At 35.1% G+C, this 72,089-nt stretch overlaps 2 pseudogenes; one reads left to right on the plus strand and one right to left on the minus strand.

Moving 5' to 3' along the window:
* Positions 1–18,711: 18,711 nt before the first annotated feature.
* LOC109262211 (60S ribosomal protein L35a-like) lies at positions 18,712–19,086 on the plus strand (annotated as a pseudogene).
* Positions 19,087–21,236: 2,150 nt separating this feature from the next.
* On the minus strand, positions 21,237–33,328 carry LOC109262175 (ubiquitin-conjugating enzyme E2 E1-like; annotated as a pseudogene).
* Between the last annotated feature and the right edge of the window lie 38,761 nt (positions 33,329–72,089).

Here is a 72,089-nt window from a genome sequence, read left to right on the forward strand (position 1 = left end):
GCACATGTCTGTTTCCCTTTCCATTCCCAAACAACTCACACATCCATGCCTGAGTTCAAGTGTGGAGTGCATGTGCTTTTCCCTCATAGAAAGGGTCAGTAGGTAATTGGGGGAAATAACACACAAAAAAATACCCATTTAATGTTCAAGGCCACTTGGATTGTTTCAATATTTTGATCATGGATAATGATTCTATGTAGCATTAGAAGCTATTTTATGCTTCCTCTGTTGCATATCTGCACAGCTTGAGGATGCAAATCTTCAGTTCTAACAGTTGATGTCAGATTTGCAGAGTTGTAGCGAATCACTTCTTCACTGACAGTATGTATATTTCATACTTTTCCGTTCTTTTCAGGACTTTTCAGAAGATGAGTCCATACACTTTAATGAGGTGAAAGAAAGTAACTCTTAATATGTACTCATATAAAGAATGAGATTATCTTTTAAAATGACAGTAAAATAAAGGTACTTTCAAGAAAGTAAAAACGGTTTATCAACACACTCATGTAAAAATTTCTAATAAGTAGTTAGACTCAACTTAGTTGGAAGACAAGGAAATCTATGCCCCAATAAGAGCAGGGAAGGCAGAATATAAGGAATAAGAGGCAAATTATCAATAGACCTTGTAATAGCAACATGGAGGAATTTTTCTATGTTTTATACTTTCCCAATTAAATATATACCATGGTCATTATCTGGAATAAAAACAAGCAAGAAGAGAAAAAGTGAAATAATAATTTAGAAAAAGTGACACAGTGAGTGTCCTTAGGAAAAATTGTATGATGTAGTACTGGGTTGAATAATGTCCCGGAGAAGTTCACATCCCCTAAAACCTGTGAACATGACCTTATTTGGAAATAGTTATAGTGTGTGTGTGTGTGTGTGTGTGTGTGTGTGTGTGTGTGTGTGTATGTGTGTGTGTTTTGTCAGGTGCAATCAAGTTAAGATAAAGTCATGTTGGATTATGGCGGTCTCTAATACAATAAGACTATACTCCTTATAAGTAGAGAGAAACTTGGACAAAGAAATACACAAAAAGACAAGCATCACATAATGATGGAGACAGAGACTGAATTCATGCTACCACAAGCCAAGGAATTCAAGAATTGCCAGCAACTACGAGAAGCCAGGAAATACATAATGGAACATATTCTTCCTCTGAGCCCCCAAAAGAAATCAACTCTGAAAATACCTTGATTTTGGAGTACCTGACTTCAAAATTGTGAAAGAATGAATTTTTGTTGTCTTAAGCCACCATGTCTGTCATAATTTGTTACAGTCACCCTAGGAAACCAACACACTTGCTCAGAAGCACTAATGGTATAATCAGCCATCATAATTGTGTGCTTTCTTACCACCACCTACAGCTAGACAGAGTAAGCGGAGAATTGAATTTAACAAGGGTTGGATTATGCCAGTTAAGTTCAAAACAGAAAAATAAAGGGCAAATGAACTACTGAAATATGCAAGGTTGTGAATACTATGATTGACAATGGAATCTAATGGTGCCAAAGTAAAATCAGACATGCATAGACTGAGAAGAAAGAAATGGGTATTGCAGAATCATGGGATTTTAGGTAACAGATTTAAAATATTGCAATTGGGATTTTATAAAGAGTGAGATAGAAGAATACACAGTAAAATTATTTAAATTGAAATTATAGGATGTGGGGCATATTTATTCTCTTTGCCTCTCCTGATCTACTCTCTATCTTTCATGGTTATCTTTTCCGCAGGAGACTCACCTCTATGGACAATACTCACCACACTCTACGAATACAGATTAAGTCCAGCCAATGGGTAACCCAAATATAAAATCACCGTGGAAGAGAGAATAAGATCAGCATATCCCTTCTATGGACTATGTCTCTGTGAGATCCTTTTGACTGCTATATTTCTCAATTCAAGGATACTGTTCCTCTTTAGATAGTCTTCTCTGCATGAGATCTTTTTAGTTTAGCCTCATCCTTGGGACTTAAGAACAATAAAACTCTGTTGCTACTAACCACATGCATCTGCACTATGATTAATATTCCTCTATTCCCTTCCCATACTTTCTCAAATATCCATCTAATAAATAAATCCCCCATAAATTATGTCAAATTTAATGGGCCTTATGCCTGTCAGGGCCCTGAATGATGCAAAGAGTAGATTTTTATTGCCAAGGACAAAGTCTTAAGAGAAAAAAAAATAGGGTAAAGATCAATGGTGGGCAAAAGAAGTTTTAGGAACTAAGTACACAGTATGTTGAAAAACAGCATCTATGTAGTTATTGAAGCACTAAGAAATATATCAGTGAAAAATATTAAGAATTTATGGGGAATGAAATGGATGCTGAGGATGTATATAGCAAGAAAACATGGCCACTGATATCATCTAAGGCAAAAATGTTAATGTCAGGAGCCAGCGATAAGAATCAAGGAGAGCACATAGCTGACCTTGTCATAGACCAATGTGAGAGAAAATAGCTGTGCTTTATTTGTTGTTGTTGTTGTTGTTGTTGTTTAACCAAATCTTTATTTTTGAGCAGTTAAGATTATTTCTCATCTAAGAGTAAACATTCTCATAATTACAATATTGTACTTACTTATTTGGTATAAATTCCCAGAAATGAGAATTGAAATTTCTGTGTCAAACAGAAACCATTTTTAAAAATATTTATTTATTTTTGAGAGAGATAGAGAGAGGGAGGGAGAGAGCGCATGTACAAGTGGGGGAGGGGCAGAGAGAAAGGGAGACAGAATCTGAAGCAGATTGGCCACCAAAGGGCCAAGCAAAAAGGATTGTAGAGTATAAAGATGCACATGGATAAAGGCTATGATCTCTGTTAACTTGTATGACATTATATTAAAAGGTATCCGTTTCTTAATAGAAGAGAAATAATATCACAGTCTTAATTTGTACACACAAGTTGATTTTGTTTGTTTTTCTCTCAACTATTTGTGGTTTATTTTTGTACTCTAATCCCCCTCCCTTACTTCACCCATACCCCAACCCACCACTCCTCTGGTAACCACCAATTTATTCTCTATAGTTAAGAGTCTGTTTCTTGATTTGTCTCTCTTTTTTTTTTTCTTTGCTCATTTATTTTGTTTCTTAAATCCCACATCAGTGAGATCATATGGTACTTGTCTTTCTCTGACTGACTTATTTCATTCAGCATTATACTCTCTAACTCTATCCATGTTGTTATAAATGGCAAATTTCATTCTTTCTTTTTCTCTTTTCAAGTTTTTTTAACCAGATATTCTGAACTTTTTCACCAGATATCTGAAATTTTCCTCCCTTTTCAAGTTTTTATTTAAATTCCAATTAGTTAACATGCAGTGTGATATTAGTTTGAGGTATAGAATTTAGTGATTCATCACTTACATATAACACCTAGTGCTCATCACAAATGCCCTCCTTAATCCCCATCCCCTATTTCTCCCACCACCTCACCCACATCCCCTTTTGTAACCCTCAGTCTGTTCTCTGTAGATAAGAGTCTACTTCTTGGTCTGCCTCTCTCTCTCTTTTCCCCCCTCTTTTGCTCATTTATTTTGTTTCTTAAATTCCACATATGAATGAAATCATATGGTATCTGTCTTTCTCTGACTGACTTACTTGGATTATAGTCTCTAGCTCCATCCATGTCATTGCAAATGGCAAGATTTTATTCTTTTTTATGGCTGAGTAATAGTCCATTATATATATCTAACACACATCTTCTTTATGCATTTATCTATCCATCGACATTTAAGAAGCCATGTTATAGAAGGTTTCTGAGAAATATATTTCCTCGGGGAAATACAGGTTCAGAAAAAGTAATAACGTTCCAGTATTACTTTACAGTTCAATGAAAGTATTTCAAACATTGTTATCATAGAACATGTACTCCTTTCTCTTATCTGAACAAATGTTTTTATGAAAGGGTTAACAAAGTATGTCAAATATCTGGTAGAGTACCTGGCACAAATTAAGCAAGAGATAATTAATTGTTCAATTTTAATAAATTTCCAGAAAGTCTACTGAAAGTCTACTCCTATAAAACACATAGGAGTAATCTTAATCAGAAACATATTTGAGTCATCAGAAGAAAAGAATACAGTTATTTGTAATCATAATGGGAAAGTTTTTAATAAATGGTAAAATATACTACTTTTAAGTGTAACAACTAAATCTACCTCAATCTATATGTTTGATGAAATACAAATCAAAACCTAAAACAGTTATTTTGAAATATAAGAAGTGCTTTAAAAAGTTTACCTTTCAAAGAAAATCATAAATGGGATAAGAAGAGCAAAAGCAACTGACTATTTTTTAACAAAATAAAAACAAGCCATATTTTGAATATATAAGCTTCTCCAATTTATTCAGAAAAGAAAATCCAATGACACACTATTTTTAAGAACTCTGAAAAAGTTTAATAAGGGAATATAAAAACAAAACAAAGTGATAGATATAGAACAAGATTATTATTTCAATATAAGAGCAAGAAATTACGATTTATAGCTCTTTAAATTCTCAATTGACTAAAAAATCTTTAATAAATACTTTATAAAATATAACATAGGCTTATAATAATCAGAATGACCACAAATTTGCAAAGAATGCCATTTCAAGGGTACAGCAATTACAGCCCCAAAACAAAGAGCAAATGCCAAACTTCTTTTGGGCTAGGCCAATTTTTTCACTATACATAGCAGGAATAATTTATTATCTCAATAAATATATTTTTTAACATACTTTACATGTTAAAATATGCACTGTTAAGAAGGTTAATAACAAATGATTTTGTAAATGTTACACATGCTTTTGAATGATTCCAAAATATTTTCACTATTCACCCTACATACATGCTTGTAGCAAGCACTGAGTCTCAGATACAAAATTCTAACACTTTCACATCATGGATGAAGCACCAGGTGTTATATAAAGAGTATTACTTAACAAAATACCTTGTAAATTAAGATTGTTTTCTGGAATATTTGTACTATTTCAATTGTTAATCCAGAATGTTTTCTACCAGATTATTTTCCTATGTTTGCAGATAGTTGCTGTGCTGGTTAACCATTTTCACCATAGTGCTGTTTTCATGACCTCAGTACTTATTTGCATAAGGCATAAGTGTTTATACTTTACAAGTATGTGGAATAAAAATAGATCTGCTTCAAAATACAAATCTGAGGGTACCTGGGTGGCTCAGTCAGTTGAGTGTTTGACTCTTGATTTTGGCTCAGGTCATGATCTCATAGTCGTGAGATCAAGCCCTGCATTGGGCTCTGTGCTGAGTGTGTAGCCTGCTTAGGATTCTCTCTCCCCTTCTCTCCGCTCCTCCCCCATCCATGCTTGAGTTCTCTCTCTCTCTCAAAATAAATATATCAACATTAAAAAAAATGCAGGTGTGCAGATCAATCAGAGGGATTTTCCTCTGCATGTCGTACCCCAGTGTTCAGGCTGAAGGGGTAGCAACTCTAGAGAATGTTCTTTTGACAGAAAAGAAGCTCCCACGGAGATGAACATACACTTTTAGAGTCTTAAACCTAGTTTTAGAACAAGCACAATGTCACTTCCATCTCTATTTTTTCAGCTAGTGCTATTCACATGGAAAAATCCCCAAATCAATGAGCTAGGAAAGTATTCTCTTCCCCAGAGGGAGAGGGGGTGAGAAAAAATGAAATTTTGATTAAAAAACATTACTGTCACAGTTGTTCATAAAATATAATTACTTGGGATTGACTGAAAATTAAGGTGAAACCAACTTATCTTTCTAAAGAAATAAGGGAGTTTTTCAGTGATCAAATTAAATGAATATAGATAATATCTGTGCTTAAATGAGATTTGTCTCAAGTCACACCAATGAAAAATCTTATTGTTTTAAAGTAATATATCTCAGTAAATACACTTTGTATTTTTTCGTGTTGTTGTTGGAAGTAGGACCAAGTGAAGATTTTAGGGGAAAATAATTTAGGAAAAAGAATTAGAAAAAACCTCAATGAATATTGGAGAAATTCAAGTGATCAAACTAATCATACCTAACTATGAATGAAAAAAGGGGCTCCCAGTACATAATGTTATTGACAGACCCTATAATAACTGCATACACACTTTTCAGAATTATTTCTACTTATTAAATATCTAACAAAAAGTGACAATTGTGATATTACTGGCTTTCATTTGGGGACCCAAATCTGATTCTATACTTTCAAGGTTATTTTCTGCAAAATTTGTTCAACCATGAAAGACACCAGTTTACTGTTCATAACATATGCCTGTGGCTGCAGCATCACAGTCCTGACAGGTCTAAAAATATAAGGCCTTTGGCAGAAAAATCTATCTCATTAGCTTTTCCATTTGTATGAAAATTGTTAAGTGTTTGGGTTATACTACTTTCATCATATAGATGGAATAACAATCAAATATTAGAATGTGGCCCTCTCTTTTCTGAAACATCCATTATATTATCATTAAACATTTCCTGTGGCATTCTTTGTCTAATTCAATATCATATCTTCTTCCTAGAACTCACTTGTCTTATGCTGCTTCCATTATAGTACAGATATTAAAAACAGATAACCCTTATCAACTCTAAATCCAAACAATTACAAATTCAGAGTTAACAACATTACGCCCCTTTCCAAAATATCAACTGTGTAGTCAGTCAACAGACCTAAAGGATTAAAAAGTAGAGGATAAGACTCAAGTGTTCCTTTCTCCATTCCTAAATCTTAGTTCTTTACAAATTGTCTAAATGCAGATATTTTCAGCAAAATTATATAAAGACTGTCATTGCCTTATTATGCAGTTATGCTTGTTTGGTGTCTCCCACAGATTTTGAGAATGGTGCTGTTGCTTCTGAATTTGCTGACTCAATTCCCTTAATGCCATGTCCTCTACTAATGCAAAATATCATTCTTCTTAACTCTTTTTTAAGAATTAATTACATCGGGGGCGCCAGGGTGGCTCAGTCGGTTAAGCATTTGACTTTGGCTCAGGTAATGATCTCATGGCTAGAGAGTTAGAGTCCCCATCAGGCGCTGTGCTGACAGCTCAGAGACTGGAGTCTGCTTCCAATTCTGTGTCTCCAGCCCCTCCCCCGCTCCCTCTCAAAAGTAAACAAACATTAAAAAATGTTTAATTAATTATATCAATTCCAAAGAGGTAAAAATAATAATAGCTAACCATTGTGAAAGTTTACTATGTTGCAGGTATAATTCCAAAGACTTTAAATGTATTAATAATTAACAGATGCAAAACCCTAGTCGGTTACATGTGATAATTTTCTCCACTTTATTGAGGAAATTGAGGAATAGAATATCTGTAACTTTCTTGATGTGGCACAAGCCGGATTGCTATTTAGTTTACTATTTTTTTTTACTTTGGCTAACTTCAAATGGAGAACATGGGTGAGTTTATGGAAGTTAAAGAGTCAGGGGTGATATGGGAGCACATATAAAATAATCAGTGTTTACATATTAAAATAATTGTTTATGTACGTGTGTTCATGTACATTAGTGTGTTTATATAGAAATTACCTATTTGGGGTGTTTGGAGATTTATAAAATCATATTAATAATGTGTTTCATGTTTTTAAAAATCTACAACAGAGTGGCTAATCTCAGATATAGAGATTCTTCAGAGATTTATACATATTTTCCAGTGTCTGAAGGTCAGCAAGGTGTCATAGAGTACATGGTAGTAAAGTATTCAAACATTTTCATCTTCATAAACTGCCTTTCAGTTAGCAGTTCTCTTGAAATATGCTAGCATTTCTTGAGCATTCAAGAGTTTATTATAGTCTAAATATCAGTTCATTACATACTTTTGTAAATATTGTTGCTTCATAAAGAGTACACATTCCTGTCATATGATTAGATTATATAATGAAGGATGTTTAATCCTCATGTATTGTTAAGCATAGGGAAAAATACATTTTTCAGAGGAATAAGAAAGTAAAAATGCAACCTCTACAACAATGTTAGATGGTTCAGAATATCTTATTGTTATGTCATAAAAAGCCTTGGAGAGAGATGACAATGTGAACATACTTTGTGAGCTAATATATTTAGCTCCTTTAGTCTTTTTTTATCTCATTTTTTTATTATATGAAATTTATCGTCAAATTAGTTGCCATACAAAAAGCAGTGCTCATCCCAAAAGATGCCCTCTTCAATGCCCATCACCTACCCTCTCCTCCCTCCCACTCCCCATCAACCCTCAGTTTGTTCTCAGTTTTTTAGAGTCTCTTATGCTTTGGCTCTCTCTCCCACTCTAACCTCTTTTTTTTCTTTTTTTTTCTTTCCCCTTCTCCATGGTTTTCTGTTAGTTTCTCAGGATCCACATAAGAGTGAAAACGTATGGTACCTGTCTTTCTCTGTATCGCTTATTTCACTTAGCATCACACTCTCCAGTTCCATCCACGTTGCTACAAAGGGCCATATTTCATTCTTTCTCATTGCCACATAGTACTCCATTGTGTATATAAAGCACAATTTTTTTATCCATTCATCAGTTGATGGACATTCAGGCTTTTTCCACAATTTGGCTATTGTTGAGAGTGTTTCTATAAACATTGGGGTACAAGTGCCCCTATGCATCAGTACACCTGTATCCCTTGGGTAAATTCCTAGCAGTGCTACTGCTGGGTCATAGGGTAGTTTTATTTTTAATTTTTTGAGGAACCTCCACACTGTTTTCCAGAGTGGCTGCACCAATTTGCATTCCCACCAACAGTACAAGAGGGTTGCTGTTTCTCCACATCCTCGCCAGCATCTATAGTCTCCTGCTTTGTTCATTTTGGCCACTCTGACTGACGTGAGGTGATATCTGAGTGTGGTTTTCATTTGTATTTCCCTGATGAGGAGCGATGTTGAGCATCTTTTCATGTGCCTTTTGGCCATCTGGATGTCTTCTTTGGAGAAGGGTCTATTCATGTTTTCTGCCCATTTCTTCACTGGATTATTTGTTTCTCGGGTGTGGAGTTTGGTGAGCTCTTTATAGATTTTGGATACTAGCCCTTTGTCTGATATGTCATTTGCAAATATCTTTTCCCATTCCGTTGGTTGCCTTTTAGTTTTGTTGGTTGTTTCCTTTGCTGTGCAGAAGCTTTTTAGCTTCATGAGGTCCCAATAGTTCATTTTTGCTTTAAATTCCCTTGCCTTTGGGGATGTGTCAAGTAAGAAATTGCTACGGCTGAGGTCAGAGAGGTCTTTTCCTGCTTTCTCCTCTAGGGTTTTTATGGTTTCCTGTCTCACATTCAAGTCCTTTATCCATTTTGAGTTTATTTTTGTGAATGGTGTAAGCAAGTGGTCTAGTTTCATTCTTCTGCATGTTGAAGTTCTCCCAGCACCATTTGTTAAAGAGACTGTCTTATTTCCATTGGATATTCTTTTCTGCTTTGTCAAAGATTAGTTGGCCATACGTTTGTGGGTCTAGTTCTGGGGTTTCTATTCTATTCCATTGGTCTATGTGTCCGTTTTTGTGCCAATACCATGCTGTCTTGATGATTACAGCTTTGTAGTAGAGGCTAAAATCTGGGATTGTGGTGCCTCCTGCTTTGGTCTTCTTCTTCAAAATTACTTTGGCTATTCGGGGCCTTTTGTGGTTCCATATGAATTTTAGGATTGCTTGTTCTAGCTTTGAGAAGCATGCTGGTGCTTTTGATTGGGATTGCATTGAATGTGTAGATAGCTTAGGGTGGTATTGACATATTAACAATATTTATTCTTCCAACCCATGACCACAGAATGGTTTTCCATTTCTTTTATCTTCTTCAATTTCCTTCATAAGCTTTCTATAGTTTTCAGCATACAGATCTTTTACATCTTTGGTTAGATTTATCCCTAGGTATTTTATGATTCTTGGTAGAATTGTGAATGGGATAAGTTTCTTTATTTGTCTTTCTGTTGCTTCATTATTAATGTATGAGAATGCAACTGATTTCTGTACATTGATTTTGTATCCTGCAACTTTGCTGAATTCATGTATCAGTTCTAGCAGACTTCTGGTGGAGTCTATCGGATTTTCCATGTATAATGTCATGCCATCTGCAAAAAGTGAAAGCTTGACCTCATCTTTGCCAATTTTGATGCCTTTGACTTCCTTTTGTTGTCTCATTGCTGATGCTAGCACTTCCAACACTACATTAAACAACAGCGGTGAGAGTGCACATCCTTGTCGTGTTCCTGATCTCAGGGAAAAAGCTCTCAATTTTTCCCCATTGAGGATGATATTAGCTGTGGGCTTTTCATAAATTGCTTTGATGATGTTTAAGTATGTTCCTTCTACCCCGACTTTCTCGAGGGTTTTTATTAAGAAGGATGCTGAATTTTCTCAAATGCCTTTCCTGCATTGATTGACAGGATCATATGGTTCTTATCTTTTCTTTTATTAATGTGATGTATCACATTGATTGACTTGCGAATGTTGAACCAGCCCTGCATCCCAGGAATGAATCCCACTTGATCATGGTGAATAATTGTTTTTATATGCTGTTGAATTTGATTTGCTAGGATCTTATTGAGAATTTGTGCATCCATATTCATCAGGGATATTGGCCTGTAGTTCTCTTTTTTTACTGGGTCTCTGTCTGGTTTAGGAATCAAAGTAATCCTGGCTTCATAGAATGAGTCTGGAAGTTTTTCTTCCCTTTCTATTTCTTGGAATAGCTTGAGAAGGATAGGTATTATCTCTGCTTTAAACGTCTGGTAGAACTCCCCAGGGAAGCCATCTGGTCCTGGACTCTTATTTGTTGGGAGATTTTTGATAACCGATTCAATTTCTTTGCTGGTTATGGGTCTGTTCAAGCTTTCTATTTCCTCCTGATTGAGTTTTGGAAGCGTGTGGATGTGTAGGAATTTTTCCATTCTTCCAGGTTGTCCAGTTTGTTGGCATATAATTTTTCATAGTATTCCCTTATGTTTGCTTGTATTTCTGAGGGATTCGTTGTAATAATTCCATTTTCATTCATGATTTTATCTATTTGGGTCATCTCCCTTTTCTTTTTGAGAAGCCTGGCTTGAGGTTTATCACATTTGTTTATTTGTTCAAAAAAACCAACTCTTGGTTTCGTTGATCTGCTCTACAGTTTTTTTTTAGTTTTGATATTGTTTATTTCTGCTCTGATCTTTATTATTTCTCTTCTTCTGCTTGGTTTGGGGTGTCTTTGCTGCTCTGCTTCTATTTCCTTTAGATTTGCTATTAGATTTTGTGTTTGGGATTTTTCGTGTTTCTTGAGATAGGCCTGGATTGCAATGTATTTTCCTCTCAGGACTGCCTTCGCTGCATCCCAAAGCGTTTGGATTGTTGTATTTTCATTTTCATTTGTTTCCATATATTTTTTAATTTCTTCTCTAATTGCCTGGTTGACCCACTCATTCTTTAGTAGGGTGTTCTTTAACCTCCATGCTTTTGGAGGTTTTCCAGACTTTTTCCTGTGGTTGATTTCAAGCTTCATAGAATTGTGGTCTGAAAGTATGCATGGTATGATCTCAATTCTTGTATACTTATGAAGGGCTGTTTTGTGACCCAGTATGTGATCTATCTTGGAGAATGTTCCATGTGCACTCGAGAAGAAAGTATATTCTGTTGCTTTGGGATGCAGAGTTCTAAATATATCTGTCAAGTCCATCTGATCCAATGTATCCTTCAGGGCCCTTGTTTCTTTATTGCCCATGTATCTAGATGATCTATCCATTGCTGTGAGTGGGGTGTTAAAGTCCCCTGCAATTACTACATTCTTATCAATAAGGTTGCTTATGTTTGTGAGTAATTGTTTTATATATTTGGGGGCTCCCGTGTTCGGCACAGAGACATTTATAATTGTTAGTTCTTCTTGATGGATAGACCCTATGGTTATTATATAATGCCCTTCTTCATCTCTTGTTACAGCCTTTAATTTAAAGTCTAGTTTTTCTGATATAAGTATGGCTATTCCAGCTTTCTTTTGGCTTCCAGTAGCATGATAAATAGTTCTCCATCCCTTCACTCTCAATCTGAAGGTGTCCTCAGGTCTAAAATGAGTCTCTTGTAGACAGCAAATAGATGGGTCTTGTATTTTATCCATTCTAATACCCTATGTCTTTTGGTTGGCGCATTTAGTCCATTTATGTTCAGTATTATTATAGAAAGGTATGGGTTTAGAGTCATTGTGATGTCTGTAGGTTTCATGCTTGTAGCGATGTCTCTAGTACTTTGTCTCACAGGATCCCCCTTAGGATCTCTTGTAGGGCTGGTTTAGTGGTGACGAATTCCTTCAGTTTTTGTTTGTTTGGGAAGACCTTTATCTCTCCTTCTATTCTAAATGACAGACTTGCTGGATAAAGGATTCTTGGCTGCATATTTTTTTCTGTTCATCACATTGAAGATCTCCTGCCATTCCTTTCTGGCCTGCCAAGTTTCAGTAGAGAGATCAGTCACGAATCTTATAGGTCTCCTTTTACATGTTAGAGCATGTTTATCCCTAGCTGCTTTCAGAATTTTCTCTTTATCTTTTATTTTGCCAGTTTCACTATGATATGTCGTGCAGAAGATCAATTCAAGTTACGTCTGAAGGGAGTTCTCTGTGCTTCTTGGATTTCAATGTCTTTTTCCTTCCTCAGATCCAGGAAGTTCTCAGCTATTATTTCCTCAAGTACACCTTCAGCACCTTTCCCTCTGTCTTCCTCCTCTGGAATACCAATCGTGCGTATATTATTTCTCTTTAGTGAATCATTTAGTTCTCTAATTCTCCCCTCATACTCCTGGATTTTTTTTATCTTTTTATCAGCTTCTTCTTTTTCCATAACTTTATCCTCTAGTTCACCTATTCTCTCCTCTGCCTCCTCAGTCTGAGCTGTGGTATTGTCCATTTTATTTTGCAGCTCATTAATAGCATTTTTAGCTCCTCCTGTCTGTTCCTTAGTCCCTTGATCTCTGTGGCAAGAGATTCTCTGCTGTCCTGTATACTATTTTCAAGCCCAGCGATTAATTTTATGACTATTATTCTAAATTCACTTTCTGTTATATTGTTTAAATTGTTTTTGATCAGTTCATTACCTATCGTTATTTCCTGGAGGTTTTTTTGAGGGGAATTCTACCGTTTGTTCACTTTGGATAGTCCCTGGAGTGGTGGGGAACTGCGGGGCACTTCCCCTGTGCTGCCTTGAATAACTTGTGTTGGTGGGCAGGGCCACAGTCAGACCTGATGTCTGCCCCCAGCCCACTGCTGGGGCCACAGTCAGACTGGTGTGTACCTTCTTTTCCCCTCTCTTAGGGGTGGGATCCATGTGGGGTGGCACGGCTCATCTGGGGTACTTGCACACTGCCAGGCTTGTGGTACTGCGGATCTGGCGTATTAGCTGGGGTGGATTGGCAAGGTACACAGGGGCGGGAGGTGCAGGCTCAGCTCGCTTTTCCTTCGATGATATGCTTCGGGAGGGTCTTGTGGCACCGGGAGGGAGTCATACCCGCCAGAGGGATGGATCCACAGAAGCACAGTGTTCGGTGTTTTCGTGGTGCAAGCCAGTTCCCTGGCAGGAACCGGTTCCCTTTGGGATTTTGGCTGGGGGATGGGTGAGGGAGATGGCGCTGGCGAGCACCTTTATTCCCGGCCAAACTGTGCTCTGTCATTGGGGGCTCAACAACTCTCCCTCCTGTTGTCCTCCAGCCCTCCCGCTCTTCGAGTAGAGCTGTTAGCTTATAACCTTCCAGATGTCAAGTCCCGCTTGCTGTCAGAACACACTCCATCCGGCCCCTCCGCTTTTGCAAGCCAGACTCGGGGCCTCTGCTTTGCCGGAGGGCTGCCCCTCTGCCCCGGCTCCCTCCCGCCAGTCCATGGAGTGCACACCACCTCGTCGCCCTTCCTACCCTCTTCCGTGGACCTGTCTTCTACACTTGGCTCTGGAGAATCCGTTCTGCTAGTCTTCTGGCAGTTTTCTGGGTTATTTAGGCAGGTGTAAGTGGAATCTAAGTGACCCGCAGGACGCGGTGCGCTCAGAGTCCTCCTATGCCGCCATCTTCCCAGAAGCCTCTAACTCTTTTACTATTAAAATAGCTTTCACTCTTACATACCCTTTGAAATAACAGGTGGGACATAAAAATATGAAAACAAAGTATCCATTACTTCTGGGAACTTAGAACAGAACTAGTTCAGAAATATCAAATACTTTCTCCTTGATATAGAGGAAAGATGACCTAAATAATAGCCCAAAGTCCAATTCATAGCTGCTTTTTACTAAAAACTTGTAACGACTAAAAAATAAAAGAGTAGGGGAGGTATGCTGAACCTAACCAATAAGACGGTCCACACTGATATGGCATTTTTAGGGTGAAAAAATAGCAGGTGTCTTCAATAGAAAATGTAATATATCCTTATGCACGTGTGTCTTTAGATCCATTTCATTATAGTTTGGGCAAAGAAAAAAGATTATTTTTGTGCCATATTTCTGAAGATTTTTTCTTCTTATGAATTCAGAAATATTTTTCAGTAATGCTTAGAATTTTTGAAGAATCTCTGATCAGTGTGGATGTAAAATTGGTCAAGTTTTATACCACTTTTGTACATTCTGTAGTTTTAAACAAGGTTGGTTGTAGAGTTACTTGGTTCATCATACTTATAGGTACTCACTATAAATGATTAGGGAACAATGTTCATGCCCGTATGTTTCCTTGGTGCTAGAATAACAAGTTCAAATCCATCAGAATCCATAGTTATGTTACTTCTTACAAAACCAAACCAAAACCAAAAACAAACTTCCATTATCTTCCTACATCACTCAGACTTAAAATCCAACACCCTACATTTTCCTGCAAGGTTCTCACAATCAGGATTCTGCAATATGCATAATTACCTCTCGGGCATCATTTTCTTTCTCCCTCTTATTCATTTAATCCAGTACCTCTTGCTCTCTTTCTGTTCTTCCTTCGCTATAAGCATAATGATGATTCATTTACCTGGAAAAAAGGATCCTCCTAGGTCCATCTGCCTATCTCTTGTCCTCCATCCCATTACATCTTTAATTGTCAATTGGTCAGTGAGTCGTTCTCAGACTACTTTTTTCTCTGACTACTTTAAATTGCAAGTAGTCCCCAGCATTCAATGTCCTCCTTCTTAGCTTTATTTTTATTCTTGCATCTATTACTTTTAATATCCTGTATATTTTAATATTTATTATATTATATACTGTGTTTATTTTTATATGATATATTAATTATATTATATTATATATTTATTATATTATCCATTATATTATATTTATTATATCATATTTATTAGTATATTATATATTATTTTTATATTTATTATAATATATATTAATGCTATATTATTTAATACTTATACAATATTATATATTAAATATATACATTTAATGTATATATTTATTATATATTACTTAAAATGTATATAATATATATATATTTGTTATATATTATATATAACTTATATTTATATATATTATATAATATTATTTATAATACTTATATATAAATATAGAAACAAATATATATTTACATATAATATAAAAGTTATTAATTATTATATATTTAATATATTTAATATTATTTAATATATAATATACTATACATAATATATTATAACATTATTGTATTAATGTTTGGCTGCACTGCAATATAAGCACTATGAGGACCGAGTTTACTAATACAATTAAATGTCTAGCACCGAATGCTGCCTGATGAAACTTGTTCAACAAATAGTTTATTCCCCTAAAAATGAAAAAAAATACATTTTTGTACCAAAATAACTATATACATTCAAGAACTTATAATATAAATTTACTTTAAGTTAATTGTTAGTATTTTTTTCTTTAATTCACTAAGTAACCTATCAGTAACAGCATAAGAATGTGTGAATAAAACACACACACGCACACACACACACACACACACACACATGAATTACTTTATTATTTAAACAAATGTGAATTAACTCATTATTCAATTGAATCCCCAAAAAATATATTTTAGGAAACCCTCAAGACTAATTGCAGATGTAAAATGAGTATTGATGTGACCATTCTAACTATGTAAAAACTACTAACAAAATGCTATTTTTTAAGCACCAATATTTGTTACATAAAGATAGATTTTATGAAATAAAACCTGTGAATTCTTTGAACTGTCTTTGGATTTTATATCAGACAGAGAAACTATGAAATAGAGTGGAAAGAATGCCATAAAGTGGTGTTGAAGTGAAACTAAACCAATCCATAAAAATACCAGATTCATCATTAAATCTCTATTAAAAAATAATGAAAAATATTAGATAAAATCTGAAGAATTGGAGGTCACATTCTCTTTGTATTAACTGGTTAATAGTTTAATTTTCCTTATTCTCACTTCATTGATTGTTCCTTAAGGATATACTTTTAATAAGTTCATAAACCATTATAACCCTTGTTATATGTTTGAAAAGTGACTTCCATAAATTTATCATCATTAAAAAGTAATACACAGACATATTAGCACTTGGAATCATTTTTCACCTACATTACTCTTCATGAATTCTGTTCATAGGACATTCTACCTCTAACAATCATTGATCAAGAATGTCTCTTAATGTTGAACAACCAACACAATAATTTAATGCAGAGTTTAATAAGACTTCTCTAGAGTGATCAACATGGATTTTCCTTTCTTAAGTAAATTCCAAAATATTGATATACAATTTTCTTTGCATTTTTTTAACCTTTCAACTTTTAGTAACATTTTTCTCTTAGGACTTGCTTGCCATTTATTTATTTGTTTATGATTTTGTTATTTATGTTCAAAATAGGAAATTATTTTTCTTTTAATAATAGCAATGAGAATGTATTTATATTTTATTGTCCCGAAACTTCAAATACTTTTTTGAATTAGTAATTCCTAAAATAAATTTAATATATCTTAATCACATTCTTTCCCCTGATTTTTAGTTTTAGGAGAAAATTATGTTTAATTATGGAGAAGTATGCCTCGTGTTTCTTTTCTATTCCCTCATTAGCATTAAATTCACAACACTAATCTTTGTTCCTAATTGGGGAAGAAAATTGAAGTAGCAATGGCAGAAATATGAAGATGCTTTTGATATGAGTATTTTCATTAGTAAATTAAAAATAAAATAAAATATATAGTTTCTGTGGAAAAAAATACAAACTAATTCAGACTAAGGCAAATTTCTAGTTATCTCGAGGGCTCTGTGCAGGTATTTGAGTAGAGGTAGCTGTTTTTAATTGGAATAAACCATACTAAATAAACCTCTTATAATTGTTTATTCTTTTAATCACACATGGTGACTTTTCCAAAGCTAATTATTTTCCCTTATCCAGAATGAATTTTCTGTGGCATCTAGTAAATTCTGATCAGTTTGTCTTCTGAAATGTTGATGTGTATTTGATGTTAATTCAAAGCATTATTTGAATATTTCTTTATATTCATCTTTAAGGTTCAAAAGCTGCCACATACATCAAATATCCTTTGAACAAAGAATGATGTGATAATGAGGGGGAAATGTGCTTACCAATTGCATAGGATATAATAGCATTGGCTCCCTGACCTGCATCAAACAAAGAAACAAGACAAAAGAAAGAATGAAAAGAAACTGCCAGGCATTGGATCAAATGAATTGGTTTCCTCACTAAATAAACAATTTAGAGCTCCTCATCACTTCTCAGTGCATGTTCACATGTCATCCCTGGTAACAGCTCAAAGCTGATTTTGTGATGTCTCTGACTTGGTATCAGAGTTTCAGAAAATATCTTTTCTTCTTTTTTAAAGAACTTAGACTATGGATAAATAGCCTGTTAAACATAAACTATGCTGCAACTTTTTGTATTTGTACTGTAAAAGTTTTATCAGACCTACACATCTCATGTACATGTCCCCAATGTGAAGTCTTCCAGAAGTACAGAACAAACCATTTCCTCAATTTCAGTGCCAGATTCAATGACAAAGTAGATCTTCTAATTATTCTGGAAGTTAGTTAAGCTACTTTCCTTTCAAGTCAGACACAGTGTACCAAGAAAATAGGATGGGGAAACAGATTGGTAGGAATTTGCATTCTTTTATATGTTTCATTCATGAATTTCTATTTGGTCTTATCCAATTACCACCCCATTTTTCTGTATTTTGTTGATACAAATTTGTTGGTACAAAATTACTTTTTAATCCAAATAGAATGCCCTCAGCTTCCATCCCTGGTCCTATCAAAAATCTCCTTCTACCATTACATCACTTCTGATGATGCCTCAAAAGTTGGTTATGTTCTATGACTTCACACCCCTGATATTTTTTTAATGTTTTTTTTTTAATTTATTTTTGAGACAGAGCGAGACAGAGCATAAGCAGGGGAGGGGCAGAGAGAGAGACACAGAATCCGAAGCAGCCTCCAGGCTCTGAGCTGTCAGCACAGAGCCTGACGCAGGGCTCGAATTCACGGACTGTGAGATCATGACCTGAGCTGAAGTCAGATGCTTAACCGACTGAGCCACCCAGGCGCCCCTTCACACCCCTGATATTTGTTTTCAGACCCAGTTTCAGCTGTCACCTGCTAGAGCTGTCCTCTTTTGTCCATGTGTATGCTTTATTTCAGCTTCAATTTCTCAAAAAATAAAGACAAAAACAAAAAAAATGCAAGTCTATACCAGTAATACTTTGAAAGTTTGAGGATAACAAGAATGTGGTGGGAAAGTAAAGATTAAAACTCATCTGTTTCCGCCATCTTGGAACCTGCCTGGTGGGAACAAGACTCCTGAAATGACAAATATGTCTGGAACGCTGTAGTCCAAAGTTATTTTTGCTGGCTGTAAGTGGGGTCTCTGGAACCAGAGGGAGCACACAGCTCTTCTTAAAATTGAAGGCGTTTATGCTCGAGATGAAACTGAATTCTATCTAGGCAAAAGATGTGCTTATGTGTACAAAGCAAAGAACAACACAGTGACTCCTGGTGGCAAACCGAGTAAAACCAGAGTAATCTGGGGAAAAGTAACTCATGCTTATGGAAACAGTGGCATGGTTCATGCCAAATTCTGAAGCAACATTCCTGCTAAAGCCATTGGTCACAGAATCCATGTGATGCTGTACCCCTCAAGGATTTAAACTAACTGAAAAGTAAATAAATAAAGGTGTAGATTTGAAAAAAAAAAAGATTAAAGCCCAAATCAGAACAAAAAACAAATTAAATACTAGTATTCTTCCAAGTTCCTTTTTCATCTTTCACCCTTGCCAATCGATAATTCTTATCATTCCTGATTATCCCCAAACCCAACCTTTCCAACATTATGTGGATATTTTCCCCCTCAATAGCCATTTCCAAATTCCTAAAAATATCTTTTCTGCAGAGTTTTGAGAACCCAATTTCTGCATTTTTTACTGTGTTATATGAAGTGACATAATTCTTAAATTGCTTTTCTGTTTTAATTTCAGTATACCTTCTTCCCCATCCAAATAAATAACAACAAATACAAACGAACAAGCAAGGAAGTAAAAGCCATTGTGTATGATACTTATAAGAAACACTTATAAGGTTTAAAATGGAGGGCCCTGGACATTTCTCAGACTTGTTTATTTGGAATTATTGAGCTATTGGCACTGTAACCTGTCTTTCAGTGAGTTGGCAAGGTGATGCACAAAACCACATTAAGGTTTGACAGCCACCTACATGAAAATAGAGCCGTTCTCTCTTGAGAATTACAAACAACATCCTCCTTAGATCACTTACTCAAATATGAGATAGACTTATGTATTTTTATCTCTGGTTTCCACTCTTGTTTTCTTTTCTTTTTTTTCTTTTTTTGGTTTCCACTCTTTTGAAACATAGAGTTTTAGAAAGTATGCTTCTTCTAATATTTCATTGAAAAATAATGACATTAAATGATATAAAATGATTTAAATTACATTTATAGACATGAAATTTTACAATAAAAATTGTTGATACAACAATGATGTCTTCATTGTTTGTAACTCATAACATAGTATGTATCTTTCATTTATGCCGAAGCATTTAAAGTGTTTACTCTATGCAAATCATTGTACTAGACTCAGTGAGGATACAAAACTGCCTTCCAGAAACTTACAGTCCATGGAGGAAGTCCTGAGATCTATACAAATTGGTATCAAGCCAAATACACCTTAATAATTATTATTGAAAGAACCTATAAAGCGTACAAAGAGTAACTACAATAGTAACAATTTTATAAAGAGAAACTATAGCTTTAAATCACTTAATTATGCCTAAGTATTTTTAAGCAGTTGTTAAGCTGAGGGTGTTTGGATGTTTGTAGATGCTGATGAAAAATAAATGATAGAGGCAGGAAAAGAGTGTGTCTGTAGGACAGTTTGTTGGGAAACATCGTCAGAGGATTAAATGAGAATATATATTAAAGAGTTTAGTAAATTAAGAGATTCATTTTGCTTGTTCTACTATTGTATACTAGCACACTAACAAATGCAGATGTAAGTAGTGCACAACATATAACCAATCCACTGAGCAACTCCTATTTTATACCTTACAATTAACAGCTTAATGTAGTTTACTACAGGTTTTCACAAGTGATTCAAACCTCTCACCTTGGCACAGTAAAGTAGACTGGCATATAAAATAAAATACATAACTACTCATTTCTTCTATGGTGTCTTATGGCCCTGTGTCCATTATATATATATATATATATATATATATATATACACACACACATATATACATATACGTATACGTGTACATGTATATATATATACGTGTATGTACGTGTATATATATACACGTATATATATACACGTGTATATATACACGTATACGTGTGTATATATATATATATATATGTATACGTATGTGTGTGTGTGTGTGTGTGTGTGTGTGTGTGTATGGTGACAGTCTCTAAAAACTGTTAAATGTCAATGTGTCCTCCCAAGAAGGAAAAATAAATTCCATTTTTGGAGCCAAAAAATATGTAGTCTTGGAAAGACTTTACATAAATGGCCATGTGTATAACCTGCACAAAATGAAGCTATTTTAAATTTACAGACTACAAGCAACTGAACCCAAATGCCTATTCTCTTTTCTACACTTCAGCTAATATTGCAGAAGTAATGACAGTTTTCAGAGTTGCTATTATCAATTCTGTATAGTGTAGCAGGATACCTTAAGTTACAACAAAATCTTAGGAAATAAACTGAATAAAATCTGTTATAGAAATACCCTACTTTTTACCAACTCCCGCCCTCCCCCACCCCTTCAAAATCACAAGTAGTTCTCTCTGACAAACAACATAAGAATTGTGAAAACCCAATTTATGTAGCATATCTCTTGGTCCACTGTCTGGCCATTCTATCATGTTCTGCTCTGTTGGTCATATACTCAATGGCAACACTATGCACCAAAGGGTCAGCAGGATTACAGTCTGTTAAGAAGGGAGAAGATAGAAAGGGGAACTTTAGAAAAGGTTAGTGCTGCACTCCAATTATCTTCTTAATATGTCCAAGCAAATAAGTCCTTGACTGTTAATATTACAGTGAGAGATTATCGTCCAAAATGTAACCTTTGGAGGTTGAAAGGGGTATTCTGGTATAAAAGTGGTATAAAGGAGGAGTATACCACCCTCAAATACAGATCCTGGAGGCCCCAGCATGGTGGATCTCCATTCATAGATGTCACCAACTTTGGGACCAACACTACAGTTAGGTGGAGAATCTAAAGTGATGTTTGCCAGTTCCTTCTGAATCCTCTTTGCGTTAGTATTGAGGAGTTTAGAATTCTTGCTCACACTAATTTTACTCTCCTTCATCTTGGGGGCGTTTGTTTCTTTCTTGGTTTCTGGTTGGAGGACAAAGATGAGGAGGAGCTAGCGCTGTCCTTCCGAACGTCATCCAGCGAAGTGAACCCCACACCCCACCCAAGAAAAAGCCCATCTCTTTGTGTCTGACTCCTTTGTGCCACTGCCCTGGTGGGATGCTCCTGCTCCTTGGGCTGGGTTTGGCCTGTCCTTCTGTTGGTGGGAGAGGAGCAGAAGTCAAACTGAGTGATGTTTGAGTAAATATCACTGCATAATATTAAAGTAAGAAAATACTAGTTTAAATTGCATGAGAGATAGTAAGGGGCTATCGCTAAATGAGTGAGTTTTGACTGTGGTTTGAGGATCAGGAAATCTATACAATAAATATTTTATTTAATAAATCAAATGCTAAAAATACAAAAATACTTACTATGAAAATTATTGAATTTTTTGCTAAGTTCCACAACTGCAAGTCTTTTGATAAAAAAATTATACGTTAGGAAAAAATATATTTTAAGACATGGAAACCAGTAAATTATAAGTAAAATTATAATGTAATTTATAAACAAAATGTAAATTTCCAATAAAAATTATGCCAATTCTAAGTACAATCTTGAGATTTTCTTGTAAGAAGAAATGTCTCAAAATGATAGTCATAAAAGATAAATATCTTCCAGTAAAGCTTTTTATTCAAGTTTTTTGAAAATGGTGGATGTATATAATTAGCTAAATTGATTTTATCACACTGGCTACTGCCATTGATAATACTGAAATTGTTTACAATTATTTATGAATTGTAACTAACTATTATCAACTATAGGAAGAACTATAGACCCTAAAGTCTTTAGCACTTTAGTCCCTTTAGTCATTTATCACTGCATTATTTTTTGGACAAGTTCAGTGATGAATCTAGACTCACAGAAATGACAAACTGAGAATAAAAAAGACATCACCTAATTTCCCACATCTCAGAAAATCCCTAAAGAGCATCAGTAAAATTGAGTGTTTTCTAAGCATTGTCACCAAATGTAGAATTTAGGAAGATGGAACTGAGAACTGACAGTCAATTAGAAGCTCAAGGACACTATGAAATGATACATCTGCTGATTATAGGGGGGACTTAACAATAAGGTGGAGTGAGTGATTGATATCAAAGTGTGATGGAATGACAACTGTTAAATATTATCAAAGAAAGTGTCTCTTTTCAAAGAAGACTACACTGAAAAAAAAAAAACAGGCTTTAATTTTTGTCAGTACCTTTGGAAAAAAATACACTGGTAATTCTTTAAAGCATCGGGCTGTGTAGGACATGTATTAACTACATGATTGGGCAGAGAAGATAGAATTTGGTACATCCAATGATATCAGATCTATTTGCCCAAAGAAAATTTTACTCATAGTTTTTTTAAAGCATTATAAAAGCTTAAAATTGAGCTGAATATGGTGATGTCTCAAAAAAAAAAAAAAAAAAAAAAAAAAAAAGAGGGGCGCCTGGGTGGCGCAGTCGGTTAAGCGTCCGACTTCAGCCAGGTCACAATCTCGCGGCCCGTGAGTTCGAGCCCCGCGTCAGGCTCTGGGCTGATGGCTCGGAGCCTGGAGCCTGTTTCCGATTCTGTGTCTCCCTCTCTCTCTGCCCCTCCCCCGTTCATGCTCTGTCTCTCTCTGTCCCAAAAATAAATAAAAAACGTTGAAAAAAAAAATTAAAAAAAAAAAAAAAAAAAGAGAGGGAGAGAGAGAATGAATATTATATTGGCCTATTTGAAGCCAGTAGAGGCTTTAGGGAAAAACAAAGTGCTGGTAATATTTTGACTATAATATCAGAGAAAACAATAGTAGTCTCAGATAAGTACAGGGCATGTTTTTGGATGAGTGATTGAAACGGACTTAAAAAAAATAATGAAAGAGGGGCTCATGGATGGCTCAGTCAGTTAAAAATCTGACTCTTAGTTTCTGCTCAGGTCATGATCTCTCAGGTCATGAGCTCAAGCTCACGTAGGGTTCTGCACTAACAGCTGCAGAACCTGCTTGGGATTCTCTCTCTTCCTCTCTCTCTATCCCTCCCCCACTCAGTCTCTATCTGTCTCTCTCAAAATAAATTAATATATTTTTAAAAAATGAGGGGCGCCTGGGTGGCTCAGTCGATTGTCTGACTTTGACTCAGGTCATGATCCCACAGTTCGTGAGTTCAAGCCCCACATCAGGCTTGTTGCTGTCGACGTGGAGCCCACTTCAGAGCTTCTCTTCCTCTCTCTTTCTCTCTCTCTCTGCCTCTACCCTGCTTACACTTTCTCTCTCAAAAATAAGCATTAAAAAAAAAAACACGATATAATCAATATTGCCTCAGTGATGGTGTTTACTCTCTAAGGTATCATATTTTTTTTATTTCTATCTAATATGTTCCATCTATAGTTACAGGTGATAATACATGAACTGTCACTTGAAGAAAAAGTGGGACAGTCAACATATGATAACATTGAATTTAGGGAATTCTAGGCAGAGGAAACAGCTTTTACAAAGACAAGGAGATATGGAATAAATGAGTATACTTGGAGTAGTTACAATATAGAATGAGAGAATCAGGGATCAAACTAAGGTTGAAATATAACCTAAGTAGTCTAGGAACTCATGATAGTGGATTTTGTTTTCATATATCAGATATAATACAATTTTCCTTAAATAGTATCAAGAAAAAATAAATTTTATGAGGTATTTAAATAATAATGATTTCAATACAGAAATATACTTCTAGAAGATTTGGATTGAAGAAACCCTGCAAATTAAAAGAGCAGTTAAAAAGAGATTATATCATCCATGTTACAGTTCAAGATATGCTAAGTGAACACTATTATACTATAAACAGGAAATAAGAATGCGTTTATGAGACATTTGGGGTGACTCACTATCCACTTGGTGATATATTAAGGATAAAGAATTGTAATTAAAATAATTTTTCAAATGTGTATGACTTTTAAGTAATATGGCCGAAGAAAAAATATAAAATATAAAAATTTGGAAAAGGAGCAATGATTTCAGTATTGATAAGGCTTAAGTTGCCAGTGGGATATCCAGTTGGAGATAATAAATAAATAAAATTTCATTGTCTCGTTAGTTTCGCCTTTCCCAGAAAATTCATGAGAAAAAAAGTTTTGATGGTCATTATTATATTTGTGTCTTTTGAAGTTTTTTTGTTTTAGTTAACTTTTGTTGTGTAACAAACTATTCTAAAACTTTGTGGCTTAAAGAAATTTAAGTAGTTATTTAGCTCATGTGTATTTGTAGGTTAGCAAAACATCTAGGTGGTTCTTACTGGATCATTCTTACTAGTCTCAGCTGGTCTTGCTTCATGTATTTCAGTCAGCTGGTAGATTGGCCATGGCTGGCTCTTTAAAAAAATGTCATTCACAAATGATACCTTGGAAAACTTGGGCTACAGCCCAATGGTCTCACCCTTCAGCATGCTAGCTTAAGTTCATTTACATGGTTTTAGATTTTTAACAGAAGGAGTAGGAATGTACAAAGCCTAAGCCTAAGAAGAAGCATACTACCACTTCTGCATTTTGTCAAACAAGGCCAGCCAACATTCAGAAAGACATAAAGGGACTCCATTTCTTGGTGGTTGAAACTATTGGAAAGAGGGCAGGGAACAATATGGGAAAATATTGGATAAATGTTCATAGAAAAGTGCAAGTTCAGCAATCTTTAAAAAGAAAAGAAAAGGAACTTTTTACATCATGTAGAAGGTTAAAACAATGAAGGAGGTTGATTGAAAATAGAAAAGGTCAGATGCGTAGTGGGAAGACAAGAAGAGAGCTTTTTTTAAAAAATGCAAATAAAAATACTCTAGGTAATTTTGAAAATTCTTACTTTAATGTTTATTTTGTTTCCATTATCTATATGTCAGTGGTGAGAAAAGTAAAAATTTTGAAGAAAAATAGACATGACAAGTGAACACACTCTATGTACTGGAACTCATTCTTGTGCAATGCCATGCTTCATATTGTCTCCTTCTTTCTTTCTTTCCTTTTTTTTCTATTTTAGTATTGTGATAAACTACTTCATTAAATTCTTGGCAGTTGTCTCATGAAATATCAGTTTTATTTCTGATTCATAACCTTCTTATTATATCCCTTTTATCCATGACTTTAAAATGCCTAATTGAATAGATTTTATATTTCAGATAATTTTTAGGTTTACAGAAAAAAAAAATGAGTGAAAATAGAGATTTCTAATATACCCTCTCTCCTTCTGTACACAGTTGCCTTTATTATTAATGTCTTGCATTAGTGTGATATACTTCTCACAACTGATGAGCCAGTATTGATACCTTATTATGACTGAAGTCCACATTTTACATTAAGGTTAACTCCTTGTGTTGCATATTTATATATTTTTGACAGATGTGTAACATAAATCCACCATTACAGTGTCTTCGAGAACGTTTCCACGGCCCTACAAATCCACTGTCCTCCACTTAGTCATCCTTCTGTCTCTCCTTCTGAACTCCTGGTCAGCTACTGTTCCTTTCATTGTCTCGTTAGTTCCGCCTTTCCCAGAAAATCATATAGTTGGAATTATAGAGTACATAACCTTTTCAAATTGGCCGCTTTTACTTAGCAATATGCGTTTAAGGATCCTCCATATGTCTTTGTGACTTGATAGCTCATTTCTTTTTAGTGCTGAATAATATGGCATTGTCTGAATGCATCACAGCTTATTTATCTATTCACCTACTGAAACACCTATTTGGTTGCTTCCAAATATTGGGAATTATGAATAAAGCTGCTACAAACGCTCATGTGGAGGTTTTTGTTTGGACAGACGTTTTCTGTTCATTTGGGTAAATATCATGGCTGGATCATAAAGGTGGTGTGTTTAGTTTGAAAGAAACTGCCAGGCTGTCTTTCACAGTGGCTTGTACCATTTTTCATTTCCTCCAGCAATAAACGAGAGTTCTTGTTGCTCCACACTCATAAGCATTTGGTGTTGTCAGTAGTTTGAACTCTAGCTATTCTAATAGCTGTGCTATAGCATCGGATTGTTAACATGCAATTCCTTAATGGCATTAAACATGTTGTTTACATCTTTTCAAATGCCTATTTGCCATGTGTATATCACCTTTTTGTAAGACATCTCTTCGGATCTTTCGCCTATTTATTACCTAAGCTGTTTGATTTCTTATTGCTGAGTTTTAACAGTTTTGGAAATTTTGAATATAAATCCTTTGCCAATTGTGTTTTCTAAATGTTTCTCCTCTTATGTGTTTTATCTCTTCATTCTCCTAACAGAACCTTTCACAAGACAGAAAATTTTAACTATAATGAAATCCAATTTATTAATTTTGTGTTTCATGGGTTATGCTTTTAGTGTTTTATCTTAATTGTCACTGCCAAACCAAGAATGTCTACCTCGTTTTTCTTCTATGTTATATTCTAAGAGTTTTATATCTTTGTGTTTTATATTTCAGTCTATGATCCATTTTGAGTTAATTCTTGTGAAAGGTGTAAAGCCTGTGTTTCCATTCATTGTGTTGCATGTGGATGTTCCGTTGTTCCAAAGCCATTTCTTAAAAAGACTACTTTCTTTTTCCCCCACTGAATTATTTCCCTCCATTGTCAAATATCAGTCGGCTGTATTTGTGTAGGTGTATTTCTGGGCTCTCTATTCTGTTCCACTGATCATTTTTTCTGTATTGCACTAATACCACACTCTTGATTGCTGTAACTTGACAGGAGGTCTTGAAGTCAGGTAGTTTCAGTACTTCAGTGCTCTCACTTTGTTCTTCTTTAATATTGTGCTGGCTATTCTGGATCTTATGCCATTTTATATAAACATTAGACTCTGTTGGTATTCAGAAAATAACTTTCTAGAAGTTTGATTGGGATGGTATTGAATCTGTATATCAAACTGGGAAGAACTAACATCTTGAAGATATCTATTTTTTCTATTCATAAATGTGAATATTTTTAATTATTATCATTTGCATTTATTTACATCTTTGATTCTTTCATCAGAGTTTTATAGTTTTCTTCATACAGATCTTGTACATGGTTTTTATTAGATTTATATTTGTATTTCAGGTTTTTTATGTGTATGTAAATGGTATTGTGTTTTTAATTTTTTAATTCTAATTGTCCATTACTGGTATATAGGAAAGCAGTTGACTATTTTGTATTGACCTTGTATCCTTCTGCCTTTCTATAATGGCTTTATTTGTTCCAGAAGTTTTTGGTTGTTGTTGTTGATATTGATTCTTAATGATTTACTTAATAAGGTGTATTCCTTAATAATTAGGTCATTTCCAAAAGAAAAAATGATTTTTTAACCAATCTGTATACATTTGTATATTTTTCTTGCTCTATTGTACTAAGACTTCTATGATGTTGAATAGGAGTGCTCAAAGAGGAGAGGGTGGGGGGCATCCTTGTCTTGCAGCTGATCTTAGGGGAAAGAATCTAGATTCTCACTTTTATTTATATATTTTTTTCTTAACTTTTTTAATGTTTATTTTTGAGAGAGTGAGAGAGAGAGCATGAGCAGGGGAGGAGCAGAGAGAGAGGGAGACACAGAATCTGAAACAGGCTCCAGGCTCTGAGCTGTCAGCACAGAGCCCGATGCGGGGCTTGAACTCACGGACCGCGAGATCATGACCTGAGCCGAAGTCGGCCGCTTAACCAACTGAGCCACCCAGGCGCCCCTAGATTTCATTCTTTTTATGGTTGAGTAATATTCCATTGTGTGTGTGTGTGTGTGTGTGTGTGTGTGTGTGTGTGTGTATGTACCTTTTTCCACTCATTAGTTGGTAAACACATGGGCTCTTTCAATAATCTGGCTATTGTAGATAATGTTGCTATAAACTTCGAGGCGCATGTCGCCCTTTGAGTTAGTATTTCTGTATTCATAGACTAAATACCTAATAATACAGTTTCTGGATCATAGGGTAGTTCTATTTTTATCTTTTTGAGTATCCTCCTACTGTTTTCCAGAGTGTCTGCACCAGTTTGCATTCTCACCAACTGTGCAAAGAGGGTTCCCAGCACCTGTTGTTTATTGTGTTGATTTTAGCCATTCTGAAAGGTTTGAGATGATATGTCATTGTAGTGTTGATTTGTATTTTCCTGATGATCAGTGATGTTGAGCATCTTTTCATGTGTTTGTTGACTATCCATATATCTTCTTTGGAAAAATGTCTATTTATGTCTTCTGCTCATTTTTAATCAAGTTATTCAGTTTTTGGCTGTTGCATTTGATAAATTATTTATACATTTTGTATACTATTCTTGATAATGTCCCAATAGATTATTTTTGCTTTGCTTTTCCTTGCCTCAGGAGCTGTATCTCGTAAGAAGTTGCTATAACCAAGGTCAAAGAGGTTACTGTCTGTGTTCCCCTGTAGGATTTTGATGGTTTCCTGACTCACATTTATGTCTTTCACGCATATTCAATTTTTTTGTGTGTGTATGGTGTAAGAAAGTGGTCCAGTTTCATCCCTTTGCATGCTGCCATTCAGTTTTTCCAACACCATTTGTTGAAGAGGCTGTCTTCTTCCCATTGGATGTTCTTCCTATACTGTCAAAGATTAATTGACCATGTAGTTATGGGTACATTTCTGGTTTTTCTATTCTGTTCCGTTGACCTATGTGTCTACTTTTGTGCCAGTACCATATTGTTCTGATCAGCACAGCTTTGTAATATACCTGAAATCTGGAATTGTGATGCCTCCAGCTTTGCTTTGCTTTTTCCAGCCTGCTTTGGCTTTTTTGGGACTTTTATTATTCCATGTAAATTTTAGGACTGTTTATCCTAGCTCTGTGGAAAATGCTTTTGGCATTTTGATAGGACTTGCATTAAATGTGTAGATTGCTTTGGGCAGTATAGGCATTTTAACAGTGTTTGCTCATCCAACCCATGAGCGTGGAATATCCATTTTTTTTGTGTCTTCTTCAACTTCTGTCATCGAAGTTTTTATAGTTCTCAGAGTACAGGTCTTTCACCTCTTTGGTTAGGTTTATTCTAGGTATCTTATTGATTTTGGTGCAATTTTAAATTATATTCAAGTTGAAGAAGTTCCCTTCTTTCTTAGTTTGCTAAGTGTTTTTATCATAAAAGTGTGTTGGATGCTGTCAAAGTTTTTCTGACTCTTTTGATAAAATCATACAAAAATTTGTCTCTAGTCTGTTGATGTGATTTTGTTCACATTTTTTCATATGGTAAGAGCCCTTAAGATGAGCTCTATGCTCTTAACAAAATTTGAAGTGTACTATCCAGAATTGTAGCTATAGACACTATGTTGTAACATAGGTGTCCATAACTTGTTCATATTATATATAATAGTATAAAATGTTATTCTACATTCCTTTACAGACTGATTGAATAATGAGCACTAAGAAATTAGAGAGATTAAGAAATTTAAGGGATCTAACTTAGGGGCAATTATAGCTTTGTCCCTAAGCTGCAGTGATTATTATGAAGAAAAGGTGATATAGAATGTTTTGGGACCTATTTTGGAGTTAGTATTGGCAGGGATTACTGATTAATTTTATATGGATTTTAAGGGAAAAGGGAAAAAAAGAAGGATTTTTATAAATATTTTTGTCTGAAAAAAGTAAAGGTTTTTGAGCAATAAATGCCATCATGTGAAATGGAGATTTGACAAGGAGTAATTTTGGAGAAAAGAGTGTAATTAATAGACCTGTTTATGGCATATATTGCCATTTATAGCCATGAGACACCGAAGGAGTGAGTGAAGGTAGAAATGGTAATAGCATCTAGCATTGATTCTTAGATCTTATCTCATCTGGATAGTAAATAGAAGAGTGAGAGCAAGAAAAGGAGATTGGAAGAAGCAAGAAAATTATGATTGGAGAGAAGTCATGAGGAAAATAAAAATTCTTCAAGGAATTGAGTTTAGTTATTTATGTTAAATATTATTAGAAATTTGAGTTTCATACATTAAGTTTTATTATATTATGAAAAAAGTGGCATATTATGTTTGTATTTTTCCTTGTATTATCCTCACTGCTACCCCAGTAATAACAATAAAACATGAGCACTGAATATGTTGGATGAATAATAAAATACATAATAAACAATAATAATAATAATAATAACATATTGGCATTGCATATTGTTTTGGACTGAATTGTATCCCATCAAAAATTCATATGTATAGAAGCTCTAAACCCCAGTACCTCAGAATGCAACCATATTTGCAGACGAGGTCTTTAAAGAGGTCATTAAGTTAAAATAAAGCCATTAGAGCATTTCTAGAATCCAATACAACTGGTGTTCTTGTAAGAAGGTGAGACACCAGGACTGTATGTACACAGAGGATTGTCCATGTGAAAAGGCAGCAAGGGGGCAGCCACCTACAAGCCTAGGAGAGAGGATTCAGAAGAAACCAAATTTTCTTGCATGTTGATCTTAGATTTCCAGGCTCCAGAAATGTGAGAACATAGATTTCTGTGATTTAAGCTTGAGAGTCTATTGCATTTTGCCGTGGCAGCTCTAGTAAACTGACACACGTAGATTTATTGACTTTAATGTAAATATCTCTATAATTATTTATTAATTATATTATTTCTGTCGCTAAGTAGTTGTGGCAAGTTAAACCATTAACCTCTCTGGGGCACAGTATAATAAAGAGCTTAGAAGTTACAGAAGTGTACAGGGTCATATGACTGAGTTTTACAGAGAGCAAAGAAAGTAACGTTAAAAATTCCTAAGTCATGTGCAAAGTCCTTGATAATTAAGGACCTGGTCATCAAAATTGTGAAAAGGAGAAAATCAATAAGAATGATGGTATCATAAGTTCTTCAAAGGAGATTCAGTATCAATAGGGTAAATGAAAGAGGCCCTTGAGAAGTTTATTATACTTTCAAAGATTTGGGGTAAAATTAAATGTTTTATGGTCAGACTCTGAAAATTCAATTTGAAATGAAGGAAGATATATCTTACTGGTGTTAGGAAACTTCCATTAAATTAACAGTTGATTTACCATTTGTTCATTTTAATAATTAGCATACTTTATTATAACTTACAATGCATTATACATAAAGTAAAATAGTTGTTTATATAGTTTTTATTTTTCTAGATAAATCTCCATTGACATTTGCATTATAAAATATGTATTTGTTTTATGAACAAACTCATCCCAAATCACCTTTTCAAAGTTATAATTAGATTACATAACAAAATGTCCTCTACATCTGTTAATCTCCCTTACTTAAGCTTCTCTCAAGATATATGCAAAATATTTTTTCCATGCAATAGCTGGAAATGCAGATCGATTTAGAATATTACCAAAAGAAATTGATAAGAAAATTATTATCTTAACTAATTATTATAATTTCATGTATGTGTTTAAGATGCTCATATCGGGTTTGTAAACCCTTTAAATAATATCTATTTTATTATAATGAATATTATTATGCCAACTATTTTGAAAATCATAGAGACTAGTTTGATATAGTACTAGAAAACCATTTGTTATATTTCTTATTACTATATCGGATACTATTTTCAGGTAAGTATTTTATGAAGTTTTTGTGTATTACATAGTGTGATCCACACTATGCCAATTTACATAGTCTAATTAATTATTTTCCTGTTTACAAATACATGAGAGCTGATTTCTCTCTGCATTATAAGTAAACTGCTCTAAAGAAAATAAATAACACAAATTTCATATAAATCAACTAAATTTAAATTATATTTTTAAAATATGTCAAGATAAAAGAATCAAGCTACCAAATATAGAACTTTTAAAAATCTGAGATACTTTTCCTTCTCTTATAATTACTTTTATCATCCATGCCATTTTTTCTTAATTAAAGAAATGTTTTATGTTTCTATTTTGAGAGAAAGAGAGCTCAAGCAGGAGAGGGCAGAGAAAGTGAGAGAAAATACCAAGCAGGCTCCACACTGTCAGTGCAGAGCCCAACACTGGGCTTGAACCTAGCAACTATGAAATCATGTCTGAGCTGAAATCAAGAGTCGACGCCCAAGTGATTGAACCACCCAAGTGCCCCCATCCATGTCATTTTTAATGAAACTAAAAAATATAGATTCCAAGAGACATCATTATTTTCTGTAGCATGTAGAAAAAAATATTATAAAAAGCACCCAATGAAATTGTGACATATCTCCAATTATAAAAAGTGTTTTTGTTTTGTAAATATTAAAATGTGAGCGACTCTCAAACTCAATAAGTGTGTTATAATTTTATTCTGTTTGGTATAATAACAAATAATAATATTAGAAGATATATATCCAGAACTTTAGATAAATATTTACTTAATTTCTCCAAGGGTATGCTATAATAATGTTCATGAAGTGATATAAACATCTGGACATTTACAAAAAATGAAAATTATTTTAAAATCATTTGGATTTGGATAATATTCTGGTATCTGCTTGTTAACAGTCTTCATCTCTCATGGATAAATTTTGTATTTAATATATATTCGTATTTCATTTAGGGCTTAAAGAACGTAGAATTAGCTGCTGAATAGTAATTACCTGCATTTAGCATATACACAAATGGAAAACTTAATATCCTCAGCCTGATGTTTGATTTGACTGGATTTAACACCTGATTTTTCCATTTCGTTATACTCTGTTGAGAAAATGACATCAACTCGTTTTTTCCTCTCCTACTCACTTCCAATTTAATGAAGTAAAATATTTTTCAAAAAAAAACAGAACATCCTTGAATAATGATACTTTTTAATTTTAATTACTATAGGCATGGAATCCCTTTGAAGTTGACAGCAAAAGATTGTATTTCTGATGTTCTTTTTAGTCTGGCAATTACTGTATTATTGAATAAATCTAGTTATACTGTTTGCTGAGAGAAAATGGAACTATAATGAGGAAATGGAACAAAAATAGTATTTGATCATCCATCTGCATGTCAGCAGGCACTCTCGTACCGAAGACCCTTCCTTAGCATCTATATTGCAGCTAATATCTATTATAGAGATAAAAATACACAAAAGTTTACACTTCAGTCAGTTCTAGGAAAAAGATAAACAAGTGTTTGCTGCATGCCAACTTGTTTTTACATTCCTTGCTAAATCTATCATTTAGTAAGGTGACCCAATTAATGTTCTTCAATTAACTGTCTAAATAAACACATTTTTTTTTTCCTCCTGGAGGGAGAGTGAAGAAAAGCAAAGCAGATGAAATGTAAATTTTCCTTAGAGTTTTTTCCCCAAATTACAAGACTCCAAATGTATGAAAATCCCCTGAATTTATCCAATGGCTTAGAATTCTGCTGTACTAGGTTTAAATAACTTACTTTTATATATTTCCAGCTATCCATCAAAAAAAATGTGCACCAAGAGAATTGTAATCACATTATTTGTTTCCTTTGGAGTCTTAGAGAATTCACTATTAACTGTTGGTATTCAGTTCCCTAGAAACAATTAGGCCTGCTATAGAATAATGCAGATAAATCGATAGATGATAGATAAATAGATGATAGATATAATAGAGATTATAGATAGATGATAGATAGACAAAATAACTAACTGTAATGGGTGAAATGACAAATTAGATTATGTTAAAATTAAGAAAGATAGATAGATGATAGATGATAGATAGGCAGATAGATACATAGACACATATATACATAGATACATAGATGGACACAATTAAACATGGACACATAGATAGTGAAAGGAATCTATTCAAAGCACCCCCTCCACCCTCACCAATCAAGTTTACAGACAAAATTCACAGATATCTGCACTTGGCCCTAAGTCATTGCTTTTCTAGGTCACAGGGCCCTACATTCTCAAAAAATAGACCCCAACTACTGAACATATTTTCTAGGCTGACCACAGCCCCTATCCCAGATGGGCCGTGGACAGAGCCCTTTGAGACACCTGCCACCTCCTCCCCTACCCGGCCAAGAATCCACCTGCTCCCCACACCTTCTATGGGCACAGCAATGCTCTCACATCCTTAAAAAAAGCTAAAAGAAAAACAAACAAAGAAACAAACAAAAACTTGGCTGGCTATCATCTCTCTTGAAGTCTGGCCTCTCTCTTCCCTTGGAGAGTGAATAAACTCTGTCCTGCTTGTCTTTCTCTTCTTCTTCTTCTTCTTCTTCTTCTTCTTCTTCTTCTTCTTTCTTCTTCTTTTAAATATGAAATTTATTGCCAAATTGGTTTCCATACAACAGCCAGTGCACACCCCAACAGGTGCCCTCCTCAATGCCCATCACCTACCCACCCCTCCCTTCCATCCCCCATCAACCTTCAGTTTATTCTCAGTTTTTAAGAGTCTCTTATGCTTTGGCTCTCTCCCTCTCTAACTTTTTTTTTTTCCTTCCCCTCCCCCATGGGTTTCTGTTAAGTTTCTCAGGATCCACATAAGAGTGAAAACATATGGTATCTGTCTTTCTCTGTATGGCTTATTTCACTTAGCATCACACTCTCCAGTTCCATCCACATTGCTACAAAGGGCCATATTTCATTCTTTCTCATTGCCATGTAGTACTCCATTGTGTATATAAACCACAATTTCTTTATCCATTCATCAGTTGGTGGACATTTAGGCTCTTTCCATAATTTGGCTATTGTAAGTGCTGCTATAAACATTGGGGTACAAGTGCCCCTATGCATCAGCACTCCTGTATCCCTTGGGTAAATTCCTAGTAGTGCTATTTCTGGGTCATAGGGTAGGTCTATGTTTAATTTTTTGAGGAACCTCCACACTGTTTTCCAGAGTGGCTGCACCAGTTTGCACTCCCACAAGCAGTGCAAGAGGGTTCCCATTTCTCCACATCCTCGCCAGCACCTATAGTCTCCTGATTTGTTCATTTTAGCCACTCTGGTGTGAGTGTGGTTTTGATTTGTATTTCCCTGATGAGGAGCGACATTGAACATCATTTCGTGTGCCTGTTGGCCATCTGGATGTCTTCTTTGGAGAAGTGTCTATTCATGTTTTCTGCCCATTACTTCACTGGATTATTTGTTTTTTGGGTGTGGAATTTGATGAGTTCTTTATAGATTTTGGATATTAGCCCTTTGTCTGATATGTCATTTGCAAATATCTTTTCCCATTCCGTTGGTTGCCTTTTAGTTTTGTTGATTGTTTCCTTTGCAGTGCAGAAGCTTTTTATCTTCATGAGGTCCCAATAGTTCATTTTTGCTTTTAATTCCCTTGCCTTTGGAGATGTGTCAAGTAAGAAATTGCTGCGTCTGAGGTCAGAGAGGTTTTTTCCTGCTTTCTCTTCTAGGGTTTTGATGGTTCCCTGTCTCAATTTCAGGTCCTTTATCCTGTTGTTCTCTTCTTTGTGCAGTTTTTTGCCACTTGTGTCACCAGCCACCTTAAAAGACAAATAAGCAAGTACAAAAACCATCATTAAACTATCATAAAACTCTTCATGAAATATTCAAGCAGTTAGCATAGATCCTAAGTCCACTCTATTAAACAGTGTATTGGAACAGGAAGTAAAGGAGCTTAGAGTTTACCAGTTGCCCTGAAGTAGGTAATGATCAAAGGCCATTCTTACCACATACCACAGCCAAATAATTATTTTTTTATTGTTGCTAGATAAGAAGTTTAAAACAAAGTGTTTAATATAAAAGTGTAAGATTTACCCATTTTTAACCATGTTTCTGCCTCATTCATTTTCATCAATGTATAATATTTTACTTTGTGAATAAATCTAATTTTATGTTTCAATTTTTCTTAAAAAGTATAATATAAAAAGTGTTTAATATAAAAAATTCTATAACCTTCAGTTAAGTTGCTGACATAAATAAATACCTGTGAGAAAAACTGAAATGTGGCTTTAATGTTTAAAGGTTTTGGGGCGCCTGGGTGGCTCAGTCAGTTAAGTGTCCGACTTCAGATCGAGTTGTGATCTTGCAGTTTGTGAGTTCAGTTTGAGCCCCGTGTCCACCTCTGTGCTGACAGCTCAGAGCCTGGAGCCTGCTTTTGATTCTGTGACTCCCTCTCTCTCTGCCCCTCCCATGCTCATGCTCTGTCTCCCTCTGTCTCTCAATAATGAATAAACTTAAAAAAATTCTTTAAAGATCTTAAGAAAAGAATGTTAGCTACTAGGAAACGTTTTCCCAATAAATCTATCACTTGAGGAGAGCAAATCTTGATCTGCACTGCATAGCAGTTCCTAAAACTATGACAAAGAAACATTGACAGGAAATATATCTCAAGTGTGTAACAATTAGCACACCTTTTTCTCTTATAAAAATGGTATAAGATGTTTTTCTCCAGTTTCCTGGACAGGGATAAGTTCACTGGTTACTTATTTAAACACACATACACACAACACAAATGCCACCTTTATTTGCCATTTTACTATAATAGCTAGGTATATTTCTTTCCTACAAAAGGAAAAGTTTTGCTAACAATAATAAATACATGTATGCATAGTATTTTATGACATATATTATATGCCATATCTATCTATATATATATCTATATATGGATATATCGATATATATCCATATATAGATATATATATAGAATAGAATATCTCTGGGGAAACCACTAAACATAACAGATGGTCCAAGAATTTGCCTTAGACAAATTCTTCCTTAGACAGGAAAGATATTTCTTCAATTTTTGTAACAGTACAAATGGAGAAAAATTCTATGCAGATGGGTTAAATTATTAGTTGGAAAAAGGATATTTCATGGAGTTTCTCACAGGTTTTTGTCAGTTCATGATTCTTGCTGTCCAGTCCCATCTGATTCTTCATAGTCAGTTTCCGCAGGATGGATTTTGTGGGAGGTAGACAGCAGCATGTGCTACTTTGACATTAATAAAGTGTCACATTAATAAAAACATAGTGTTTTCCAAGCAAGTCCAGTTGTTCTGGAAGGCAATATTCAGTTTTATGATTAAGAATCACTGTGTATCCACCAACATATCTAAATTATAAGTATTGGAAACACCAAGCATATGCAAGAATGTGGAGTAACTAACTTGTATCTATCACTAGTGGTTATGTAAAATGCTACAACCTTTCCAGAAAAGATAAGGACATTTTCTATAAAGTTAAAAATACACTTACCACACCACAGACGATTATACTCCTGCTTATGTATTCAACTATAATGAAAACATATGTCCATGTAAGAGCTTGTATATACAGAATGTTCATGGAAAATCTGTTCATCATAGCCAAACCTGGACATGACACAATAAATTGTAAAGTGGACTAATCATATTTATGAGCAGGACTGCTACTCAACATAAAAAGGATTGAGCTACTGGTATATATAATATGGATGATTTTTATTTCTCTTCCTTTGTGGAAAAAAATCTGTACACAAAATAACAATATCCTGCTGGCCTCAGCATGACCAGGTTGTGGTTGTTGAATGAGAAGTATCACAAGGGAGGGGTGCATAGGTGGTTCATTCGGTTAAGGATCAGAGTCCTGGTTTTGGCTCAGGTCATGATCTCATAGTTTCATAAGTTTGAGCCCTACATGGGTCTCTGCTCTGGTAGTGTGGAGCCTGCTCAGGATTCTCTCTCTCTCTCTCTCTCTCTCTCTCTCTCTCTCTCTCTCTCTCTCTCTCCCTGTCTGCCTCTAACTCTCCCCCACTCATGCTATCTCTGTCTCTCTCAAATAAATAAAACTTAAAAAGAACAAGAAAAGTATCACAAGGGAGAACTTTGGAGTCTTGTAATATAGTATGTTTCAATAGGGATGTAGGCCATGTGGGTGAATTTGCTTTTCAAACCTAACAAATTCTATGAGTAGAATTTATGCTTCCCACTATATATGCATTTTTCTTAAAATAAAGAACTGTAAACAAAAATTATCCAGGCTAATGCAGGTTTTCTTCCCACTCTACTCAGTAGTTTAAGTAAAGGAGCATTAAAAGCAAAAACTGAAGTTAATTCAGAGTTAGAGTTTGTCAAAGAGAACAAGAGAAGGAAGTTGAAATTATTAGGAAGGGCATGATTAAAACAAAAGACTATAGGGGTTGACTGTAGAGGGAAGGAACTAAACATTGGAAGGAAATCAATAGGCAAATATAGAAGGGTCAAGTCTGGTAAGAGCAAAGATTTAGAGGGAGTAGGTGAGCAAAATGCTGGAATTATAGGAAGTTGTAGTCAGAGTTAAAGTTCAAACTTAAGATTTCATATGGTTCAAGTGTATAAGTTTGATAAGGTCCAGGATCTTGAGTAGGTCCCTGCACTGGACTGACATATCATGGTATATTAGTTTCTTCGGGCTGCTGAAAAACAAATATCCCAAACTGAGTGGCTGACAAGAGTAGAAATTTATTATCACTAGGTTTTGGAGGATAGAAGTTCAAAATCAAAGTATCAGCAGGGCCATGCTCCCCTGAAGGCACTAGGGATGGATTTCTATCAGGCCTTCTAGCCTCTGGTAGACTCGGGTATCTTTAGCTTGGGGATGGTATTGTCTCTGCGTCTTCACATTGTCTTCCTTCTGTGCCTGTCTCTCTCTTCACTTGACATTCTCCCAAAGTACATGTTTCTGTGTCCAAGTTTCTCATTTTTATAAGGACACAGTCACATTGGATTAGGGCACAAACTAACAATTTCATCTTGTCTAGTTAACACTGCTATGACTCTGTTTCCAAATAAGATCACATTCAGAAGTTTGAGAAGTTAGGATTTTAACATATAAATAGGGGTAGGCATGATTTGACATGAAACACAGGCTTAGGAAACTGGAATAGTAAAGGAAACCAGAATTTAGTGATGGATATTGAGACTGATGAAGTAGGGATAATAAGGTTAAACAACATGAGCTGGAGGGGAAAGTAGCAGTCTGGACATTGCCTGGGGGACACAGCAGATTGCCACTGAGGAGTCGATATGTGGATGGGAGAGTTATGCTTTTTGTGAGTGATGATCATGTTGACCTTCTGTGCAGGCTTGGAGACCTTATGTGCAGGTTACGAGAAGAATCAAATGGTTGTGAAGGTGGCACAATGAGGAGGCTGAGTGGAACAAGGTCAGAGGGAGCAGCCCTGAAATGGGATACAGGTGTGAGTGCTCCTGGCAATGAGGTGGGGTTAGTCCCTCCCTCTGCACTGGACACCTCCTCACTCATTGCCCTTACCACATTTACTTAAAATGATATTACATTTTATGTTCTTCGGCACTTAGGAGGAAAAAGACCAACTTCTTTTCCCTAAAGGGTTTTAGAATAGCTATTTCCGCTGTTTAAAACATGATATTTGCATGGATGGGTCGTTAATATCATCCATTTTGTAGCTTAAATGTCACGAGCTGAGAGAAGCCTTCCCTACCTTTGACTCACAAATGGCTATATGGTAAATATCTATCACATCTTATCATATTGTAACTATTTGCATAGAAATCATCATTCTCTGACAAATTTCTAATTTATTTCACCTTTATCTATCTTTTACACCACATTGTAATGGAATGAGAGGGCAAAAAAAACCCCTTAATTCTCTTGATCACTTCTGTTTTCCCATCAACAGAGCAGAGATTGGCACAAAGAAGGTCTTGAGAAATATTTTTTGAATGAAACATGATGTCTGTTTGGTTTATCATTATGTTCCTAGCACATAACACAGAACTTGTTATATAGTAAGTGCTTCATAAATCATTCTGAATGCATTAATTAATAAATATATGAGTGACCAAATATATTAACCTGTCAACAATTGCCAGAGATGACAATACATTGGGAGATATGATAAAATTTTGCAGCTGAAGGTTTTTAGAATGAATTACTTCCACCAAAATGCTGGGAGATGTAGCAAGTGTGGTGGGGTAGACAGCAGGCCCAAGAGATATTCAATCTTCATCCTCAAAACTAGTGAATATGTTATGCTCAAGTTCAGAAGGACTTTGTAAATGTGATTAAATTAAGTACCTTGCAATGGGAAGATTATTTCAAGGAAATATGTGGTGGGCCCAATGTGACCACAAAGGTTGTTATTAGAAGGAAAGCAGAGCAATAGGTGTTAGAGAGAACGTGATGTAGTGACAGAAGAGAGGGAAGCAAGTCAGGAAGGAATTTTGAAATTCCTCATTGCTCACTCAAGATGGAGGAAGGGGCTGCAAACCAAAATTACAGGAAGCCTCTGATACGTGGAAATCACAGGAAATAGACTCTCCCCCAATGTGTCCAGAAGGAATTCTGCCCAGGTGATCCCATTTTAAATTTACAAACTCCAGAACTGTAAGAGAATAAATGTGCACCTTTTAAACCACTAAATTTGTCATAATCAGTTACAGTAGCAGTAGGAACCTAATAAACTTAATAGTGTTAAATTTGTTAAATTTATCATATAAATATTTACCACATATAATGTCATTCTTTAAGAATCACAATGAGGAGGATCCTGGGAAGATGGCGGCGTAGGAGGATGCTGGGCTCACCGCTGTCCTGCTGATCAGTTAGATTCCACCCACACCTGCCTAAATAACCCAGAAAACCGCCAGAAGACTAGCAGAACGGAGTCTCCGGAGCCAAGCGCAGACGAGAGGCCCACAGAAGAGGGTAGGAAGGGAGGAAAGGCGGTGCGCACTACACGGACTGGCAGGAGGGAGCCGGGGCGGAGAAGCGGCCCGCCGGCCAAGCAGAGACCCCGAGTCTGGCTTGCAAAAGCAGAGGGGCCAGACGGAGTGTGTTCCCACAGCAAGCGGGACTTGACATCTGGAAGGTTATAAGCTAATAGCTCTGCTTGGAGAACGGGAGGGCTGGAGAACAATGGGAAGGAAAGTTGTTGAGCCCCGGATGGGAGCTCAGCTAGGCGGGGAACAAAGGCGCTTGCCAGCGCCATCTCCCTCACCCATCCCCCGGCAAAATCCCAAAGGGAACCAGTTCCTGCCAGGGAACTTGCTTGCAACACGCAAACACCCAACGCTGCAGATCCATCCCTCCGGCAGGTCTGACTCCCTCCTGGTGCTGCAGGGCCCCTCCGGAAGTGGATCTCCCAAGGAAAAGCGAGCTGAGCCTGTCCCTCCCGCCCCTGTGCACCTTGCTGATCCACCCCAACTAATACCCCAGATAGCCAGCACCACAAGCCTGGCAGTGTGCAACTAGCCCAGACAGGCCACACCACCCCACAGTGAATCCTGCCCCTAGGACAGGGGAAGAGAAGGTACACACCAGTCTGTGGCCCCAGCGGTGGGCTGGGAGCAGACATCAGGTCTGACTGCGGTCCCACCCACCAACACGAGTTATTCAAGACAGCACAGGGGAAGTGCCCTGCAGTTCCGCACCACTCCAGGGACTATCCAAAATGATGAAAGGGAATAATTCCCCTCAGAAAAACATCCAGGAAATAACAACAGCTAACGAACTGACCAAAAATGATTTAAACAATATAACAGAAAGTGAATTTAGAATAATAGTCATAAAATTAATCGCTGGGCTTGAAAACAGTATAAAGGGCAGCAGAGAATCTCTTGCTACAGAGATCAAGGGACTAAGGAACAGCCAGGAGGAGCTAAAAAATGCTATCAACGAGTTGCAAAATAAAATGGAGACAACTACAGCTCAGATTGAAGACGCAGAGGAGAGAATAGGTGAACTAGAAGATAAAATTATGGAAAAAGAAGCTGAGAAAAAGAGAGATAAAAAAATCCAGGAGTATGAGGGGAAAATTAGAGAACTAAGTGATGCACTAAAGAGAAATAATATATGCATAATTGGTATTCCAGAGGAGGAAGAGAGAGGGAAAGGTGCTGAAGGTGTACTTGAAGAAATAATAGCTGAGAACTTCCTGGATCTGGGGAAGGAAAAAGGCATTGAAATCCAAGAGGCACAGAGAATTCCCTTCAGACGTAACTTGAATTGATCTTCTGCACGACATATCATAATGAAACTGGCAAAATACAAGGATAAAGAGAAAATTCTGAAAGCAGCTAGAGATAAACATGCTCTAACATATAAAGGGAGACCTGTAAGACTCGTGACCAATCTCTACTGAAACTTGGCAGGCCAGAAAGGAATGGCAGGAGATCTTCAATGTGATGAACAGAAAAAAATATGCAGCCAAGAATCCTTTATCTAGCAAGTTTGTCATTTAGAATAGAAGGAGAGATAAAGGTCTTCCCAAACAAACAAAAATGAAGGAATTCGTCCCCACTAAACCAGCCCTACAAGAGATCCTAAGGGGAATCCTGTGAGACAAAGTACCAGAGACATCGCTACAAGCATGAAACCTACGGACATCACAATGACTCTAAACCCATATCTTTCTATAATAACACTGAATGTAAATGGACTAAATGCTCCAACCAAAAGACATAGGGTATCAGAATGTATAAAAAACAAGACCCATCTATTTGCTGTCTACAAGAGACTCATTTTAGACCTGAGGATACCTTCAGATTGAGAGTAATGGATGGAAAACTATTTATCATGCCATTGGAAGTGAAAAGAAAGCTGGAGTAGCCATACTTATATCAGACAAACTAGACTTTAAATTAAAGGCTGTAACAAGAGATGAAGAAGGGCATTATATAATAATCACAGGGTCTATCCATCAGGAAGAGCTAACAGCAATAAATGTCTATGTGCCGAATACAGGAGCCCCCAAATATATAAAACAATTACTCACAAACATAAGCAACCTTATTGATAAGAATGTGGTCATTGCAGGGGACTTTAACACTCCACTTACAGAAATGGATAGATCATCTAGACACACGGTCAATAAAGAAACAAGGACCCTGAAGGATACATTGGATCAGATGGACTTGACAGATATATTTAGAACTCTGCATCCCAAAGCAACAGAATATACTTTCTTCTCGAGTGCACATGGAACATTCTCCAAGATAGGTCACATACTGGGTCACAAAACAGCCCTTCATAAGTATATAAGAATTGAGATCATATCATGCATACTTTCAGACCACACTGCTATGAAGCTTGAAATCAACCACAGGAAAAAGTCTGGAAAACCTCCAAAAGCATGGAGGTTAAAGAACACCCTACTAAAGAATGAGTGGGTCAACCAGGCAATTAGAGAAGAAATTAACAAATTTATGGAAACAAACGAAAATGAAAATAGAACAATCCAAACGCTTTGGGATGCAGCGAAGGCAGTCCTGAGAGGAAAATACATTGCAATCCAGGCCTATCTCAAGAAACATGAAAAATCCCAAATACAAAATCTAATAGCACACCTAAAGGAAATAGAAGCAGAGCAGCAAAGACACCCCAAACCCAGCAGAGGAAGAGAAATAATAAAGATCAGAGCAGAAATAAACAATATAGAATCTAAAAAAACTGTAGAGCAGATCAAAGAAACCAAGAGTTGTTTTTTTTTGAAAAAATAAACAAATTGATAAAGCTCTAGCCAGGCTTCTCCAAAAGAAAAGGGAGATGACCCAAATAGATAAAATCATGAACGAAAATGGAATTACTACAACCAATCCCTCAGAGATACAAGCAATTATCAGGGAATACTGTGAAAAATTATATGCCAACAAACTGGACAACCTGGAAGAAATGGACAAATTCCATCCACACGCTTCCAAAACTCAATCAGGAGGAAATAGAAAGCTTGAACAGACCCATAACCAGCGAAGAAATTGAATCAGTCATCAAAAATCTCCCAACAAATAAGAGTCCAGGACCAGATGGCTTCCTAGGGGAGTTCTACCAGACGTTTAAAGCAGAGATAATACCTATCCTTCTCAAGCTATTCCAAGAAATAGAAAGGGAAGGAAAACTTCCAGACTCATTTTATGAAGCCAGTATTACTTTGATTCCTAAACCAGACAGAGACCCTGTAAAAAAAGAGAACTACAGGCCAATATCCCCGATGAATATGGATGCAAAAATTTTCTATAAAACACTAGCAAATCGAATTCAACAGCATATAAAAAGAATTATTCACCATGATCCGTGGGATTCATTCCTGGGATGCAGGGCTGGTTCAACATTCGCAAATCAATCAATGTGATACATCACATTAATAAAAGAAAAGATAAGAACCATATGATCCTGTCAATCGATGCAGAAAAGGCATTTGAAAAAATTCAGCAACTTTCTTAAAAACCCTCGAGAATGTCGGGATAGAAGGAATATAATGATTATCAAAGCCATTTATGAAAAGCCCACAGCTAACATCATCCTCAACGGGGAAAAACTGAGAGCTTTTTCCCTGAGATCAGGAACACGACTGGGATGCCCACTCTCACTGCTGTTGTTTAACATAGTGTTGGAAGTTCTAGCATCAGCAATCAGACAACAAAAGGAAATCAAAGGCATCAAAATTGGCAAAGATGAAGTCAAGCTTTCACTTTTTGCAGATGACATGATATTATACATGGGAAATCCGATAGACTCCACCAGAAGTCTCCTAGAACTGATATACGAATTTAGCAAAGTTGCAGGATACAAAATCAATGTACAGAAATCAGTTGCATTCTTATACACTAATAATGAAGCAACAGAAAGACAAATCAAGAAACTGATCCCATTCACAATTGCACCAAGAAGCATAAAATACCTAGGAATAAATCTATCCAAAGATGTAAAAGATCTGTATGCTGAAAACTATAGAAAGCTTATGAAGGTAATTGAAGAAGATATAAAGAAATGGAAAGACATTCCCTGCTCATGGATTGGAAGAATAAATATTGTCAAAATGTCAATACCACCCAAAGCTATCTACACATTCAATGCAATCCCAATCAAAATTGCACCAGCATTCTTCTCAAAGCTAGAACAAGCAATCCTAAAGTTCATATGGAACCACAAAAGGCCCCGAATAGCCAAAGTAATTTTGAAGAAGAAGACCAAAGCGGGAGGCATCACAATCCCAGACTTTAGCCTCTACTACAAAGCTGTCATCATCAAGACAGCATGGTATTGGCACAAAAACAGACACATAGACCAATGGAATAGAATAGAAACTCCAGAACTAGACTCACAAATGAGCAGGAAAGAATATCCAATGGAAAAAAGTCTCTTTAACAAATGGTGCTGGGAGAACTGGACAGAAACATGCAGAAGATTGAAACTAGACCACTTTCTCACACCATTCACAAAAATAAACTCAAAATGGATAAAGGACCTGAATGTGAGACAGGAAACCATCAAAACCTTAGAGGAGAAAGCAGGAAAAGACCTCTCTGACCTCAGCCATAGCAATTTCTTAATTGACACATCCCCAAAGACAAGGGAATTAAAAGCAAAAATGAACTACTGGGACCTTATGAAGATAAAAAGCTTATGCACAGCAAAGGAAACAACCAACAAAACTAAAAGGCAACCAACGGAATGGGAAAAGATATTTGCAAATGACATATCGGACAAAGGGCTAGTATCCAAAATCTATAAAGAGCTCACCATACTCCACACCCGAAAAACAAATAACCCAGTGAAGAAATGGGCAGAAAACATGAATAGACACTTCTCTAAAGAAGACATCCAGATGGCCAACAGGCACATGAAAAGATGCTGAACGTCGCTCCTCATCAGGGAAATGCAAATCAAAACCACACTCAGATATCACCTCATGCCAGTCAGAGTGGCCAAAATGAACAAATCAGGAGACTATAGATGCTGGAGAGGATGTGGAGAAACGGGAACCCTCTTGCACTGTTGGTGGGAATGCAAATTGGTGCAGCCACTCTGGAAAACAGTGTGGAGGTTCCTCAGAAAATTAAAAATAGACCTACCCTATGACCCAGCAATAGCACTGCTAGTTATTTACCCAAGGGATACAGGAGTGCTGATGCATAGGGGCACTTTTACCCAAATGTTTATAGCAGAACTTTCAACAATACCCAAATTATGGAAAGAGCCTAAATGTCCGTCAACTGATGAATGGATAAAGAAATTGTGGTTTATATACACAATGGAGTACTACGTGGCAATGAGAAAGAATGAAATATGGCCCTTTGAAGCAACATGGATGGAACTGGAGAATGTTATGCTAAGTGAAATAAGCCATACAGGGAAAGACAGATGGTTTCTCTCTTATGTGAGAGAAACCATATGGTTTCACTCTTATGTGGATCCTGAGAAACTTAACAGAAACCCACGGAGGAGGGGAAGGAAAAAAAAAAAGAGGTTAGAGTGGGAGAGAGCCAAAGCATAAGAGACTCTTAAAAACTGAGAACAAACTGAGGGTTGATGGGGGGTGGGAGGGAGAGGAGGATGGGTGATGGGTATTGCGGAGGGCACCTTTTGGGATGAGCACTGGGTGTTGTATGGAAACCAATTTCACAATAAACTTCATATATTGAAAAAAAAGTATCAAAATGAAAGGAAACACAATTTCAAGGTGTGAACATATTCAGGGATATTTCTTGTTTTTTTAATTTTTGTTTTTAATGTTTATTTTTGAGAGAGAGAAACAGAGTAAGCAGGGGAGGGATAGAGAGAGAGAGGGAGACACAGAATCTGAAGCAGACTCTAGGCTCTGAGCTGTCACCACCACAGAGCCCCATGCGGGACTTGAACTCACAAACTGTGATATAACCTGAGCTGTAATCTGAAATTTAACCTATTGAACTACCCAGATGCCCACATTTTCAGAGATATTTCATTATTTTCTTTATTGTTTAAGGTATTGGGGAGAAAACATTACATTTAAAAATGAAATAATAAAAAAATATTTGAAATAATAATGAGATACGTCACAAATTAAGTGTGCTTGCTTTTTATAAAGTAAAACCAAAAGAAAAATTTTTAGATTGATTAGGAGAATTTGATTTTTCTACATTTAGCATGAGAAATGTAAAACAAATTATTAAAATCAGTAACGATGAGAGTAGACCCATATGTTAAGCAATATTAATGTACACAAGATATAGACTGTTCATAGATAGATGATAGATAAAGTCTTATGGGGAGAAAAATAAATGGATAGATGACTGACAGTTTTATGTAACATTCAGCAAATATATTGCTATTTTGAATAAAACTGTAATATAGATTATATAACATATATTAAAAATAGCAATAAACCCTATAAACACCGGTGCAGTGTGAGGTATAGTTGTTTATACCAAGAAAATGAACCTTGACTCCACGACTTAGTTGCTATGTAAATACACTGAAGTCATTGAACTTTCTAATGCCTTTTTTCCCTTCCCAGGTAAAAGGTCCATTTATGTATGTTCACCTCCAGGGATAAAATTGAATGGATCTATTAATATTTAAACAATGGTTGTATAAAACTAAGTATAGACATAATATGAAAATAATATGAGAACAAATCTGGGTAATATCTGCATTTCTTAGATATTTTCTACATAAGTATTACAAGGATATCAATATCACACATGTATAAAATATGCATATCTACATTTAATTCAAAGATAGCAACACCAAAATGTCAAATTAATCAATCTATCATGATTTTTTCTCACCAAAATTTAATTCAATCATTGACCCTTTCATTCCTTTCTAAGAGCAACCAATATATCTAAAATGAGAGTTATCTACTCCTGAATTCAATATCATAATACAAAAATATAATAAAATAGTTATTATAACTGCAATTATATAATTTGTAGATAATTATTAACTTATGATAATGATATAATATGTATAATGTAAAGGAATTTTCAGGTGCCTGTAAACATTACTTAGGCAAATAATATTCTACTGAGCATGAAAAATCAAAAATTAGATTTTCTTATTTTTATAATGATTCATCTTCTAACAGCTATAGAGAAAACAAGGATTCTTGAGCCTGTTGTCTGAACAAGTCTTGATTCAGATGCTTTCAGTGAGAAGAATTAAACATCATCATTCCCTCTACCCTTTGTCTGTATAAGTATGAGTTACTTATGTGTGACCAAGGGCAGAATCTTTTTCTTTTTCAGCTTTATTGAGACATAACGGACATATTTTGTAAGTTTAAGGTGTACAACATGTTAATTTGATACACTTAGATATTACAACATGATTTCCCTGTAGCATTAGCTAATACCTCCATCACATCAGTGAATTATCTTTTCTTCTTTGTGGTGAGAATATTTAAGATCTACTTTCTTAGCAACTTGTAAGTGCATAATACAGAATTGTTAACTGTAATCACAATACTGTGCATCAGATTCCCAGAACTAAGTCTAACTGTATGTTTGTACACTTCGATCACATTCTCCCCATTTTTCACACCCCCATTCAACCCTCCATTTTTACAAGTTCAGCCTTTTTAGATTTCAAATATAAGTGCTATTAAACAGTACATGTCTTTCTCTGTCTGACTTATCTCACTTAGAATAATGCACTCAAGGCCCATCCATGTTGTCACAAATAGCAAGATTTCTTTCTTTTGGGTGCCTAAATCTTATTCCATTATAATATATATATCACATCTTCTTTGTCCATTCTATCCATTGATGGACATGAGTTATTTTCCATAGGTAGTATAGTTTGAAATCAGGAAGTATGATGCCTCCAGCTTTGTTCTTTCTCAGGATTCCTTTGGCTATTTGTGGCCTTTTGTGGTTCCACATAAATTTTAGGATTATTTTTTTTTCCCTATTTCTATGAAAAACACCATTGAAATTTTTAAAATATTTTTTAAAATTTATTTATTTATTTTGAGAGAGAGAGAGGGTGAGTGCACAAGTGGGGGTGGGGCAGAGAAAAAGGGAGAGAATCCCAAGCAGAATCTCACTATCAGCACAGAGCCCAACCTGGTGCTCAGTCCCACAAACTGTGAGATCATGTCCTGAGCTGGAATCAAGAGTCAGATGCTCAACCGACTGAGCCACTCAGGCACCCTGCCATGGGAATTTAATGGGATTGAACTCAATCTATAAATGGTTTTGTGTAATATGGACATTTAACATTAATTATTTTGATCCATGACCACAGGTTATCTTTCCAGTGTGTGTTTTCTTCAACTTTTTTCATCACTGTCTTGTTAGTATCAATTTTACAGATCCCTCAGTTCCTTGCTTAAATTCATCTCTAAGTGTTTTATTGTTTTTAATACTATTGTGAATGGGATTGTTTTATTTCTTTTTCAGATATATCATTGTCAGTGTTTAGAGACACAATTTCTGTATGTTGATTTCCTTCCTGCAACTTTACTGAATTCATTGATTTGTTCTAACAGTTTTTGTTTTGGCTGGTGGTTGTTTTCTGTTTGATGACGCACCAAAAAAATACACGGAGTACTAAGGGAATGGAAACAAGTGGATGTCACCCGTCTGTGCCCCCATCTACAAGTCTGGATTCAGTCTTTATGGAGAAATGACAAAAACTGAGGTTGGAGAAGTTATGCTCAATATGAAGCTGAACAGAAGCAATGCCAGCGATCAAATATGAACAAGATTTGGGAACAGGGTCATTTATCACAAAAACCTATGTGCGCACAGATGCTCAGAAAGCTCCCAAGAAAAGCTCTGAGCTCACACAAGCAAGCTCTCCATTTCCACACAATGGTCAGGAACTTCCCTTAAGTAGTCTATTGGTGTTGCTCTTCTGTGAATGGCTTAGCATCGCAGAATGTGGAAAAGCTGCTCCTCCTATAGATGGAAGATGCCACCTCTATTTGTTTTTTATTGCTATAAAACAAATTACACAAACTTAGGACCTTAGCACAGGACACATTTATGGCCTCATAGTTTCTATGGACCAGGGGTTAGGTATGCTTTGGATGTTTTTTCTGTTTCAGAGTCTCTCTAGGCTGCAATCCAGATGTCAGTTGAGGTTGAGGGCTCACCATTGGCTTGACTGTAAAAGGAGCCACTTCCAACCTCCTCCTGCACGTTGTTGACAGAATTTACTGAGGTTCCCATTATCTTTCTGGCTCTCAGCCAGCATATGCCCTTATGTCCTAGTCTGCTTGCATTGTCCTACCTTATAGGTGGTTACATGGCTATTTAAATCATGGCCATTTGCTTCTTCAACTCCAGCAGAGGAATCAGTCTGACCTAGGGGAGACCAGCTCCTCTTTTAAGGGTTTTAATCTGATGTAGTGAGGCCCATACAGAATATTATCTCTTTTGAATAACTTAAAATCAACTGGTTAAGTATTGTAAGTACATTTTTAAAATATTTTTACCTTTTTTATATTTTAAAGGCTAAAACCAAATCAAGATTCCACCTGAATGCAAGGAGAGGGAATTGTACAAAAGTATAGCTCATTGGAGAAAAATTTGGGATGTGTCTGGTATACTGCCTTTTGGGAATTTCGTGAAAACCAGGTGTGTGGAATTGGGGGAAAAGACAAATTTCCGGGAGTAGCTTTGATGAGATACAATAGAATATATTCAGATGGAAAAACCCCAGGCATTATAATTGACTTGGGGCAATAAAATGTGTGTGTGTGTGTGTGTGTGTGTGTGTGTGTGTGTGTGATGTGTGCATGCATGTATCTGCATTGATATGTATGTATTGAAATATAAATTCCTCTGCACATTTTTACAATTTTGGAGACCACTCTTCTTTGTTTATCTTTTTTAAATTTATTTTTAATTTTTTTTCATTTATTTATTTTTGAGAAGCAGAGAGAGACAGAGCACAAGTGGGGGAGGGGCAGAGAGAGAGGGAGACACAGAATTCGAAGCAGGCTCCAGGCTCTGAGCTGTCAGCACAGAGCCTGACTTGGGGCTCGAACTCACAGACTGAGAGATCATGACTTGAGACCAAGTCAGATGCTCAACTGACTGAGCCACCCAGGTGCCCCAAGGCTTCTTTTTTTAAGTCATCCCTAAATTAGTGTAAGATGGACAGATAAAATTCTACTTTTCTCACTTAACAGAACAATTGTAACCTGAACAAATTTAAGGAGCTTGATGCTGCGGCCAGTCATTTTGGATGGCTCCAGAGAGCAGACCTTTTGCTGGTAATTGCAGAAACCATCCTCAAGGGTGATATTGTATTTTTCACTCCATCAGCAAGAATTACCCACCAGTCACAATCTGGGGATACATACGCCTAGTCTAGTTTTTATAATTGTTTGGGCTGGAGACTCCCAGGAAGGTATCTACCGAAAAAGATACAGGTTTAGAAAATCTAGATTAAATATTGGCATAAGTGTAACACAAAAGTTGAGAAATTCTTGGGTGTGTGATGTTTTAAACGAAGGTTGGTATAGCTGAGTATAGTATCAACTAGTATACCGAAAAATAGATTCCCAGATTATTGTAGCAAAGAATTCAAACACGGTAATTCTCATTAGCTATCTTTTTTCTTCTTTATTCATAAATAGAATAGACAAGATTATAGAACAAAAATTAATTTTCAGAATAATTTTCCAACTAAGGACTTTATGTCCTGGCTACAGAATTAAATTTAGGGTCTCTCTTCATATTTTATCTGAAATAAATAATAATAAACATGTCTAAATATCCTAATTGCAGTCCTTGGAGAAAAGGCTTACACTGTGTCTTCCTTTGCACAACAAATCCTTTCACTGTTGAGGCGCCTGCCTGGGTGGCTCAGTCGGTTAAGTGACCAACTTCAGCTTAGGTCACGATCTCACGGTCAGTGAGTTCGAGCCCCACGTTGGGCTCTGTGCTGACAGCTCAGAGCTGGAGGCTGCTTTGGATTCTGTGCCTCCCTCTCTCTCTGACCCTCCCCCATTCATGCTGTCTCTTTCTGTCTCAAAAATAAATAAACGTTAAAAAATTTAAAAAAAATCATTTCACTGTGGTCACAGCATATTTTAGGATTGTATCTACCTAAGGTAAGAAAGGTCTTCTCATTTTATGGCTGAGGAAATACTGATCAAGTGATTTGTATCTGGTAGCACAATTATGAAGCCAACTAAGAGTATACCTTGTAGCTGTGCCTGAATGGTTGCTGAGAATTTAATCTAACTTATTTTCATATAATAGGTGGGAAAGCTGAGAGCCAGAAGGATCAAATTACTCACCTCCGCTTAATATATAATTGGAAGTTTGGAAGAGACTAGAATAAATGTGTGCTGATTTTATCATCTATTAACTTTCTGTGGTCATTTTTGCAGTGTTGCTCTCTATTACTACCCTAAATCTCCTGGAGGGCAAGGACCATGATCCACATTATGGACATTTCAAGTAACCTCTAACAATGTTTCACATTATAGGTTGTCAGCGGGTGATCATTGAAAAGGTGAATGAATGAGAAGGAAATAGTCTAGTCTATAAAATAAAGACTTAACATAACCAACACTGAAAGACAAGCCTCATTCAAATTATTAAATTTATTTGTGATAAGGCAAGGAATGCAAATAATACAGCTGGATTTTCCTATTTGAAAGTAAAGCAAGGGCAGGTTTCTAAAATAAGGTCATCCAAATCCAGTGTAGACCACATACTTATCTCTAAAATATATTATTCGTGAAGCTTTTGAATTTCTGAAAGCGCGTTATTATCAAAGCAGACACAGCACAGCTTGCCTAATACTTTGATGTCGTTCTGTTTTCTTTGTGGTTAAATCTTTGGTTGAAGGGTTGGCAAGTCTGCCAAAATACAATAAAAATAAAAATGAACATCGGATAGGATTATACGTCTACATTGCTAATCACTAGACTGAAATAAAGAGAGATTGCAAAACTAGAGTGAGGTTCACATTTACCTTTTAACTAATGTGCATTTAACAAAGACAAACATAGTATAACATGCCCTTTAAACAGAATGAAAGAATTTGACAGAACAGAATATGCAATTGACTATTTTGTGTGTCAGTATATTATGGTTAAGAATAAATCCATTGACACCAACTTAAGGATCATGAATGCATAGGCATTGATTGTTCCACCTCAGATCAGATCCCCATTTAAAATGATAGTCAGAACAAATACAGTTACACACAAATATGATTTAAGAAAATTTTAACTGTGTAAACTACATATGTAAAATGCAAAAAGCTATATTTTTTATAAATTCAACAACGATTTCCTGACTGCCTACTGAAGTTTAGCTATCATATTAAACAGTAGAAATATAGGAATGCAATCTTTTGCTTTTTAATACAGTGATTTGTAACCATGGCTGTTTCATTATTACTTACAGAGCTATTAAAATTAAGACATCTAACCCTTCTTGCAGAGACTGTGATTCAGACCTCTGGGGTAGGTTCTAGTGAATTCTATTAAAATTCTGTGATTCAACTGAAGAAACATTTTTGAAAATCCCACTTTCTCTGTATGACTCACTGTGTGAAGACATAATTAAGCTAACTCTAAGAACCGTGGCGCCTGGGGGCTCTGGTTGAGCCTCTGATTCTTGATATCTGCTCAAGTCATGATCTTCTGGTCTCAGGATTGAGCCATGCTGAGCATGGGGCCTGTTTGGGATTCTCTCTCCTTCTCTCTCTGCTTCTCCCCTGCTTGTGCTCGCTCTCTCTCTCTCTCTCTCTCTCTCTCCCTTTCAAAATAAATAAGTAAACTAAAAAAATAGATAATTCTAAGAATACCATAAAAATATGCCATGGATACAAAATGATCATTGATGATTATATCTAGCCCAATATATTTTTCTCAAATACTCACTTTTTGAGTCTTCAATTGTTTGATTTGTGTTTTAGCACAGAAAGGGTAAGAAAATATAATTTTTTCCCCTTTCCACAAGCATTTGTTATAGTATAGAGGAGGTTGGAGAGGCAACCATAGACAGATCATGAAATGTGCTGGCGTTTTGGATCCTTCCTTGGAGACAACAGGGACTCAGTAAAGAATTTAAGTAAAAAAAAAAATAATAATATCTGTATTCTAGAAAGCAAACTCTGGTTGCAAAGTAAACATTCCAGAATCTTAATTCTTACAGGGTTGGGAACTACATCTCCCAGCATGTCCTGCAGCAGCCTTTGGAGTTAGACGAGTGTGGAAAAGTCAGAGCCACATAGTAAATATTGGGGGAGGGGGTAGTCACAGATGGAAGAATTAATAAATGAAGACTTTAAAATAACATAAAATTTGAAGTGAACAGTGAAGATAATGAGGAAAGAAATGAAAGACATTTTTAAAAAGAAACAAATGGAACTTTTAGAACTTGGAAGCCATATATATATATATATATATATATATATATATATATATATATCGTTAAATTGACAACAGATTAAATGTAGAATAAAAGATCAGAGAAAATGACAATAGAACAATAGAAGTTATCCAAACAGAAGTAGAGATAGAACAAAGTGGAAAAAAATAAACACAGCCTCACTGACCTGTGGAATAATATAAAATGGTCTACCATATGTATTAGAGTCCCAGAAGGTAAGAGGGAATAAGGGCAGAAAAATATGAACTAGCTAATAAGAGCCAAAGCAGGTAGTCTAAGACAGAAACAGTGTAGGCAATGGGGGTGGGCAGGTAGTTGTGTTAACATACGAAATAATGTGCCTGTTTTTGACGAATTTGGTGCGAATTCATCATGATCAAATTGGAAATTAACGTCTATTGAATCATATGGAAGCTATTTATCAAATACTTTTTGTCAAAAGCTTGCCTAGGGGCTGAGTGGTAACTTGAACTCTAAGAAATGCATTGTAGGTTATCTTTAGAATGGATTATACCAAGAAGAGGATGAAGGCAAGGAAACTCTCTAGGAGACATCTACTCTTGCCTAGTAGTGGGAGACTATGAGGGCCTGAATTTGTGCAGTGACATGCTAAACAAGAGGGTGGATTTGAAAAGCCTTATTGAGGTAGGCTAGAATTTAGCCACTGACTGAAAAAAAAATTAGGAATAATTCAGATTAAATTTTAAATTTTGAGCCACCAAGGAAACCAAAAAAAAAAAAAAAAAAACTTTGTAGAGAAAGAAGACATATATATACATATATATATATATATATACACATATGTACATCTATATACATGTATGTACATGTATATATGTATACATATACATATATGCATACACATACATATATACATGTATGTGTATGTATATGTATATACATATATATACATATATACATATATACGTATATGTGTGTGTGTGTGTGTGTATACAGGACAAGAATCTAGAAATATCAAGAAAATAAATTGTAGATCTAAACCTTGTGAGGCCAGTTTTGTAAATTTAGATGAGGAAGTTATTTTAATTTTACTTAGTGTCTCCCTCAATGCCTAAAACTGTACGTCATACTTAGTAAGTTTTTAAAAAAGGAAGTTTAATTAGTTGATTAGTATGACTTGTGTACAGATGTTTGGAAAAGACTGCAAACTTTTGCATGGTGAAAAATAGAAGAGAGGAAGCCCTAGGTCCTTGGAAAGGCATACATAGAAGACTGAAGTCATACTCAAAAGTACCAATGGGAATGCACTGCAAGACCACTTGTAGGATAGAGTTCTTATAGAACATACTTTGTATATTATCAAAAAATTAAAGGATCATGGGCAGCTGCTTTTTCTAAGGAGTTTAGATGCATAGAATTTAATGAGAGCTAAACAGACTGGCTGATTTTGGGGGGCAAGGTGAGACAGTGTATATTTAACCGGTTCACAAAGCAATGAGAATAACTAATTTGAGTTAATTTCTCAGCATAAATTTAAAATACAGCCAACATAAATACTTTCGAGTGTTACTGCTTTTAATGTATAAGGTAGCAATACGTGGCCATAAAGTATGCAGCGCCAAAAACAGCATAATCATCTAATATTAAAAGCATTGATTAGGAAGAAGTAAGCAATTGTGGGAAAGTCCTTGGAACCGTTAACAGTTCAAAGTATTAAGCTATACTGCAGTCTTTTCAATATGCTGCCTCAGGCAGCCTTTCCACTGCAAAATATTGGATGGTGTGTATGATGTGTGGCACTGCTACTATTTGCTCTCAAGGTTAATCCATCCAGCTAAATCTTGGGCATCCAGAGGTTGTTTCCAGCCTGTTTGTAAAAATAGTACAACCAAATCAGCAGTGTTTCCTATCAGTTGCATAGAAGACTTATTTTATGTTGAGGTGTAGAGCGATTTCATATTTTTTCAACTTATTTCAGGATGAGTGAATTGTAAACATTTCAAAATATTTAAATTTGTCTTCCTTAAAAACTCACAAAATTTCTCATTGTTTTCTATAATTGGTGGGACAGTTCTGCCAGTGAGGAAAATGTCTTATTCAACTCATTTTCTCTCAGTTTTTTAAAAGAGTCGTTGCTGATGTGATAAATGGATAGATAGAAAGATAGACACAAACACACATTCACACACATATGTGTGTTTTTCATGTACGTATTCATATTGTGTTTTTCATGTACGTATACAATTTATAAAGAACTTTGACAGAAGAGATAAATAAGGCTTCTCATCAAAATCCTAAAAATTTTATTATCAAGTAATTGGTTTAGTAATTCAAGAGCTTTGTATTGATTATTTCATCTCCTTAGCTATGGAAGAAGACTTGAAAATAATATAGGTATTTTTATAGTTAGTAAATATATAGTGATGAATGTGCTCATGGACTGCTGTTATCTGCATAATTCGCTCTTCATTTACTGGACAGTTATTAGACGCATGATCTGCCACCAGCCTCTAAGAGTGTGATCAATTTATCTCCTAAACCAAATTGTGACTGTCAAATAATTGCTGTATAATGTAGTTTAATTATAAAATCATTAATATTTTATTTTAAAAGATGTTGTCTAAATACAAAAAAAATTGTTTGCATCAGCAATATATTTAAGAAGAATGTTTATTTTCTAAGCTCATTACTGGAAACTATAATCATATAGCCACATGGGGAAAAGGAAGAAAGTACTATCACATGATGGAATGTAGCAATCCATTTAGTAGATATAGATTCAGTAGTAGACATTTAGGTTCCTGCTGGCATCCTTAGAAACTTGCTGCTACGTCTATAATCCTCTTTATCATAATTCAGTGAATTCAGAAACAGGAAAACCATGGCAGTGCCTAGTGTTTTATTTACACTGTCTCTTACTTTTTTGATGATTTGGGGAAATATGTTTGAAATACTACTACTACATCAACTACTACATCAACAAGAATCTTAAGATTTGGATTATCAAAGTCATACATTTGCAACAACAACTATGATCCGAGTGTTCGACAAAACCAATTTTGTGGTAAACTGGGCACCACAATAGATTAGAAGTTTATCTGTAAAATAATCAAAACCAATTAACTGCATGAGAGAGTTCAACACATGTTGGAATCAGTTAATTAGAATTAATTTAGCTCATCATTATCAATAAATATTTTTCTTGCCTTGTAATTCTTTCAAGGATTTCACTACAATATATTATGTCTTACGACCATCTCAGATTTTCACACACCCACTAGTGAAGAGTAAGCTATCATGTCTGTACATTCTAGTCAATGGTTCATTTATGGTACTATGGCAATTGATGCTACTCAACAAGATTTAATAAATTGTTGTATATATTAAATAACTTCACTCTATTTTTTCGTACAATTAGGTACTGAAAAATAAAAATCACTAGTATTAATAGCAAAGAGAAGTCCAGAATTCCTATTCTTAATGCACTTATAATAACATGGAAATAATCAGGTTTTCCAATGCATCACATTAAATTTTTTTTAATGTTTCAAGTGTTTATTCAAATTCTAGTTGGTTAACATATAGTGTAACATTAGTTTTAGGAGGAGAATTTAGTAATACATTATTTACATATAACACCCAGCGCCCATCACAAGTGCCCTCCTTAATACCTATCACCCATTTAGTTCCCCCCCATACCAATGCAGCACATTTCTAATATCATTAAAAAATCACTAATTTTTAAGCATTGTCCCTACCTATCTCACACATATTGTGAAATAAAAATATAAAATTGAAAATACATTGAAAAGCTAGCAAAACATCAAAAATTTCATAATTATTTCACTCCTCAATGATAGATCTTCATAATTCTACTATTACTGGACTTTGGTAATTTGATTTGTCATTACATATTCACAAATCTTTCATATGGTAAAGAATGGATTTTAGGGTTTTTTTTTTAATTTTTTTTTTAACATTTATTTATTTTTGAGAGAGAGAGAGACAGAGCATGAACGGGGGAGGGTCAGAGAGAGAGGGAGACACAGAATCTGAAACAGGCTCCAGGCTCTGAGCAGTCAGCACAGAGCCCGACGGGGGGCTGGAACTCACATACCGCGAGATCATTACCTGAGCTGAAGTCGGACGCCCAACCGACTGAGCCACCCAGGCGCCCCTAGGGTTGTTTTTTTAAATCAAGTATTATTTATGTCATTTATGCTTATGCATCTTCTGACTTGTGATAACAATTCAACTTGTTAACTAATTATTTGGCTCAGTCCCACTTTCAGTTTTAGAAAAGATGGAGGGAAAGACAAACTAAATAAAGCCAAACAATTCAAACAATACACAAAAAGTTAATTAGCATGTTATACTCACAGTATTGCTATTTGTGCCCAGGATTTGGACCATGATTTTTCTTTGCTTAATTTTGATGACATTTTCTGATATAGGAGACTTTCAGGGGTGGGGGGGAGACTACCAAAACTCTGAGCCCTATTGGCTCTTTCAAACAGTTATGTTAGCATTTATCCATCTGTCCACACCAAATTATCGTCAGGACCCATATTTGGAGATTTTTAGTGCTACTGATAGCTTATAAAATAGCTTTTCAAAAAATTAAAATACAAAATGAAGACATATAATGAAAGATTCTAATTTTCTGGCAAAATTTCTTGCATGTGCAGTAAACACTCTCCTATCATATTTACTTAGAATACGAATAAAATAACAAGTAATCTTAGTATTTAATAATTTTTACTATTTAATGCATAAAGAAGCTATGTATTGTAAATGTCCTAATACTAATGATACACAATTATAAAGAGTTGATTATGCCCAAATTCCAGTCTTTTTTTTTTTTCAATTTTTTTTTAATGTTTATTTATTTTTGAGACAGAGAGAGACAAAGCATGAATGCGGGAGGGTCAGAGAGAGGGAGACACAGAATCCGAAACAGGCTTCAGGCTCCGAGCTGTCAGCACAGGGCCCGATGCGGGGCTCGAACTCACGGACTGCGAGATCATGACCTGAGCCGAAGTCGGCCACTTAACCGACTGAGCCACCCAGGCACCCCCCAAATTCCAGTCTTTTAAAGGACTAAAGAACACTTAGATTATATTTTCCTGTCTTCAAATATTTGTGTAGTGTAATGGAGATAATGGGGTCTATAAAATAGAATGAGTATTTTATGTGGTGGTACAGGAACAAGTGCTATATTTGCTAAAACATTCATACAAGAAAGCTAGACCTAGAGGGGGACATTGTGAGATATAAACATTAAAGAAGGATATATTAAAGAGATGGTACTTAGATGTACTTTATAGGACTTTTGGGTCTAAGATTCCAGCTAAGTTCTCATTTTCTGTTTTCTGAAGCCATGCATTCCATTTTTTCCCTATCACTCCAAGAATAAATATCAGTCCCTCCTTGATTCTTCCCAAAAGAGTAACTAAAAAAGTTAATTGGTTAATATAAATTTTACTAAAGTGTGTATGTAAAGGAAAATTATATTATCCATTTCTATAACATAATTTAAACCAAACCCAAATCCCCTTAGTCATACCTGTATATTTCCAATATCCAATATCCTTACTCTGATTTCTTCTCACATATTTCTTATGCAGTGACAACCTTGGTAGAAAATTTTGTCTCTTCTGGATTTTCCAGAGACATTCAAAATCTCCTGTTTATTATGCAGAACATCTCAGCCCAAGCCCATGTCTAACCTTTAAGTTTGCATATTCCAGTTCAAACAAAAGTGCTTCCATTTTCCAGGATCCATCCTCCAGTGGGTACAGTTTTAGAGTACACTTTTGTGTCTCTGAACATACTTGTGGTTGTATTCTTACTTAAGCTAATTTATCACTAACAAATACAATCTTTTACAAATGAATTTAAGGAGATGTATGTTCTTTTTTCCTATAATATACAGATTGACTTTTAAAAGGAGAAGCCTGAATTGACAAGATCAAACAAAGCCCAGAATAAGAAATAAAAATGAATAGTGGACGGCAAAATAAAAAGTTGAAACTTTTGGAGTAAAGTTTCATATAGAGGAAGATAAATTTAAAATCATAATAGAAAGCCAGGTCATTCAAAAAAAAAAATTAGTACTCTAGAATGTTTTGCTGAGAGATTAGAATCCAACTTAATAAGTATCAGCAGCACCTCAGCAATGGTGACAGTTACAAAGTACAAGAAGTAAATTTAGAATAGAAATGTGGTGATGGGTCACAGACTGGGTCAAAGGTGAAAGACAGTGTGAGTAGACAGAAAAGAAAGTATTGAAGCAAACCAAATATGAGATGACTGGGTTTCAAATCAAGGAGGGACAATGGGGAAAAAGAAGGAGAGTGCAGGTGAAGACTGAGAGGAATCAAATGGCATGCCGTGCTAAATCCACGTTTACGCATAAAATTTAGAGCATTAGAAAACATTTAAATTCCACACATGTTAACTCTGAAAGCAGTCAGGGGCAGACGAAAACGTTTTGTAATAAACAGTAAATCCTGAAATCAGATTTCACAAGCTTAAAATAAGCTTAATCTCTTGAAAAACAGAGAATCTACTGGACAGATTCATTCTTACCTGTTTTGTGAATTGAAGACATCCTATGATTTTCTCACAAAAATTAAATATATCCTTATATATTTTGTATATACTAGGATACCTGACTATAATTATGAATTAATTTAATATAATTCTGATAGTGGGTTTCTTAAACTGGCATATTTTGAGTGGTTTCCAAAACGGGGTGGCCATGTTCCAAAAAGCTTACACAGGCACACTCTTTGTGGAAACTATTAGGACTCCTACCTATACACAATTTAAATTTGCTGTCAGAGTATCTATTTTTGTATATGTGCAAAACACATATAGTTGGGCCAATGTGCATTTTTTTATTTTTAAATATATATATTTGTATATAATAAATATATATGTATATATATTTATTTATCTGTGCATGAGTATATATGTGTGTGTGTGTGTGTGTGTTACCTCTTCATTCTTTTGCACAATGAAAAATATCTGAGATCTACTGTTAGAAGTTATGAACTAAATGTGACTGAAGTACCCACAGACAAATATTAAACCATGTTAAATCATCTATATATCATTCTTTTCACAGCACTGTTGTACAGAGAAAAAGTGCCATCTGAGCCCTCTGAGTCCAGCTACAACCATACTCTACCACTTGAAAAAAGAGAAATTTTCTTAGCTCCTACTGGAGGAATGCTGGGTGCCATGGAGCAAGGTTATTGGATAAAAAGGCCTCAGTAGAACTAGTCACCTAAAGAAGCCATATCTGGAGCAGGCACTCAGTCACACTCATCATCATGGATACCACCACCCCCCCAGGACTAAAATGAAAGCTGCTTTGAGGCTCCACACCATCCATATTAAAATGATTGCTGTCTTTCCTCAACAGACTACCATGATGAACTTTATAAGTGTCATCCATTCCTGTATACAATTAAAAATCTATACGCCATAGACACCTCCTATACCTTATACACCATTAGAAACCCATGACTCCAGGCCCACGTCCAATCATACATATGTATTAATCTGGCATAAATCCTTATGTTTAACCATCTCCAGGACCATCCTATGATATATTTTGACTGATAAGATCTATGATCAACAAATTTCCTCAAATTTTCAAACTACTCTGCATGTCCATCTACCTCTTTCTAACAGAAACTCAATCATATCCTGACAACACCACCTGTAAAGCCTTCTCAAATGAATGTGTTGGGTTTTTTTTTTGTTTTTCTTTAATTACTACATAAATTAGGAATCAAAGATAGGTGAAAAAAATGAAAGAAAACAAAAAGCACTCTCTGAACATGTTTCCTATCTTTCTAATTCAGTTTCTTTTTTATTGATATTTTCACCTTATTGAAAACTCCAATTGATTTTTTTCTATGAACTACTCTTTCTCCAAACTATGTCTTCATTTTATTTCCTGTTCAACTTAGAGTCAATGCTCCAGAATTATAACAACACCCTAGCAAACACTTTTAACTCCTTTCCCCCTTCTCCATCTGTTTTACCTGATTCCTAATTAAACTCAATTGTCTGCCCTCTCCATGACTGCACACATCAGAACTGATTTGTCTCACCTTAAATTCAAGGCTACAAATTTCAAATAATCACTTTACACCTAACTCAGAAATCTGACCATGTTTTACATTAAAAAATTATACTACCCCTAATCTCTTGCCCATTTTCTATATCCCTTTTAATTTTCTTTTTGCTATTCTTTCTTCATTCTCAGCTAATAGCCTTGATCCATGCTTCACTGGGAAAACAGAACCAATCTGAATGGACTGATTTCACCTTATCAAGAGCAAATGCACATGCACATGCATTCTCTGCCTTCTATCTTGCTACCATGGATAAAATGTCCCTGTAGTTATCAATCAAGTAAAGTCTCTTCACTAATACCCTGGGCTCTCTCCTCTCTTTATTTGAAGAAATTATTTCTACTCTCTCCGTCGCTATCAGTTTCTCCGTTTCAACTGTCACTTCAACATGGGACTATAGGTTGGTGATTCTTAATTTTATATCTAAATTCTCTGAACCTCCCTCAGACTTCTTACTCAATAGGATTATGTAGACTTCTTAGAGTGATCTCAAATTTAACATGTCAAATGTCTTGATTCCTGTTCTTGACACTCCTATGTTTCTTTCAGTCTTGCCCAACTCATTAAAGATCATTGGTTCCAATCAGTTGCTCAGTCAAAAGTTGAAGAATTGTCTTTGAGTACTACCTTCCCTCACCCCAGTACATCAGTAACTCATAATCGTCCCTATATAAAAAAATCTGTCTTAATGTCTAATGTCTCCACTTTGCACTATCTTTACTATCAGTGTATTAACCACAACTTCTTTTTGGATTAACTAATTGGCCTTCTATGTTCTCACATTTTACCCTTACCAGCTATTCTCCACACAGTTGCATAAAACTCTTCCAAGAATCACGTTGACATTTGAGACAAATTCTAAACTTGTTTCTAGCTAAAACAGCTTTACATCATCTGCCTTCTTCACAAGGCCTGAAAGATGATCTCACCCTATAATACTCTTTCTCTTGCTTCTATGGTCCAGTCACATTGCCTTCCTGTGGTTTTTTTGAATGCATGGAACCCATTCTTATTTTAGAAAAATTGTTTGGAATACCATTCCACTTGATTCTCCCATGAATAGTTCTAAATTTGGCTATGTGTGTTACCCACTCAGACAGGCATTCTTTAACCACTCAACCTAATGGAGCCACACTGTCATTATAGCATATCACACTGATTTACATTTTGTATAGCACTTGAACAGCTGGTCCAATTTCTCGTGTAAGTATTTATGTAGTTATTGAATTATAAGTTGTCTCCTTCAATGGTATGTAAATTCCCAGTTTAATGCTGCATTCCTAATTCCTAGAATAGGACTTGATCCATTGTAGGGAAAGTCTTAGGAAACATTTATTGAAAAAAAAATTTAAAACATTAATTGATTTTAATGTTGTCAAAAAGGAATCAGTAACCTTCAGAGTTATGAAGATCTATTTGGTTCCCATCTATGATAAAAAAAAACCAAACAAACAAACAAAAAAAAAAAAACAAAAAAAAAAACCTTAGGAACTTGAGTATAAATCTTGCTTTGGAAACTCACAGCTAACACCTTGCAAATTCTAAAAAGCACTTTGTCACCTCATCATGAACAGGGCACTCGAGATATTATTTAACATCTCGACAGAGGTGGATGAGGCTACCTTCAACAATGTTCAGAAGAATAGAAAAATGTTAATAACAACACAGTAATATTTGCAATTTTTCTACTTTCCCAACTTGTGCTATACTACAAAATAGAATAAATATTACATCAGACCCAAGGGAAAATAATTTATTGTTAATTGGAATGCAATTTTTCTCCCCTCTTTTTTATTCTATAAGTTAAAAGAGCCCCCAGTAGATACTTTTTCACTGAAGAGACACAATATAAGAAAATGAATGCAGGTAAAAATATACACTGTCATCCCATAGCCTACATTGATTTTGCACATATGACTATTTGTATGGCATAACTTAAACTGGCTGTATTCAAATATATATTTTATCTCCCAAATGATTTTCTATAATTTACAGCAGATGATATGTTTACTAAATCCAACCTAAGCAGAGTAAATCTAGATTATTAAAATATATCAAATTATTTCAGCTTAACGTTTTCCCCAGTTGTGTCAATACGTGCCGTTTTACTTGATTTTAATTAGATAATAATAATAGTAATACAAATCTACTAGCTCTCTTAAATGCAAAAGGATTTTCTGAGATTTTATAGTTATTCACCCTTGTTAAATCAGATACAGGCTTAAAAAGATCTCAAAGTAGATAAAAGTTTGCGAAGTAATCATTAGTACTATTAGAACACAAATACCTCTCTTTAAAAAAGCCTTCTGAAAGAACTTTAAAACTTAATTCTAGTGAAATAATTAGCATTACATAAGGTATTAGAATAACACGAACTAAAAAGGAATTATAAAAAGATCACTGGTTTGGATTTTTGGTCTAGAATAGACTTCACTAGCTGTTACAGTCCTAGATCAATTCTGTAGTCTTTCTCATCATCCAAGTTCTCATTTAGAGGAGAAATCTCCTGGGGCACCTGGGTGGCTCAGTCGGTTGAGTTTCCAGCTTCAGATCAGGTCATGATCTCACAATTTGTGGGTTCGAACCCCACATCGGGCTCTGTGCTGACAGCTCACAGCCTGGAGCCTGCTTCGGATTCTTGTGTCTCCTCTCTCTCTGCCCCTCCCCTGCTCATGCTCTCAGAAATAAATAAACATTTGGGGTGCCTGGGTGGCTCAGTCGGTTAAGCGTCCGACTTTGGCTCAGGTCATGATCCCACAGTTAGTGAGTTCAAGCCCCGCGTCCGGCTCTGGGCTGACAGCTCAGAACCTGGAGCCTGCTTTGGATTCTGTGTCTCCCTCTCTCTCTGCCCCTCCCCTGCTCATGCTCTGTCTCTCTCTCTCCTCCAAAAATAAATAAAATCATTAAAAAAAATTAAAGGAGAAATCTCCCAGTGCCAGTTTTTCATAGGCAGCAGCTAGTCCTGTTACACTGAATCAGAAAATAGGTGTGAAAATGGGTGTGTGGTGCGGCAGGAAATAAAATATATAGCTCAGAAATGGCTGGATAATATATGATACTTTATAAGTATTATCAAACTGGATTATGAGACTGGGGCAGTAAGAAACTATAAACCTCAGATGTTAATCCTGAGTTAGATAGACTGACATGTATCCTACCCCAAACTGGACATAAATGGGAAACAAGGCAGCACGTAGCACGGATTTCTGGGCTCATCTGTCCCAGGAGGCATCTCTCACCATGTTAGCTGCTGAGACCACTGAATTTCAAAAGCACCCACTGAAGAAATAAGGAAGTACTAAGGAACTGCTTTGCTTCCACCATCATGTATATTTGATCTTCTATGTTTATTTTTCATTACTTTGCTGTTAAAGTAAAAGTTTTTTTTTTAAGTAAAAGTAATGTTGACCAAGCTATAAATTCATCTTTACATATTAGACTTTATTTAATGAAAAACTCAAATTTTATCTCCAAAATCAGATGGACACAGAAACTATGTCTTTACCATTTTCAACTGAGTTATTCTCAGTTTTATTTGTTTTGAATTCATTTTTTCATGGCTAAAAAAAAAAAGAGGGAAGAGAGAGAGATGGCCACCTTTAGCACCATTTACTAAATACAACATTCCCCCTTTTTTTTTTTAGCGAGATATACAAACACAACTACTTTCTTCTGAAAACTTTGATTATCTAGCTTTTATGTAGTACTATCTTTTTAAAAATATGATAAGCTTTAATAGTACTGACCTTTAGGGGTATAATGAAGTAACTCTCTAGTGATATATGTGGAAGGTTGCCACATACATTAATATGCTGGTCAATATGTTTTTCTAACACACTAAACTCTAATTGAATTTGTAGATAATACAGACATGGAAATACTAAAAGCTTGAATGGGCAAGAAGATGAATCAAAACCAACACAAATAAATATAATAAGAAAAGTAAAATCCTCAACAGAAGTTAAAGTAATTACAAATTTCAGAACCAGGAGATCTACCCATTTTGCACATATGACTATTTGTATGACATAAACTGTGAGTGCTTCACAGTTTACTGTTACTACAGCTTACCAAAACATGCATGTGTGAGGGGGACAAGTCACATCTTTCATGATTAAACATGTAGTCACAATGTAACATGTGTCTATAAAACACAAAGATTCAAATTTACAAAAATATATAAAGCATATGCATATAATAAATACATATATACATATAATATGCACATACTTGAATACATTTAATATATGTATATTGATATGTGTATTTTATCTATTTCTTTGTAATAATTCTGGTTTTTCTGTGGTTTATTTTTAGTAATTGTATAATACTTTTAATGTTGAATTATTTGATCCCTGCACACATGCCGTCTAGGTAACATGATGGGGTTTTGCAAATCTTATTTTTCCCAGCTTTGTGCCCCTTCCCTTTTTGTTTTTGTTTCACTAAATTTTCAGCTCTCAGCTCTATCATCAGTCCTGGAAAAACTTTCTAAATCAGGCTAAATTCCCATGTTTTATTCTATCAAGTCACCATGTGCTGCTCTTGTCCAAACTAAGGGCAGTTGTAATATTACACTTACTTTATCATTAATTGATTATAGTATACCTCCTTTTTTTTAGATTTTAGAATCAGGAATCCTATCTATTTTAATCATTATAATATCTTTATTGTTTAAGTAATGTATTTTCACATATTTATTAAATGTATGAGTAAGTACATAAATGTAAATAAATAATAGTATGAATATTCTTATTTCCTACTATATCCTTCCTATGTTTGTTGATATTTGTAATTTATAGTCTGTTCTCTTTTGGCTGCAAAGATTCTGTTTGTTTTAATGTTCTGTATTGGCATAAAAGTAGAAATGTACCTGTCTTAAGTTTTTTTTTCTTATTATGTAATTTTATTTCTTTTTTATTGAAGTCATTCACATTCATTCATGCATCTTTGAATATAGCAAGAATGTGGCTTTTATATCTGCTGTTTATCTCAAAAAAATCTCAATTTAGATAGATGGTCTTACTCTGGATTTTTAGGCAATGTTGCTGTTTCTTTATGATATAATTTTATTAGTTCTGTGGTATACTTTTTTACTTATTTTTTCTTAAGTTTGTCTTTGAATATAAAGGTGTATATTCAGTATTTCCATCTCTATTTTGCATTAGAATGCAAGTATGTTGTTCCTCAGGTTTGCCATTGGAATTGTGAATTTCTACAAGCAATAGCACTGTCCCAGGGATATTATGGAAAAGTGTGTGTGTGTGTCTGTGTGTGTGTGTGTGTGTGTGTGTGTGTGTGTGTGTCTGCGTATGTATGTAAGGGGATGTGTAGGAAAGAGAATATAGCAGTTTTTACGTTGTTCAGTAAAATGGTCTGTGGACACTTTTGTTTTTGTGCCTGCTAAAATTATTTTTAAATAACTAAATTTCCTTGTTAGTAAATTGACATCTCAAATATATAAGCATGCAACTCCCAAAGAAAAATATGTGTATAAATTTAAACAATATTTTCCATTAGTCCACAGCACTTTGACCTTATTTTTTTCTGAATAAGTTGTAACCCCAAGTATTACTGGTATACAATTTAATACATTACAAATTAAATATATTGCATATTTTGGTAATTAAATATTAAACTAAATGAATACTTTTTTATTAGATGATTTTGGCTGTTTTCTTGGATGCTTATTACTGTTCTGATAAAAGCAAGATTTACCATCAATTTTTTTTTCTACTTTGCATTCTTATAAATGATTATTTTGAGAAACTTTGCTTTCTTAAAGCAACATCACTCAATTTTTTCAACTCCCTGGTATGCACCAAAAATCGCAAAGTGAATTAGCAACATTGATGATTTTTAATGATCTTTAAGCTGACATTTTGAATATGTTTACCATTAATTTTTGAAAGCAAAGGTTGTAAGCCATAGGGATTCTAAAGGTTTTTCTTATCCAATATTAGAGCTGTTTTTGTAATTTCTGAGAAATGTAACCAAGGCTTTTATCAAGATTTGTAAAACAACAGTTGATTTTATCTGTTACTCTTTTACTTAGAGAAACTCAGAAAAGATTAGGAAATTAATTATTTCATTTTAATATATTTCTGCGAATAAAAAAATTGGAGGAGATTTTTCCCAATTTTCCCATTTGAAAATTAATTGACATACATCCCTGTGTAAGTTGAAGACATACAGCCTGATGGTATGACTTACACACATGGTTACTGTGATAGGTTCAGCTTATCCATCTTCTCATATAGATACAATAAAAAGAAAAGAAAGGAAAAAAGAAAAAGAAAAAAGTCTCCTTCTGAAGAGAGCTCATAGGATTTATTTTTAACAACTATAGCAACAGCAGCATTAGCTACAGTCATCATGGTGTACGTTTCGTCCCGAGTACTTATTTATAAATGGAAGTTTTTACCTTTTGACCATCTTCCTCCATTGTCCTCTCCCTTCACCCTCTGCCTCTGGTAATCACAAATCTGATCTGATCTCTTTTCTTATAAGTTTGTTTTTCTTCTTAATTTTTTTAGATTCCATATATAAATACTTTCACCATACCTGTGCTTAGATCTACAGATTTGACATGCAGAAAATATTCATCACATAACATAAAAGAAAAAGCAGTCTGCATTTTCATTCAACCAGTAAGACTTACTTTCTGTTGAAATATAAACCTTACTACAGTTTTCTGCAGAAATGAACATATTAATGTGTTTTCAAGCATATTATAAGAGCCACTATGTTATATAAAGGGGAAAAAAACAACTTTGTTGAATGCACTATATAAAATGGACTAACAAAGACATCTAGGTTCAAGGTAAAATGACATAGATCTAGTATAAGTTATTTATTATCATATAAGAATAACCAAATTATGTCATATTTTATGAATTATTTTGTAATAATGAAGTATAACTAAAACATTATAATGATCATGATAAAATGCATATTATTTTTCAGTAATTGTATATATCGATCAGGTGCTTAGATTTTAAAACCATCTTTTAGAGGTCATAATTAAACAGTTATAATTCCATTTATTTAATTGTGAATAACTAACTCTTCCCAAACTAAATACTACATTTTTTTCAATGTCTACTTATTTTGAGAGAGAGAAACAGAGAGTGCAGGCAGGGCAGAGATAGAGAGAGAGGGAGAAAGAATCCCAAGCAGGATCTATCATTGCAGAGCCTGACTCAGGGCTCGATCCCAGGAACCGTAAGATGACCTGAGCAGAAATCAAGAGTCAAATGCTTAACAACAAAGCCACTAGGCTCCCCACTAAGATCTTTAATAAGTCTCTGTGTATCTACAGAGGTATATTGTCCCTAGTTTACAGATTATTGCTTTGGTAGAAAATACTTAAGCTTGCATAGCAAATATATTTTATTATGCATAATTATTTTTATTTTACCCATTTTGTATATAGTAGGTTATACTGTAAAAATTATGTATCTAGGTAAGTTATATTCCCTGTAGATATCATTTCAAGCTAATAAAAGGACATCATAAAATATTTGCTTTCTGTGTGATAGAGTTTAAAATCACAAAATTTGATGTAAAGCAACCTGGCTTAACTGGTGATGTATAGCATGCACTAATCTCTCTGCTGACCTTAGGAACACCAGAATTCCTCTTCTTCTGATCATCAGATACGCTTTAAATGTAGCTTGGGTACTTTGGAATGTATTGCATGAAAAGTTACATCCCTTATGTATCGGTATCATCATTATACCTAACTCTGTTCAGAGTGTCAATATATTCTCCTCTGTGTCTAAGGATTTTAGGATGCTTTTCACACTTTCCTTTGACCTACATTCTCCTGGATTATGCATTTGTAGTTACGGCATCCTATGATGTAAAAATCAGAAAGCTGATGGCAGTGGAATCATGAATAAATTATTAATTTCAGTCAGTACATTCAGCAAATGGCCCCCAGTTTGTTTAGATTATTTTCTGTTCATTGCAGTACCTGTGTCCTTGAATGAAAGGTATATAATAGGGTTAGTTTGAAAAAATTCCTACTCTTCAGGGGTTATCAATCGACTTAGATTTCAACCTAAACGGTATTTTAGTCCAAAATTACGTTTTGTAATCCACCTACGTGAGTTGCATAATTCATATAGAATCCATACAGATTATGGGTCATGAATTTTTATTAATTAAGATTAGAAGACTGGGGTGCCTGGGTGGCTCAGTTGGTTAAGCGTCCAATTTCGGCTGGGGTCATTGTGGGTTCAAACCCCGCATCAGGCTCTGTGCTGACAGCTCAGAGCCTGGAGCCTGCTTCAGATTCTATGGCTCCCTTTCTCTCTGCCCGTCCCACTGGTGCTCTGTCTCTTAAAAATGAATAAATGTTAAAAAAATAAAAAGATTAGAAGACTGACGAAGGGCTACATATTGCTTGCCAGTACTTGGTTTGACTTGTAAATACTTCTGCTATTAAGAGGAACAAAATTATTGTTTCTTTTCAAAACCCTGTAGAGTTGTGGATGTGTTTTGTTTCTTTATAAATAGTCTCTTCTTATAGTGATTCTCTCATCTCTGTCACTTCATCTTTTTTTAAACTCCAACCCATGCTACTCTGGCTCTAATCCTCTGAGGACTGCTTATAGGTACAGTCACTTTGTTTTATACAGTCTGTATTTCACAGTAGGACACATATTTCTGAACACTAGCTTAATTTCAAACTCTCTTTCCCAATAATATGGAGCAAAATGTATATCAAAACTAATGCTTTCATCCTTTTTTAATATCTTCCAAATCATCTGGTGTTCCCCATCATATATGCCTTCCACTCATTTCAAAGTTTGAAACAGTGAGTCAATTTGATTATTGTCTTTTCTGCATTTAATACCTAGTGTTCATTCTTCTAAAGTTTAATGAAGACTCAAATGTCTTAGGATGGCTGATGTTAATCGTTATCAAGTAATTCCTAGCTCTTTGCTTGCTTAGGATCTAAATGAAGTATCATTTATTTAAATAACTATAATGTTCTTTAAATGATGTCAGTTAAGTTATAAAATAATGCCATCTATTTGTAAATTATTTCATTAGTCTCATAATGGAACTGCAGCCATATTTATATGTCATCACATCTGGAATCCAAATTTGAGGATTAAAGAAGGATTTTAGTCACAGTAGAAAAATTCATAAGTGAAATTGCTGATGTTAAAAACCTTAAAGGTATCACAGTCGGTTTTAGTTTCTTTATTGAATCTCAGTTATCATTGTTTTCCTTTCTGGTAGCCTCCAATTTACTCTTTCTCATAAAATAATGTATATATCTCTTAAAATTTCAGACATATTTGTACTCAATGGGCTT

The sequence above is a fragment of the Panthera pardus genome, unplaced genomic scaffold (assembly GCF_024362965.1).
Source record: "Panthera pardus isolate Hobbes unplaced genomic scaffold, ASM2436296v1 HiC_scaffold_13, whole genome shotgun sequence".
In the NCBI taxonomy this organism is placed as follows: Eukaryota; Metazoa; Chordata; class Mammalia; order Carnivora; family Felidae; genus Panthera; species Panthera pardus.